Below are 72,089 nucleotides of genomic sequence, written 5' to 3'. Positions count from 1 at the left end.
TAGCAGGGTGGCAGGGGGGTTAGTCGGGGTCCACGAAACGATAGGATTTAATGTGCACCTTCTCCACGGAAGTACCATCTAAATTCGCGAGCTCATAAACGACCGGCGACAAAATTTTTGCGATTTGGAAGGGTTCCTGGAATCTGGGTGAAAGTTTTGCGGCGATATTATGAGCCGCGGACGATAAGGTATGTTGTTTCTTCAACACGAATTCCTCCTCCCCAAAGGATCTATTTCGCCGGCGCATATTATAATAAGTCGTTGGTTTTCGGTGAGCCTGCTCTAAGTTCTCAAACATCCACGCATGCAGCTCTTGTAAATCTTTCATTCTTTTCTCTCACTCTCCCGCCTCGCGTGGTTGTACCTCGGTAGTCTCCTCGCGTCGACGGCGTAACGAATGTGTCGGCTCTAACTCGCGGCCTAAATTCAAAAAAGCGGGCAAAATTCCTATGGACGAATGATGCGCGGTATTGTAGGCAAAACAGAAATCATGCAGATGTACGTCCCATTCACGGTGGTCGCGGTCTAGAAAAGCGATAATCGTAGTTTTTAATACGCGGTTTACCTTCTCCACGAGGTTAGCCTGCGGATGATACGGTGGAACCGTGATGTGCGTTATTCCATATTCTTGTGCGAACGTTTGCAATGTTTGATTAACAAACTCCGTACCATTATCCGTAATTAAAAATTTTGGCGTCCCCCATTGTGATAGAATTAGATCTTCTAAAGTTTCTCTAATTTTTTTCCCGTTTGCGGCTCTTAAAGCGCAGCACTTAACCCATTTTGTGAATAAGTCCTGAATGACCAGAATATACGCAAAGCCGGATTTACTTCTGGGCAGCGGGCCCATTATATTGGCGGCTACTACTGTTTGGGAGTTACCGAAATTGTGAACCTAACGTGTTCGTGGGCCCGACGTCTAATAGGTACGTCTCCCGAAAGGAGGGAGAACGTAAGAGCTCGCGCTACCGGCGAGAAAAGAGTTGTGGAAAGAGAGTCGTAGACAACGCACGAGAGTCTTGCTCTAATTTTAAGTGAAATTGTATTATCATGACGCGAGCGACAAGCTGTTAGAAAATGAGAGTGTTTGAATAAACTTATAAGACTTGTCATCATTGTGCATCATTTATTAAGACGGAGGAATTTGGAGCTCCCACGTCCGGATTCGTAATTTTAAAATAATTCGCCTTGTAAGAAGGCTCGACCCAATAGCGGCGCGTGGAACTTTCGACGGCACGGCGTGATCGCTGGGCGAGAGAGAGAGAGAGAAACGCCCGGACGAGAACATACATAATTAATGGTCCTTCGAGCCGGATTTGGACAACCAGGGTGACTTTAAGGATTTCCGTCGATTTTTGGAGGGCTGTAGCCATGCTGCGGCGTAATCATCATTAAGGCATTGGTCATGAGATATCGGTAGTAAGTCGATTAAGCAGGACACGACATAGTGACATGAAATCCCGGTAAGCGAGATACATTTACATTAAGAAGTTAGAATTTCATGCATTTGGTTATCGACTCAAAATTCATTTTGTGACAAAATTTCATGCATTTGGTTATCGACTCGAAATTCATTTTGTAGCAAAAATTCATGCATTTGGTGGTCGAGTCGAAATTCATACATTGGGCATCGAGTCGAAATTCATACATTGGGCATCGAGTCGAAATTCATACATTTAATTAGCTCGACATTCATGCATTTGGTAGCGACTCGAAATTCATACATTGGTTAGTTGACTCGAATTTTATACATTGGCGACAAGTCGAAATTCATAATTTGCGATAAGCCGAAGTTCATACATTTGGGGGACGAGTCGAATTCATAATTTGCGACGAGTCCATATTCATACATTTTGCAACGAGTCAAATTTCAGACATTTGTAAGAGAGTCGAAATTCATACATTTTGCGAACGACTTGACATTTCTACATTTGACGATAATTCGAACATCATACATTTCACGAACGATAATTATACACATTCCAATAACGACAAATAACGTAGCTCACGCAAAGACCTCGTGTATGAACGTTTGAAATAGGTGTAAACATGGCAGAGAATTTGTCATTGTTATCGAGACGGCGGGCGACCGTAAAAGGTCACGCGTATTTACAATTTCGCAGTTTCTATGCCTTTGGATCTTATCGATGTTATAGAGTGCCAAGCGAGGTTACAAAAACTGGCCGATTTGTGGAAGGAATTTGACGATGTTCAGGGCCGTGAGGATATCGGTCTGGCTGAGGATGATGAACCGAGCGAGGAACAGGCACGAGAAAGAGAGGCATTTGAGACAACATACTATCGTGCAGTGGCTGAATTGAAGAGGCGAATTGATCCAAGGCAGGAACGACACATTGATAACGGGATGCACGCGAGAGCGAATCAGGAAATCGTAAGCGAGACACGAGTTGGGAAAATGAAGCTGCCTACCCTGGAACTGCCGAAATTTGATGGAGCTCAGGCGCAGTGGCTATTATTTCGAGATACATTTCAAACGTTAATTGATAGTAATACATCATTAGAAAAAATACAAAAATTTCATTATCTAAAGTCATGTTTGCAAGGTAGCGCGGCTGAAGTCGTGCAATCATTAGATGTATCAACCGATAATTATTCAATCGCATGGGTTCTATTAAGAGAGCGATTTGAAAATAAGAAGTTGTTAATACATCAGCATATTCATACGCTGTTGGGCATGGGTTCCATCATTAAAGAATCGCCGGCACAATTGCGTAGATTAGTGGACGAAACAAAGAAGCATTTCCGAGTATTAAAATCGTTAGGCGAACCGGTCGATGACTGGAATAGCATCATCATTTATACAGTCATGTCGCACGTGGATGTTCAAACCAAACGAAAATGGGAATCAGAGACAGTCGAAAATGAAACACCCACGTTACAAGAACTTTTAGATTTTTTGTCATGACAATGTGTAATATTAGAAAATTTGCAAACAAATAAATGTTCAATTAATTCGACTGCGTCCTCCTCTGTGCATAGAGGAGAAAAAATGAGTGTTAACATAGTTCGGTTTGCTGACAAGAATTGCGTAATATGTCACGGCGATCATGCAATTTATCATTGTGTAAAATTTAAGGATGTGACTACGTCGGAAAAATTAGGTGAAGTACGGCGTCATCGGTTATGTTTCAATTGTTTGCGCAGAGATCACACGGCAGATAGATGCACGGCAAGCGGGTGCAAGCAATGCGGATTAAAGCATAGCACGTGGTTGCATAATGATAAACTCGGGATATCGGTGGACTCAAGGGCAAGGCCAAATAACGAAAACTCGATATCGGAAATCTCAAAAAAGACAAGGAGCGATTCAAGCGATCAGGCTAGTTGCTCGGTAGTGTCTACGGTAGTAACATGTCCAAATCAAGTGTTGCTTGCGACCGCTTCCGTCAGAATCAATGATCGATTCGGCAATGAGCACCTGTGCAGGGCTTTCTTAGATCCGGGAGCACAGGTAAACATAATTCGGAAGGATGTATGCAAGCGTCTTCAACTAAAGGAAAAAGTAGCTAACCTTTCGTTATCGGGGGTTGGATGTAGGTTGACTAGCGCCATGGGAACCGTCAGCGCAGTTATACATTCGGTTGTAAGTGAGTTTAGCGTCAGGTTGGAATTTCTAGTCATGGAGCGTATAACAGACCCAATGCCATTGCAAAGAATGGACAAGAATGCGCTGCACATCCCGAAGAACATCAAGTTATCGGATCCGGAGTTTGAAACCCCCGGAGGGTCGACATTCTGCTGGGAGGCGGAATAGTTTGCGATCTGCTCTGTGTGGGATAGATACGATTGGGCCGCAATTTGCCAACCCTGAAGAAGACGAAACTTGGTTGGATCGTGGCAGGAAACATGATGTCGGACGGACATAAGCATCAAACCCGCGCAACATTGTGCGCAATCGCTGGTGAACCAGATTTAAATCATTAATTGGAGCGTTTTTGGTTCATAGAGGAGAGCCCACTGCAGCGGGATGCCGGTAAGGAGACGATGTGCGAGGAAGAATTTAGGAACACACATAAGCGAACGCCGGACGGACGATTCGTGGTACGTCTGCCTTTTCGGGAGGATCCTAGTTGCTTGGGAGAATCACGAAGAGCGGCGCTGAAGCGTTTACAGTCAGTCTATCGAAGGCTGGATCGTGATGCAATCCTGAAGAGGCAATACATTGAAGTAATGGAGGATTATTTAAGGTCGGGACATATGATTCAAATTAACGAGAAGATATCGGCATCAGAGGAACCCGTGTATTACTTGCCTCACCATGCAGTCGTTAAGGAGGAAAGAGAGACGACAAAGCTCAGAGTAGTCTTTGATGCGTCGTGCAGATCATCATCTGGCAAGTCACTCAACGATGTAGTGAGAGTTGGACCAACTATTCAACCAGAATTATTTGAGGTGGTTCTACGTTTCCGACAGCATCGATACGTACTGACGGGGGACATCGAGCGAATGTATAGACAAATATACATTGACCCTCAGCAGCGAAATTTGCAACGTATTTTATGGAAAGCAGATTCGACATCACCGGAGGCATTCGTATTAAACACGGTAACATTTGGCGTTGCAACAGCTCCATTTCTGGCCGTAAGGTGTCTGCATCAATTAGCGTGCGAGTGTCAGTCGGAAAGTCCAAGGACAAGTGAAGTCATATTAAAAGATTTTTACATGGACGACCTAATTACCGGGACGGATGATGCAGAAGAACTGAAGAAAATCAAGAATGAGGTTAGTCGGATACTCGCTGCAGATGGATTTCCAATTTCCAATAAATGGAAATCAAATTTGCCTGAACTGGTCGAGGACCGTGGTGAGTCAGAATAAAACATGAGAAAACCATTGGGCGAACAGGTTAAGACTCTAGGATTGTTCTGGCGTGTTGAAGAGGACTCACTTACATACAGAGTCAAAGAACCTCCATCAGAAATTCGCATCACGAAGAAAACCATTCTCTCCATCATATCACAAATTTATGATCCGTTAGGTCTGATTAACCCGGTAATTGTTCAAGCAAAGATTCTGATGCAACAAATATAGCAATGCAAGATCGGTTGGGATGAGTCTCTGCCGGAGAACCTGCACACCACGTGGAAGAAATATTGTCAACAGCTACATAAACTGGAAGAAATTAGCATTCCGAGAGGAATCATTGCGACGGGTTCGACAAAAATTGAAATCCATGGATTTTGCGATGCCTCGGAAAAGGCATATGGAGCCTGTCTGTATTTAAGGTCAACTAATAGCGAAAATCAACGAACATGTCAGTTAATCTGTGCAAAGTCACGTGTAGCGCCAATTAAGAAAATCAGTTTGCCACGTTTAGAATTATGTGGAGCGTTGCTGTTGAGCAGATTGATGGAGAAGGTAGTCAATGCACTCACATGGCAAGTAGAAGAGAAACATTACTGGTGCGACTCGACAGTGACTTTAGCCTGGATCAAAGGAGAACCGTCTAGATGGAAAACCTTCGTGGCCCATAGGGTCACTGAAATACAGAAGACCTCTACCGAAATACAATGGCATCATATTAGATCTGAAGAGTATTCGGCTGATATGTTATCCAGGGGAGTCGAACTGGAGAAGTTAAAATTTGAAAGTCGGTGGTGGAAAGGCCCAGTGTGGCTAGAAAACGAAACCGTTTATTATCCGCTAGAGTCATCATGGTTATCGGAGATACCAGAAGGAAGAGTGATGTCTACGATGGTCAACGTGGAGCCCGGGTTGAGTGTTTGGACAAGGTATTCATCATTGAAGCAATTGAAGCATGTTATCACTTACTGCCTCAGATTCTCATACAATTGCCGGAAGGCCACAGACCGGTTGACGAGTTGGTTATCGGTCAAGGAATTAGAGGAAGCATTGAACATCATATTGAAGCAGCATCAGAACAGCATTTTGCAAGAAAAATAGTTGATCTGCAATCGAAGCGCCCAATCTCAAGAAAAAGTCGATTATTAGCGCTCAATCCGTTCATGGATGATACGGGATTATTGCGTGTAGGCAGACGCTTGAAAAACGCTCCAGTGTCATATTCTCGAAAATTTCCCGTGGTGTTGGCGACTCGGTATCAATTAACCGATTTGATCATAAGAGATAATCATTTGAGAAGTTTGCACGCGGGCCTCGAAGCCCTTTTAAGCATAATCAGAGAACAATATTGGATTATATCCGGTAGATCAGCTGTGCGGAGAGCCCTGCGCAGGTGCATTGTATGTTATAGATATAATTGTAAGACGCCGAAAGAAATAATGGGAAACTTACCAGTTCACAGAGTGAGCCCGGGTAGAGCATTCTTAAATGTAGGTGTAGATTTCGGTGGGCCATTTAACATTAAGGTATTGCGTAATAAATCAGCCAAGGCATATATTTGTTTGTTCGTGTGTTTTGCAACTCGCGCCATTTGGAATTGGTATTTAGTAATAAAATAGCACTGTACAAGGATATCGGACACATCACATTTTAGTGAGACATACAATTGTAACAGGGACAAGGTTGAAAACTGTATTTTCAAGGCGGGCGAAATGTTTGGGAGTTACCGAAATTGTGAGCCTAACGTGATCGTGGGCCCGACGTCTACTTGGTACGTCTCCCGAAAGGAAAGGGAACGTAAGAGCTCGCGCTACCGGCGAGAAAAGAGTCGTGGAAAGAGAGTCGTAGACAACGCACGAGAGTCCTGCTCTAATTTTAAGTGAAATTGTATTATTATGACGCGAGCAACAAGCTGTTAGAAAATGAGAGTGTTTGAATAAACTTATAAGACTTGTCATCATTGTGCATCATTCATTAAGACGGAGGAATTTGGAGCTCCCACGTCCGAATTCGTAATTTTAAAATAATTCGCCTTGTAAGAAGGCTCGACCCAATAGCGGCGCGTGGAACTTTCGACGGCACGGCGTGATCGCTGGGCGAGAGAGAGAGAAACGCCCGGACGATAACATACAACTACCATCCACGGCGTCTCCACCACGCGATGGCCCATTAGTCCCGCCGCACTCGCCTGCTCGACTTTGATATGTTGGCACGTCTCACATTTGCCCACGTATTTCGCGACGTCGCGAAAAAGATTTGGTCAGTAATAAGCAATCGTTATCCGGTTATAAGTTTTCTCCCTCCCGAGATGGCCGGCTTGAGGGTCATCATGCGATTCGCGTTGGGCCTCTTCTCTTAGATCCGATGGTAAGACTAGCTTCCACTGATTTAAGTCTTCTACGACCGCGGATGTAGTGGCGCGCGGGCGGCAGTAATACAGTTTCCCATCTACAACTTTCCAATCGGTAAACTTCTTCGGGTGTTCAGCTATCTCGCGGAAACGCTTAATATACCACGGGTCCCGAGTGTCCTCGGTCATTTCTATTTTGTCTGCGACGGCCACTAGAACCTTGGTGTCACTCTCAAACATACGCGACAGAGCATCCGGTACATGGTGAAGAGCGCCTTTCCGATGTACGATCTCGTAATCGTACTCGAGAAGTTTAAGCGCCCATTGAGCTAATCTACCTGTTCGATTCTTAAGATTGTGTAACCAACCCAAGCTACTATGGTCTGTCACGACGGTGAATTTAGATCCCTCTAAATACGGTCTAAATTTCTGTATCGCCCATACTACCGCTAGGCATTCTTTCTCCGTGACGGAATATTTCTTTTCGTGGTCAGATAGCGCACAACTCGCGAAAGCAATAATATTTTCGACACTGTCGATCTCTTGTATAAGTAAGGCCGACAGAACTGGCGTCTGTTTGCCAAATAAACGGAACGTTAAAGTCCGGGCACGACAAGGTCGGAGCCGCCGATAACCGTGCGCGGATCTGTTTGAACGCTTGCTGCTGTTCGTCCCCAATCCCAGCGTTTATCTTTCTTTAATAATCGCGTGAGTGGCTCGCTGACGGTCGCAAATTGCGGTATAAAACTACGATACTACTACGACATTCCGAGAAATCGTCGCAGTTGCTTAATGTTCCGCGGCGCCGGATATTCTAAGATCGGTTTAATTTTGTCGGGATCGACGGTTAGGCGTCCCGCTGTAAGATAAATCCCAGATATCAAAATTGTGAACGGCAAAATTCACACTTCTCGGGATTAATCGTAAGACCGGCATCCGTAATTTTATTCAAAACCCGCTCGAACCACTCTAAATGTTCGTCGAAGGTTGGCGTTATGATCACGATATCGTCTAGATACGCAAAAGCGTGAGGTTCCATCTCCGGCCCGATTAATTTATCCAACAGACGTTAAAAAGTCGCGGGAGCTCCGGTTAATCCGTACAGCATTCTTGTAAAATAGTACAGACTTTTTCCCGGAACGCTAAACGCAGTAATCTCTCGACTATCCTTCGCCAGGGATATTTGAAGATACGCCTGACTGATCAATCGTCGAGATATAATGCGCAGACCTCAATTTGTCTATGATGCCGTTCATATTCAGCAACGGATACGCGTCCTTCTTTGAAACGCCGTTAACCTTCCGCAAATCTAAACAAAACCGATATTTGCCACGGGAAGGTCCCGTTAACGTACAGTGCGATAGCGCACATCCTTATAGCACACATAAAATTTAAAGTAATTCCCGACAGCACATCCCTATAGCGCACATCCTGATAGCGCACAACACAGAAAGACGCGTTGTCCCGATAACGTATAACATAAAAAGCGCATTGTTCCGATAGCACACAATGCAAAAAGCGCATTATCCCGATAGCGCACACTCCGATAGCTTACATCCCGATAGCTTACATCCCGATAGCGCACATCCCGATAGCGCACATCCCAATAGCGCACATCCCGATAGCTCACATCCCGATTGCGCACATCCCGATTGCGCACATCTCGATAGCACGCGACTGTGTGCTCTATCGGAAAAAGACGCATTTGTTTCCCTTAGCACACATATAATACTATGTAACGTGTACCGTATACAATGTGATTCATTATAATGTATTAGTTTTTTTATTTACATATTCGTAATTAAACTCTGAGACGATTTCTTCTTTAGTAAAAATATTTATCCCAAACTTAGTTGTTAAGTTATAAAAAGAAATAGCGTATGACGAGTCGGATAATAGTGGTATACAGGGGAGGCGCAACTCACTGTTACATGCGGGTGTTTCCATGAGGCTTCTGATGCACTCAGATGACACAACAGAGATGCAAAAATTTTGCAACGCGGGCAATTCCGAGACGTGAAAAATCTGATGTAAATATGCCAGGTCGTTAACGGCGCGGGTTTCGCCTGATTCCGCGGGAGTCGCCTCAACCCGCTCTAGCGACTCGCGGACGCGTTTCCCGAACACGACGAGCACGTCTTTACCGTCACGCCCGATTTGCCGCATTAATAATAATACATACGACGATTTTCGCTGCATTTCCGGGCGATATGAACGATCTTCTCGCAATTCCAACACTTGGCGGTCGACATTTGCGCTGGATTAGCGGCTGCAGTAGCCGGCGGTGCCGCAGCGGTCACCAGAGCGCTTGCCGTACGGCCGGCGCGGCCGCTTTTACTCACGCATTTCTCGTTTTCGTCGGGCGAGTCGATTCCGAGGAGGCGATACTTGCCGCGGCGACGGCAGGCGTGCGGGGAGTTATTTTGGCGGACGGATGCTAATTCCGGAAATAGAGACTTTTCGGGGGCGGGAGAGGCACGATATTGCGACTCTGCCTCGTGGCTCATTTCTACGCGTGAAGCCAATAATTTCAACGTGGCAAAATTAAAGAATTCATCGCAACGAACGGCAACCTGCAATCGCGGCAGCATATTGCGGTGCGCGTAATTTAACTGCTCACTAAGCGTGGACTGAGACGTTCGAAAAAGGCTTGCATACAGGTGAGGTAGTCCGCGACTCATGCTCGCCCTGCGTACGACGTAAGATCTCGTTACGGAGCGCGAACTGGAAATCCGGATTGCCAAGCGCGCACGCCACGCGGCCACGAAACCCTCTCAATTTCGTCATTCCGACCGTAGATTCCTAAACCAATATAGCGCAGTTTCCGTTAAGAAAAAAGGCAGACATTTGAACAAGCCCTTGTCGTCGACCGGAAACAGGGCGCAACATTCTTCAATTCGGTCTAAAAAAGCTTCCGCGTCACTGCCACACGTAACCGAGAACGATGAATTTCCCTTTTATAACGCGTTATAAATATCTGTTATAGCGTCTTGTATTAAATTTTTAATTAGCTGCACAACGTTTTGTATTTAGGTTATTAATCACTCCGTATTATAAGCAGTTAAGTATTTTTATTGTTAACACATATTTGATTTTAATCCGCGATTCAAGATTGGCGCTCAATGCATACTTTAACATTGTCAACGTAGTTACTCGATCTCCCCAGCGGTCGCGCTGAGATCGTTTCTTTCGGTCGCCACGCGTGGCATCTAGGAACTCCGTTCTCTCTCTCTTTGGCTTCAACCAGCGAGCGGAACATACGCATTGTAAGAACTCAGAAATAAAGACTTGTTCAACCGTTAATATAGAGTCCACAATTAATTGAAGTGAAAATCGTCACACCACTCAGGCGTAATACACGATCAGCGGTGACTGGCGTACTATTTTGGTCCTTCGAGCCGGATTCAGGTCAGAAGCTCGAGAGGTTGAACAAAGAGCGAAACGTGGACAAGATTAACCAAGGTACCATATCGTAGTAATTCCGTCTGCGAAGCATTAAGCATCACATTTAAGCCGCCAGCAGACAAGAAATTCGAGTCTCAGCAAGGCGCAGCAACCCTCGCTCGTCTCAAAAGCAAGTCGCGCAATAGATAGAGAAGACGCGCAGTCAAGAATTTTGCCATTTTGTCCATCGCATCCTCGTTCGTGACGAAAAAGACGCGTTGTCAAAATCTCACCATCTTGCGTATCGCATTATTGCTCGTGACAAAGAGCGTAGTACGAGGTATGATCAAAAAGTAAGGTGACTTTTTGAATTTCGCACGCTCTGTACACTCTAATTTCAAATTTTTTTTTGTGTGTTGGTACACTCGGCACAATCGTATGTTCACAGTTTTGACTATATAGCATGTGTTGTTTTTATGTGAGAGGCATAAAGGTTAGACTCGTGTTTGCGTGCTCGGCGATTTTTTGCTGTTGAAAATAATGGAGCAGAGAGTTTGTATTAATTTTTGTGTAAAAAATGATATTAAGTGTTCGAAAACTTTTGAAATGTTGACAGTGGCGTACGGTGAGTCAACTTTGAGCAAAAAAATGTTTATAAGTGGTATAAGTTATTCCAAGAGGGCCGAGAAAATGTTAACGATGAACCTCGCTCTGGACGCCCCAGCACGTCAAAAACCGACGAAAATGTTTAGGAAGTGAAAGAAATTGTGTTGAAAAATCGTCGAATCACGATTAGAGAAATAGCTGATGATCTTAACATATCGTTTGGCTCATGCCAATCAATTTTAACGGATGTTTTGGGTATGACACGTGTGTCAGCGAAATTCGTTCCGAAACTGCTTAATTTTGATCAGAAGCAGCGTCGCATGAACATCGTCCAAGACATGTTTAACGACGTCAATGATGATCCTGATCTGCTCAAAAGGGTTATAACTGGTAACGAAACATGAGTATATGGTTATGAAGTCGAAACCAAAGCCCAATCATCCTAGTGGAAGAGCCCAGGAGAGCCAAGACCGAAAAAGGCACGCCAAGTTCGTTCGAATGTGAAGGTTTTGCTCACAGTTTTCTTTGATTACCATGGCGTTGTGCATCAAGAATTCCTACCACAAGGTCGTACGGTAAACAAGTATTATTACCTTGAGGTTATGCGGCGTTTGCGTGAATCAATAAGAAAAAAACGTCCGGAAGTGTGGAAAGAAAATTCATGGATTCTGCACCATGATAATGCACCTGCGCACACGTCGTTACTAGTGAGTACTTTTTTGACCAAAAACAATACTATCATCATGCCTCAGCCACCGTATTCACCAGACTTGGTCCCCTGCGATTTTTTCCTCTTCCCAAAATTGAAAAGGCCTATGAAAGGACGAAGATTTGTGACGATTGAGGAGATTAAGGCTGCATCGCTGGAGGAGCTCAAGGCAATACCCAAAAGTGCATTTCAGAAATGTTTTGACGACTGGAAAAAACGCTGGCACAAATGCATTGTATCAGAGGGGGATTATTTTGAAGGGGATAACATAATTTTGGATGAATAAATGAATATTTTTTTATAAAAATGAAAAGTCACCTTACTTTTTGATCACACCTCGTATATATATTCTGCCCACCAAAAAAGCGGTACACTAAAAATTTAGGAAAAATTTACCAAATTTTAAACACTTATAAAACAGGAAATATTTATGATACAGGGGTGTTTCAAAAAAGGAATTAAAGCTTGAAACTAGTACTTTGAGAAACTTTTATTGCCAATTAAGTGGCATGAATAATTTGCTAATAGCCGATGATAGAACGAAAACTTGCAAAATCGATAAATAAAACGTGCAGTTTCTAGAGTTGTGTAGAGTGAAGCAGTTGACGTAATTTAATGAGGTAAAAAACGCGTGAAAGTTCGAATTTTTTCCTTCAAATCGATAGGATAATTTTTCGTTAAGTTATGCTAATTTGAAGAAAAGTTGTTTTTTACAAGATAATAATGAATTATGAATTGCAATGTCGCCGTTATCAATGCAAATTACTACAATTCTGTCCAAGACATGTTATTGGTTTAAAAACATATCCGTGCGTGTGTGTGTATATGTGTGTGTGTAGGTGTGTGTATTTGCATACCACGAAGATAAGGACCCCGTGGTTCGTCAATTCTACAGTATTTAAAGACTCCAAATTCTTCTTGTGAAGTGTGTGTGTGTGTGTGTATTTGCATACCACAAAGGTAAGGACCCCGTGGTTCGTCAATTCTACAATATTTAAAGACTTCAAACCTTTCTTGTGGATTGTGTGTGTGTGTGTGTGTGTGTAGTGTATGCGTGCGTGTGTGTGTATGTGTATTTGCATTCCACAAGGATATGGACCGTGTGGTTTGTTAACTCCTTTGTCAGCGGTGTCCCGAATTCGTATTACACTGTGTTCAGATACTGTCTCAAGCGGTTGTTCAGGACACCTTTGACAGAGGGCCGAGGAAGAAAGCTCTCTGGTAAAAAAAATTCGTATACGATGCTATAAATGTAATTAATGTATATGCGGAAAGTCTAGCAGATTTTTGTTGTGCCCTAATCTTTAAAGGCAATCTTGATAAACTTGTGCTGTCTCGGGAAATTTTTTTTCTTGATTTTTTTCTTTCAAGACGGTTTGTGCAATTTTAATTTAAATTATAATTAATTTATTTGCATTTGAATTACTGATTAATTATGACGACGATAAATCCTGAAAAAGCTGCCCAAGTTGTTGCTTTAATTGAAGTGGGCAGAAGTCGAAGGTATGTTGCTGAAGCACTTGATTTGTCAGTGTCAACTGTGCAACGTGCTTACTCTAGGTCCAATTCTTTCTAGAGAAGGTCTGGTTCGGAACGACCTCGATGTACCACAAACAATGATGATCGATTCATTGTTTTAAATTCATTAAGAGATAGACATGGAACACCTGTTCAAATTTGAAATAATCTAAGGGATGTCTGCAACACGAATGTATGCGTTAACACTATTCGGAGAAGATTAACGGAACAAAATCTGTTTTTGCGTAAGCCAGCGACTGTACCTTTGCTTACACGTCGTTATCGTGTAGCTCGACTTAATTTTGTACATGAGTATAGAGCCTGGACTTATGCAGACTGGAGCAAAGTACTCTTTAGCGATGAAAATCGTTTTTGTCTTTATTCTCTATATGGACAAGAACGAATTTATCGTTGCAGTGGAGAACGTATTGCAGATTGCACTGTAAGTCAGAGGCGTAGTTACAATAAAGGCGGTGTAATGATTTGGGCAAGAATTTTAGCAAATGCTCATATAGATCTGAATTTCTTTGACAGGAACATGAACGCAGACGTATACGTGGAAGAAATACTCATTTCATACGTTGTTCCGTACGTACCCTTTATTGGAAATAATTTCTTGTTTATGCAAGACAATGCTCGACCACACATTGCGAGAAGAGTGCTTGATTTCTTGGATGAACTTGGCATAAATCGACTTGATTGGCCAGCAAATAGTCCAGATTTAAATCCCATAAAACACTTGTGGAACCACCTTGGTAGAAAATTACGAAATCACGTACCTGCTCCTTAAACACTGCGAGAATTTCAAATAGTTCCTGAAAACGAGTGGAATACGCAGGATGAAATTAAAGGACTAATAAGAAGTATGCTTCATCGTATGAATGAAGTAATACGCGCACGAGGAGGTTGAGACCGGACGAATGGATATTAATTTTTCAATGTTCATTTCTTAGGTTATTTCACCTATCTTTTGGATGTATCCTGCACAGATCTCACGGTCATCAGGTAATTTGACCTAGTAATTACCAAAGTACACTATCTAATTGTTCTTTCTTTCTGTTACAGCAATCCACGTACGCGATTGGTCAGGTTCGTCCTTCCTGTCCACGGTTGTTGCGTAATATCTCACGCCGTTGCGTAAAGCTCGTCGGTACACAGGTAAGTATCTCTTGCTTGTATTGTGCACTGAGTTTAATGTTTATGCACTTATTGTTGCAGGAGCGCACGTGAGAACGGCTGGCTGGTTAACGACGGATATGCAAGTGACATATGGCAAGTCCACATAAACTATATATATATATATATTTATTGTACACTTACAAAAATAAATTAAACTGTCTGTAAATTAATGTACCGAATGTGTACAACTATCCCGCGTTACAGCTTAATCACGTTCCATAGATTACGACGTAACAATTCGCGTTGCATATGGTGCAATCTTACATCATCACCTTTTGCATGCTCGGTCGCATGTCCTGTCTGTTCGGTGGTCTGAGATCGACTGACTCTGCACTCGCAATTATTCACGGTGTTTCTGTACGTAATTAACGAAACAATTCGCATCGCGCACGATGATGCAATCTTGCATCATTTTTCCAATGTCTGATGACATCTGTTCAGTGGGAAACACTTAAATTTTGCGCACTGGATTTTCAAAGATTTATTTTATTTATTATTGTACAAATCGCAAATGTTATAATTTGTATTAATTTATTCGTGTATTCACATCATACCGTGGCAACGTCCAAGGAAGATGTGCGTATCCACCGCAACGACGCCTAGAGGCAGCGGCCCTGAATCCGTAAGGACGTTGCCTAGGAGCCACTACCCTGGATCGTGGATTCGTCGAAGGGATGATGTTCTTCTGTTTATTGTCACTTGCGCATACGTTATAACAAGCGCATATTTTATCGTGGTTTATATTATAATAGTATTGTGTTATGAAGCCGTGAAGCGATGTGATCGCGTTTAATACTCTCAGAAGAAGGCTCAAAGAATTAATGGTCTTACTGAAATAAAGAATTCACACACGTTTTATGTCTGCTCTTGTTCGGTGGCCAAAAGCGTAGTGAGGCCGAGACGCGTATTCAGGACAAAAAAAAACACCAATAACAAATTGCACTTTTTTAATAAACAAGCGTGCGCATGGTAACGCGGAATTCCGATACATAAATCCGCTTAGTAACAGGAAATCTCGAAATACCAAATATCTCGGATTGCCCGAGAATTCTCTTTTATCTAAATTCACCCGGCATCACTCGTCCGTCGTCCGTTCTCCGCAACATACATATATGTATATGTGTGTGAATGTATATTTTCATTTACAATTATGACGTACGCATATATATATATATATATATATATATATATATATATATATATATATATATACTATATATATATATATAGTAACAAACCGTCTTTCCGCTCCTCCCTCGGACCGTCCACCGTTTTAGGCTATTCGGCCGGACAACCGCCGGACAGCGAAAACACGGCGCACAGCGTCAATAAGAATTCAAACATCGACGTAGTGCGCGTTTACGTATCCGCGCGTCGACAGATCTCCGCGCGCACGCGCTCGACCGGGGTGGCGACCGCTGGATCGATCTCGAGCGGCAGGGAGTCCTCCACCGACTCCGTACCGTTCCGTACCCCCGCACCGTCCCTGCCCTCGAGACTCGTATATAAGCGCCGCCGCTCCTAGAGTCGAGACTTCTTCTTCTCCGTCCGATCTCCCGTCCGAGAAGGAAGTCTATTCCGAGTGCTCAACGGAGTTAAGTGCCTTAGCTTCAGTCAAGCGATCTTGACATGAGCCATCCGCTTTCCTAGACCGCCGGTTCACGGGCTCAAGTCCATCTTGGGCTCCACCAGGAGATCCTGGTAGTCGGCACTTCCCGATCCGCCGTCCTGTCTCGGTATCGACTCACGACTTGGGGTGTGGAGTTCCGCGCCTCCACCAAGAGACCTTAGCGTGAGTCGATTACCACCACTGAACATCGCGGTACTAACCGCAGCGCGTCGCGATCGGGCCGAAGTGCAGCTGTACCGCGCGCGCGTCGTCTACACAGTGCCGTGGGCACAGCCTTCGGCAAGGCCATGGTACCAGCGCGTCAACAAGGATTCCGAATTCCGAGAATCTCGGCTCGGAATCCCGCGCACCTGTAAATAAACACCGTGTAAGATACCGCGTTTAAAATCCGACCGTTCCAAATCTTGCGTATACATACCGTCCGTCCGTCCGCGCGTTCTGATTTTTGTTTGTCCGTCCGCGCGTAAATTCTAAGCTTTGTTACGTCCGTCCGAGCGTCACCGCCATCCGTCCGTCCGCGCGCCGTGACCAGAACGCCACGCTTCTGCATTGTACCGACCGTACGCGAAATAAAGACTCGCTTATTTATCCAACAACACCAGTCTAGTTCTTTTGGCGACCTCAGTCCGCGTCCTCGTCCGCCGAACCCACGCCGCCCCGTGCGCGGAAAGAGACAGGTCGTTAAAATATATATATATATATATACAGGGTGAGTCATTTTAATCTATGGACCCGAATATCTTCCAAATAACGGTATCTACAAAAAAATGGTTTAGATAAAAGTTGACCAGGACAGAGGGGTCATTCAATTGTACCATTGGTTTTGACCTTGAGGTCAATTTTGAAGGTTATTTCAAGGTCACGATGGTTTTTTTAAATGGAACACCCTATTTTTGACTGCGGATTTCGAAAGAGCGGAAAATTTTACATCAAACATGTCTTATGAAAAAATTGTTTTTGCGACCTTGGAAAGGTCAAAAATGAAGGTGAAATGCCTGAAAAACGATCTGGTGTACTTTTTCTGAAATGACGTGGTTTTCTGGGTAACACAAATGTGCATAATGCTTAAACAAAGTCAATGAATTGTAAAAGTGTTAATCACTTTGACTAGCTTGACCTTGAGGTCAATTTTCAAGGTTGTTTGGGGCTCATAACGCATTTTTGATTAGTAAACCCTATTTTTGATCGCAGAACCTGTTTCTTGACAATGGGCTCTTAAATAATGGCACTTTTTACATGAGCATAGGGATTTTTTAGTTTTTCGACCTGACCTTTTGAAGGTCATATCAAGATCAAAAGCACTTTCATCTTACTTTTAGCGTTACCCGGAAACAACGACGTGGACGTAGTAAGTTCTGTTTCCTTTAGGGTGCTTTATTATCGTGAGTCCCCTTGTCTCTCACGTCGGGGTGCTTGATTATCGTGAGTCCCCTCGCCTCTCACTGACACTGTTATTTAAATGAATTACCCACGGAGTAATTGTTCAAAATTACCTCCGTTGGCTTCGAAGCATAACTGCAATCTGTTTTGAAAACTATCCACAGTTCTAAGCAGGGTAGCTCTAGGAATGGCTGCACAAGCTCTACGAATGCGGTCCATAAAATCATCTCTTGTGGTTGGTCGTTCAGCAAAAACAACATTTTTCAAGTATCCCCATAAAAAGAAATCATGCGACGTCAAATCTGGTGAGCAAGGAGGCCATTCAACTGAACCCCTTCGTCCAATCCATCTGTCATTGTAACTGGCATTTAAAAAGGCACGTACAATGAGTGCATAATGCGGTGCAGCACCATCTTGTTGAAGCCACATTCTTGCTCTTATTGCTAAGTCAACATCTTCTAATAAGCCTGGTAAGTGATCTCTTAGCAACGATAAGTAACTGTGTCTATCAACGTTCTCTTCAAAAAAATAAGGTCCAATCAAATAACCATTTACAATGCCGCACCACACCATAATACTCCACCGATTTTGATGATTTATTGGCCTATACCAGTGGGGATTAACATCTGACCAATAATGGCAGTTGTGTCTATTAAGTTGTCCGTCACTATAAAATTTAGCCTCATCTGAGAAAAGCACATAAAAAAATGTATCGCGCTCCAATAACTAAGGAGCGCGATACATCGTCTCAGGACCGTGCGTTACGCCGTACGGCGGCGCCGTTGCTAAGGCGCGAGCGGTGGGAGGGGAGCAATAGGCGTGCGTCGAAGAATCCGGCCGAAAGTTGCAAGTAGTAATGTTTAAGCATTATGCACATTTGTGTTACCCAGAAAACTAAGTCATTTCAGAAAAAGTACACCAGATCGTTTTTCAGGCATTTCACCTTCATTTTTGACCTTTCCAAGGTTGCAAAAACAATTTTTTCATAAGACAAGTTTGATGTAAAATTTTCCGCTCTTTCGAAATCCGCAGTCAAAAATAGGGTGTCCCATTTAAAAAAACCATCGTGACCTTGAAATAACCTTCAAAATTGACCTCAAGATCAAAACTAATGGTACAATTGAATGACCCCCTCTGTTCCGGTCAACTTTTATCTGAACCACTTTTTTGTAGATATCGTTATTTGGAAGATATTCGGGTCCATAGATTAAAATGACTCACCCTGTATATATATGTATATATATATATATACGAGGTGTGTTCAAAAAGTATCGCGAATTTTGTGTTTTTTCAAAAATTATTTATTTATTCATGAATATCTATTTTGTCCCCTTCAAAGTAATCCCCATGAGATATTATACACTTGTGCCAACGGTTTTTCCAATCTTCGAAGCACTTCAAAAAATCATTTTTTTTTATCTTGTTCAGCTCCTCCTTCGATGCCGTCTTTATCTCGTCAAGCGTAGCGTAACGTCGTCCTTTCATGGGCCTCTTCAGTTTAGGGAACAAGAAAAAGTCACAGGGGGCCAGATCTGGGGAATACGGTGGCTGCGGCATCATTAGTATGTTGTTTTTGGCCAAAAAGTCGCGCACAAGCAACGATGTGTGAGCAGGGGCGTTATCGTGGTGCAAAAGCCAATTTTTGTTCTTCCACAAATCCGGGCGTTTCTGGCGGATTGCTTCGCGCAAATTGCGCATAACTTGCAGGTAATATTCCTTATTGACCGTTCTACCCTGTGGCAAGAACTCATGATGCACCACGCCCCTGCAATCGAAGAAAACTGTCAGCAAAACTTTCACATTCGACCGAACTTGGCGCGCTTTTTTCGGTCTTGGTTCGTGCGGCAGCTTCCATTGAGATGATTGAGCTTTGGTTTCCACGTCATAACCATAAACCCACGATTCGTCACCAGTTATGACCCTCTGGAGCAAATTTGGGTCGTCGCGGACAGAGTCCAACATCTCATTAGCAATGTTCATGCGATGCTGTTTTTGGTCGCAATTGAGCAATTTTGGTACGAATTTCGCGGCGACCCGTCTCATGCCCAAATCATTGATAAAAATCGAATGGCACGAGCCAATCGATATGTTTAGGTCCTCAGCAACTTCTCTAACGGTGATTCGACGATTGGCCAATACCATTTTCTCCACTTCATTAATTTTTTCGTCTGTTGTTGAAGTGCTCGGGCGTCCGGCACGCTCTTCGTCGTTCACATCTTCTCGGCCTTTTGAGAACATTTTGTACCACCGATAAACGTTGCTTCGGTCCAAGGTAGCTTCTCCGTATGCCACAGTCAACATTCGAAATGCATCCGCGCACTTAATTTTGTTTTTCAAACAAAATTTGATGCAGGTTCTTTGATCCATTTTTTTGAATAGGTAAAAATCGAAGACGATCCAAAACACGTGCAAGCAAAGCAGCTGTCAACAATTAAGTGAACATTCAAAATGGCCGAGCTTGTCGGCATATGTGAGAGACATGAGTACCAACATAACGCCACAAAAAGATCGAAATTCGAATATACGTAACCCGCGAAAATTCAAAATTCGCGATACTTTTTGAACACACCTCGTATATATATATATATATATATATATATATATATATATATATATATATATATATATATATATATATATATTACTGTGTTCAAAAAGTAAGGTGAATTTTGTTATAAAATGAAAAATCTTTATTTATTCATCCAAATCAATTTCATCCCCTTCGAAGTATTCCCCCTCCGATACAATGCACTTATGCCAACGTATTTTCCATTCCTCGAAGCATGCCAAAAAGTCGTTTCCCGTTATAGCCTTCAAAGCGCGCAACGATTCACGTTGAATCTCTTCAATAGATTCAAAGCGGTGTCCCCGGAGCGGTCTTTTGAGTTTAGGAAATATCCAAAAGTCACACGGAGCTAAGTCAAGTGAATAAGGCGGTTGCGGAACGATATAAGTGGAATTTTTGGCGAAAAATTCACGAAGAATCAATGCCGTGTCAGATGGCGCATTATCGTGATGCAAAAACCAGGAGTTGTCTTTCCATAAATCCGGCCTCTTCTTGCGAATAGCTGCACGCAAACGACGCATAATACTCAAATAATATTCCTTGTTGACAGTTTGGCCCGGCGAAAGGAACTCATAATGCACAACACCACGATAGTCGAAGAAAACCGTCAACATAACCTTGATTTTTTAGCGACTTTGGCGCGATTTTTTTGGTCTTGCCTCGCCTTTAGCACGATATTCACTCGATTGGTCGGTTGTTTCCGGATCATAAGCATAGATCCAAGTCTCATCTCCCGTAATAATGCGTTCGTAGACGTCCTGATAGTCAGAAATCACAAACTTTAACGCGACGCTCTTTTTCGAGGAAATTGAGTGTTTTTGGCACCAAACGAGATTTGACTTTTCTAAGGCCCAAATAATCCTTCAAAATTGTTTGAATTGATCCAATTGAAATGCCAACCATATCGACAAGGTCTCTAATTGTCAATCGACGATTTTCGAGCACCAATTCCTTGATTTTCTTGGGAGGGTTCCGATAGCGCACATCCCGATAGCCCACCAACCAATCATCTTGACTTATCCAACCTAGAGAAAATCTCTAGGCATCTGCCATTGTGAGTGGTTTGTGTGCTATCGGGATGTGCGCTATTGGGACCCGCCGGATTTTCTTTACGCGTTGCTCATCAGTTGACGTTGATGGTCGACCGGAGCGTTCCAAGTCATCAACACGTTCTCTGCCTTCTTTGAAGTCTTTGTACCACTTATAAACATTTTTCTGCGACATAGTCGATTCACCGAAGGCCCTCTGCAACATTCTGCACGTTTCCGCAGCCGAAATTTCATTCCGCAAACAAAATTTAATGGCACTTCTTTGCTCAGCAAAATCAGACATTGTAAAAATCGCTAAAATCACTTTTAGTCGTTTAGAAAACACAAGCGTAACTATATGACTATTGATGACATTCACATGAAATTTGGCACAGATGTCACTAACAGTAGTACCAACATAAAAATAAAACAGTTTGCTCGAATCGATTAGCGCGTGAAGTTTAAATTAAAAATTCACTTTACTTTTTGAACACAGTAGTATATATGTATATGTATGTGTGTGAATGTGTCGTGCATGACATTTTATAATACGAGGTGTGTTCAAAAAGTATCGCGAATTTTGTGTTTTTTCAAAAATTATTTATTTATTCATGAATATCTATTTTGTCCCCTTCAAAGTAATCCCCATGAGATATTATACACTTGTGCCAACGGTTTTTCCAATCTTCGAAGCACTTCAAAAAATCATTTTTTTTATCTTGTTCAGCTCCTCCTTCGATGCCGTCTTTATCTCGTCAAGCGTAGCGTAACGTCGTCCTTTCATGGGCCTCTTCAGTTTAGGGAACAAGAAAAAGTCACAGGGGGCCAGATCTGGGGAATACGGTGGCTGCGGCATCATTAGTGTGTTGTTTTTGGCCAAAAAGTCGCGCACAAGCAACGATGTGTGAGCAGGGGAGTTATCGTGGTGCAAAAGCCAATTTTTGTTCTTCCACAAATCCGGGCGTTTCTGGCGTATTGCTTCGCGCAAATTGCGCATAACTTGCAGGTAATATTCCTTATTGACCGTTCTACCCTGTGGCAAGAACTCATGATGCACCACGCCCCTGCAATCGAAGAAAACTGTCAGCCAAACTTTCACATTCGACCGAACTTGGCGCGCTTTTTTCGGTCTTGGTTCGTGCGGCAGCTTCCATTGAGATGATTGAGCTTTGGTTTCCACGTCATAACCATAAACCCACGATTCGTCACCAGTTATGACCCTCTGGAGCAAATTTGGGTCGTCGCGGACAGAGTCCAACATCTCATTAGCAATGTTCATGCGATGCTGTTTTTGGTCGCAATTGAGCAATTTTGGTACGAATTTCGCGGCGACCCGTCTCATGCCCAAATCATTGATAAAAATCGAATGGCACGAGCCAATCGATATGTTTAGGTCCTCAGCAACTTCTCTAACGGTGATTCGACGATTGGCCAATACCATTTTCTCCACTTCATTAATTTTTTCGTCTGTTGTTGAAGTGCTCGGGCGTCCGGCACGCTCTTCGTCGTTCACATCTTCTCGGCCTTCTGAGAACATTTTGTACCACCGATAAACGTTGCTTCGGTCCAAGGTAGCTTCTCCGTATGCCACAGTCAACATTCGGAATGCATCCGCGCACTTAATTTCGTTTTTCACACAAATTTTGATACAGGTTCTTTGATCCATTTTTTTGAATAGGTAAAAATCGAAGAAGATCCAAAACACGTGCAAGCAAAGCAGCTGTCAACAATTAAGTGAACATTCAAAATGGCCGAGCTTGTCTGCATAAGTGAGAGACATGAGTACCAACATAACGCCACAAAAAGATCGAAATTCGAATATACGTAACCCGCGAAAATTCAAAATTCGCGATACTTTTTGAACACACCTCGTATGTCACGTACGTAACATACTCCCTCCCGTTGAGAGGAAATACCGATCAATAATATATACTCGCATGTACATATACGCTATACATGTATATATTATATGTACATGCGTATGTAATGTATCATGTGATATGAATGGATATATATTTAAATCTAATGATGTATATGAATATTTTAGTAATCAATATCTTATACTGTACACTTGCTTAATTGGTTTCCATAGGCAGCAGACATAATGATTTTACAGCTCTCTTTATTTCCCCTGAAGATGTTTTTATAGTTGCGACTCGTACAATTCCATCTTTTCCAGGGTGTACGTGTGTGATTCTGCCTAACGCCCATTGAGTGCATGGAATATTTCTGTCTTTGATAAGTATGACAGAACCGATGTTAAGCCTTGATTCGTCTTTTTTCCATTTATTTCGTGTTTGAAGTTCATTTAAGTATTTCAAACTCCATCTTGCCCAGAAATCTTGTCGGACTTTTGATATGTTTCCAGATGGATAAACGATTTTCTGGAACACTTAATAAATCGCTTTCCGGCAAAGAAGTAATAGGTTTGCCAATTAGGTAATGAGCGGGAGATAATACGAGTAAGTCGTTTGGATCTGTCGATATAGACGTGATAGGTCTAGAATTTAATATGCTCTCGACTTCGGTTGTAAACGTTTCTAATTCTTCATACGTAAAAAGAGAGTCACCTATCACGCGTTTCAAGTGGTGTTTAAATGACTTTACGGTTAATTCCCATATTCCACCAAAATGGGGAGCGAGTGGCGGTATAAAGTGCCACTTAATACGGTGTTGATTTGCAAATTGGTTTACTAACGCATATATTTCCTTTAATTTGTTATTTGCACCTACAAAGTTGGTACCGTTGTCTGAGTAAATATGTTCGGGAATACCGCGTCTGGCGTTAAATCGGCGTAAAACCGCAAGAAAACCGTCCGATGTTAAATCACTTACGATTTCGAGATGTACGGCCTTTATAGTCATACAAATAAATACGCATACGTATACTTTGATTTTATTACGATTGCGAAATTTTCGCTCCTTGATAAAAAATGGACCACACCGGTATGAGCAAAGGGTATTGTCGCACGCACCCGAGCAGCCGGGAGATTGCCTAATTTATATTTAATTGCATCGGCATTGAATCTGGAGCACCGTGTGCATGTGCGAACGATCCTTCTCACTTAATTCCGACCGTCAAATATCCAAAAACGTTGTCTCAATGTATACAAGGTTGTTTGAATATTTGTATGATGATGTTTCTTATGAAGTTCGCGAATGATGTTATCTGTTATACGATGGCGATTTGGGAGAAGAATCGGATGTTTCTGCGCAAATGAGAGATTGGATCGTTGGATTCGTCCACCGACACGAATAAGTCCGATTTCATCGAGGAACAGGCTAAATTTGCGAATCTACCTTTATATGCGATGTTCTTTTTTAATTCTCGAATTACGTCCGAGAATTGGCTGTCTTGGAGTAATTTTAACACTCGTGATTCTGCATTATTAATTTCATCGGCATTATAAATTACCCGTATTTTTGTTGTTTGAGCGAAATCTGAGACACCAAGCGATTATTCTGAGCAATTTAGAATATGATGAGTATTTATCAAAAATGCCGTAATCCTTATGTACGACTGTTAAACAGGTGTTTTCCTTTAATTCGGGTATTTCTGTTAAACGTTTAAACTCGTTAGGCCATTGCGACGCGTCTTTAATAAACCAAGTAGGTCCTGTGGACCATGCGTTGTTTTGCAAGAAATCGAAAAGCAACTGGCCTCTTGATAATGCGTCCGCGGGATTGTCTGCGGTTCTGACGTGCCGCCGTTCATGTGAACCGATGATTTCTTGAATGACTCTAACGCGATTTGCTATGTACGTTTTTAACAAGTGTGGCGATGTGTTTAACCAATGTAATACTGTAGTCGAGTCACTCCAAAAAACGACTTTGGTGACGTTAAAACCGAACACGTCCTTTATTTCTTGGTATAATTGTGCTAATATTAATGCACCGCATAATTCAAGTTGTGGGATGGTAGTTATCTTCAATGGCGCTACTCGCGATTTGGCACATAACAATCTAACGGTTACATCGCCGTATTCTCCCGTTGAGCGCACGTATATACGAGGTGTGATCAAAAAGTAAGGTGACTTTTTGAATTTCGCACGCTCTGTACACTCTAATTTCAAAATTTTTTTTTGTGTTGGTACACTCGTCACGATCATATGTTCACAGTTTTGACTATATAGCATGTGTTGTTTTTATGTGAGAGGCATAAAGGTTAGACTCGTGTTTGCGTGCTCGGCGATTTTTTGGTGTTGAAAATAATGGAGCAGAGATTTTGTATTAATTTTTGTGTAAAAAATGGTATTAAGTGTTCAAAAACTCTTAAAATGTTGACAGTGGCGTACGGTGAGTCAACTTTGAGCAAAAAAATGTTTATAAGTGGTATAAGTTATTCCAAGAGGGCCGAGAAAATGTTAACGATGAACCTCGCTCTGGACGCCCCAGCACGTCAAAAATCGACGAAAATGTTCAAGAAGTGAAAGAAATTGTGTTGAAAAATCGTCGAATCACGATTAGAGAAATAGCTGATGATCTTAACATATCGTTTGGCTCATGCCAATCAATTTTAACGGATGTTTTGGGTATGACACGTGTGTCAGCGAAATTCGTTCCGAAACTGCTTAATTTTGATCAGAAGCAGCGTCGCATGAACATCGCCCAAGACATGTTGAACGACGTCAATGATGATCCTGATCTGCTCAAAAGGGTTATAACTGGTGACGAAACATGAGTATATGGTTATGAAGTCGAAACCAAAGCCCAATCATCCTAGTGGAAGAGCCCAGGAGAGCCAAGACCGAAAAAGGCACGCCAAGTTCGTTCGAATGTGAAGGTTTTGCTCACAGTTTTCTTTGATTACCATGGCGTTGTGCATCAAGAATTCCTACCACAAGGTCGTACGGTAAACAAGGATTATTACCTTGAGGTTATGCGGCGTTTGCGTGAATCAATAAGAAAAAAACGTCCGGAAGTGTGGAAAGAAAATTCATGGATTTTGCACCATGATAATGCACCTGCGCACACGTCGTTACTAGTGAGTACTTTTTTGACCAAAAACAATACTATCATCATGCCTCAGCCACCGTATTCACCAGACTTGGCCCCCTGCGACTTTTTCCTCTTCCCAAAATTGAAAAGGCCTATGAAAGGACGAAGATTTGCGACGATTGAGGAGATTAAGGCTGCATCGCTGGAGGAGCTCAAGGCAATACCCAAAAGTGCATTTCAGAAATGTTTTGACGACTGGAAAAAGCGCTGGCACAAATGCATTGTATCAGAGGGGGATTATTTTGAAGGGGATAACATAATTTTGGATGAATAAATGAATATTTTTTTATAAAAATGAAAAGTCACCTTACTTTTTGATCACACCTCGTATAGCTATGGATATAATTATTGACATTCAAGGTTTTCGTGATGCTGAGGAGAAGTTTATTCCAAAAGAAATCGCAGTTGTTGCAATTAATGCTCCTAATCATTGGTCACTGGATTATAATACCATCTTATCCAATTTACCTCAGAGCTCGACAAAACAATTGGCTTTCACAAAATTATCACGGCATCAAGTAACTCGACGGGAAAGTTAATCTAGAGCACTTCAAACAGTATCTACAAAAAATTACACGCCAAGCACACCGTATCTATAGAAGAGGACACAAAAAAGTTCAATATCTAATTAATATACTTTCTAGAAACATATATAATCTGGAAGGTATTTCTCTATCATTCAAAAATTTACCTGATGTCAAGGAAAGCGGACACCGTTGCACACATGGATTTCAAGCGGAAGCAAAATTTCATTGCGCGATACGTAACACTTACAAATTGAAACGCTGGTTAAACGAGCAAAATAGTCGTAATTCGTGCCGTAAAAGTGTTATCGCTGACAATCACAACGGAAGTAACATCGAAGAACAATCAGATTGTAAAATTTTTCAACAATCGGAGCATCAATATAAACCAGAAGTGCAAGGCGTAAATGAAGAAGAATATCCTACTAAACGAAGAAGAGAAGGAGCGAGACGAGATTGAAGAAGTAAACTCAGAAATTACTCAAGTAATCTCACTCGACCGATCACACCCGTCATATGAATTCGTTAAAAATTTTACATGTTCTACGCCAACTCAAATGCAGAAGTCCTTCCAGCTGACAAGCTATCGTGGATGAGGTCAAGCGCTATCGTCGCCAACATAAACGATTACAATCGACCTGGTCAATACTGGGTCGCTTTTTACGTCGACCAACACGGAAATGGAACATATTTCGAGCTATGGATATTGCCCTTGGATTCAAGATTCCTCCAACGACTACGTCGAAACTCTGTCCAGTATCAATGGAACACCATTCGGCTACAAGAAATTCTTTATATCCGCAATAAACTTGCGGACAATACTACTGCGTTTTTTATTTTATGTATAACGGCTATAATCTTAATCAATTTCTCAAGTTATTTTCTAATAAACTCACAAACAACGACTGCATAATCATAAAATTATTTCATAAATTTTTTCTTTATAATAAAGGAAAATGTGTGAAAAAACCTATTATATGCCGTAGTATTCAATCTTGTACTTTTAAAAAGTAAAAATGTATAAAGATTTATTGTAACAATAAATATTTTTCTTTTATAACTTTTAAACCTAGTTTATTTTCTTTCATTCTCCCTATATTATAATGTTAACATTTTATTTCACGCTTTCAGTATTATCTGACTGAAGCAACGTCATAAATCAATCTCCTTTTGTAACTTTTAAAATTCAATATGAAAAAAATTTCAGAAAGTTTATTTTCTAATAAACTATAAATTAAAACTCATGCTCATTCTTGTTTTGATGATTCGATAAAAAGACAAAAACTTCGTATTGTTTCTTGATGTTATAAATCTGTCACCTTTTGTAGATTTCAAAATTTAATATAAGAAATTATTTGAAAAGATATATTATTCTCTTAGAAACTACAAACCATATAATTATTTTTGTCTGATTCTGTATTGTTCCTATGTAGCATTTCTTTGTTACCTTTCTTTTAAAAAAGTTTTTTCTTTTAGCCTTTGAAAGACACAAGAGTTTCCGACTTTTCTTTTGTAATCCCCACTAGTCCTTTCCTTCATTTTTTCCTTACTCCACCCTCACGGCCAACAAATTTTTCCCCCGAAACGTCATTTTCCATCTATTCATCTCGTGGGCAGCTATGGGAGCAGCCAATCAACTCTTGGGCAGCCATGGGAATTTTAAATCGGAACGCTCTACTTCTAGTCCGGGAGGTAATGACACAAATTTTCAACTAATATCGACAAAGCTGATTTTTATTTATACAGTTATTTTTGTGTTACAAATGAATAAAATGAACGTTAGCCCACGATTCCGCGGGACGGGGGGCTTCCACAGTGTCTCAACAATGTAAAAAAAGAGGTGTTAATATTAACGAAAAGTTAATATCGACAAAGCTGAAAATTTTTGTACTTATTATTGAAAACATGAAATGTCGAAAGGATACCATCAGCCGCGACAATTGAGAAACGTCGTGCGTCAGTCACTCATACTAATACGTGAAAAAAATACGGTAATTATGCAGTATAGGGGACTCAGTTCCAATCATGTTGACCTTGACACATGTTATAGAGGCAAGGATACTAAACAACTTTTCCTTATAAATTAATTGGCGCTCTCGTACAGTTTTCGAGATATACTTAGAGAAAAAAAAACAGTTTTTCTTAATTATTTTCAAAAATATTCATTTTACAAAAAAAAGGGTCAAACAAACAATGAAGCTCGTGATAAGCTCTACAATAAAGATTATAAACATATTTTACCTTACTTTAATACTTTAGTCGTTATAATAAAAAAACTATTTTAAGAGACACTGGAAGCTCCCCGTCCCGCGGGATTGTGAGCTGACGGTCATTTTATTCATTTGTAACACGAAAACAATTGTACAAATAAAAATCAGCTTTGTCGATATTGGTAAAAAATTTGTGTCATAATCTCCCGGACTATTCTACCTGGTGCCACCCACGTGAGTGCCTGTCATTCAAATTGCTCCTGACAGTATCGGATCCACCCCTCCTCGCCATTTTACCTAATTATCACCTAATTATTACCTACTTAATACCTTTTGTCAGAAACCCCTGCTGTGTGACCTCCTTTGCCCCTTCCCCCGTCTGGGACCCAAAACCCCTGCTGTGTGACCTAGTTTCCCCCCACCCGGTTGACGTCATTTGTTTTAACGCCCTATGACGCCCCACATACTACTTACGGGGGTCTCTTAAATTTTCCTGTTTAACAACATGTTTCAAGGAGATTCAAATCGACGCCGGACACCCGTGACAATTCCCTTGTTAGTTATAAAGTTAAAAAATACAAATTTAATTCTTAATTACAGGCCCAGTATAACTAAAGAATAAAACTTCAATTCATATTTGCAGAAAATGTAATTAAGAATTAAAAATTTATTTGTCAGTTTTTACACTTATAATTAACAATTAAAATTTATTTATCGATTAGTATAGTTATAATTAACGATAAAAAATTTAATTCTAAATTGTAGAAACCGTGTAATTAAGAATTAAAAATTTATTTGTCTATTGTTATATTTATAATTAACAATTAAAATTTTATTTATCGATTAGTTTAGTTATGATTAACGATTAAAAATTTAATTTTTAATTGTAGAAGCCGCGTAATTAAGAATTCAAAATTTAATTATCAATTGCAAGCTGTATAATTAATAACTAAAAATCCAATTGTTAATTTACTTTAATTGTAATTGAAAATTAAAAGTTTATTTATTAATTATTAACTATATAATTAATAATTAGAATTTTAACTATTAATTAGTTTAGTTGTTAATTGACAATTAAAATTTTAATTATTAATTAAAGAAAGCTTTAATTAAGAAGAATAATTTTAATTATTTAATTATTAATATCTAATTACAAATTTTGCAATCCTGAATGGTTTTTGGTGCTGAATAATAATTTTATAATTTTTAATTTTTACAGTTAAACTGCGCGCCGCATATTCGTTGGACGTGAAATACAGTCATGCAGCCGGAATAATAGTATTAATGCTACAAGAAGCATATTCCCTCCCCTCTCCCCGGGAAAACTGTAAATTATTTTATTGCAAAAAAATAACACCTCCTCAGCCAAGGTTCGAACCTGGATCTATTAAATTCCGTGCGAACGTCCTACCACTTTCAAGTACCGAATCAAATATTTCATGTTATTTTTTGTCATGGGCGCCCATATAACTTTTTTCAAAGGGGGGCAGAGTGTACATATACTTAGCTATAAATATATATGTGTGTGTGCGTGTGCGTGTGCGTGCGTGCGTGCGTGCGTGTGTGTGGTGTATACGCACGCACACACACACACACACACACACACACACACACACAATTTTTGTTCACGTGCGAAGGACTAAGGGTTAAAAAATAAAATACTTCATTTGATATAAATGAAACGATGAAAAATAATTATTTAGAAAAAGCAAATTTCAAATTTCTTGAATTTTTTGAAAATACGTCTAATACACTTGCTACAAAACTTTCCTTATTATTAAAAACAAATGCCCGATGGATGCTTAACATGCATAGACTATCCAAACGATCTTCACTCATCGTAGATCTGAGCCAAGTTTTTACCTGTCTCAAAGTGCTAAATGATCTTTCAATTGTGCAGGTAGTAGGTGAAAGGCAAATTAAAATTTTCATTGCTTGTGCTATTGCTTTAAAAAATTGGCAGTGTTGCAATAAGTCGAGTATTAATGTCTCATCTGTTATAACGATGTCATTATTATTCCAATAATTATACCATATTTCAGCTTCTGCATTAAAGTTTTCTATGTGATAGAAGTCATTAATTATTTTAATTGTGTCCATAAATTCTTTCTGATTCTTTTTTCTGAGATAATATGGATGCAAATTGTAAAGCGAAAACGCAGCATTATTTTGAGAAAAAAATCTGTTATTTAATGAACTTAAGAGAGAATCGAGATAAGGTATGAAAATAGACTTTTTGTAATAATCCATAACAGATTTGGCATCATAATTTGCACGATATGTTTGTTTACCAACTATCCTTGGAATCTTAAATTCTACTTCAAAATGTTGAGCAACTGCTGTTGCAGTTTTAAATATAATGTCGAAAGTGCTATCTAAATCAGACTCTCTATGTCTCCTGAATGTATCTAGTAAAATATTTACATGCTTTTGAACCGAAACCATATCCACAGAAATACCTTGAAGAGCATTAGTCACAGGTTCAAGCATTGCAGAGTATTTTGCAATAATTTGCATACATACTATAAAAGAAGTTTCTGATGTAGCACTTGACAGTTGCTGTGCTCGAGCTCTAGTAGCACGGTTGACTTCAGCGTTTGTGGGTAAAGAATCGAGAACCTTTTTAATTTCAATAAAATTTTCAGAAAACACTCTAATGCTCTTGTATTTTGCGGACCATCGTGTCTCACATAACATAGGAATGTTACAAATTAAATTCCTTCGAAGAGTACTTTCACGAAAAAATTTGATTACTTCTTTTATGGTGCCAACAGTATTTTGAACGTCACGCACAATATTCAGGTCATTCACAACGAGATTAAGTCTATGAGAAGCACAATGGAAAAATAATGCTTTATTGTGTTTATCTCGAATTAGTCTTTGAACGCCGCCTTCAGTACCAGCCATTGTTGAACATCCATTAAAGCCTAAACCTACTAATTTTGACATATTTATATCATTTCTCTTGCAAAATGAGAGAATTTCTAATGCAATATGCTCTGCATTAAGTTTCTCTAGAGGAACAAAACCGAGAAACTCTTCGCATATCCTGGTTGAAACGCTATCATTATTCTTTTCTACAAATCTGACCCCTATCGACAGCTGCTCGATTCCTGAAATATCTGCAGTTTCATCCGCGAGCAATGAAAATGCAATGGTGTTTTCGTTATTAATCTTTTCAATAATGTTTTTACGTATGACAAGTCCACAGATATTAAGCAATTCATTTTGTACTCGATGCGAAGTGTATTTTGTTCTTACTGTACAAGTTTTAAAATGTTCTTCCAAAACACTATCACCTGTCTCAATTCTGAATTTCAATAGATCCTGGAAATTTCCTGAGTCTGACTGTTTTCCGCGCAGTGCTAGATCGTGAGTACCACAAAAAACGATACTCGATATTATTGAACGCAGTTTGTCTCTATTTTTCACAATTAACTCGTTATTTGCGTCGTTGAGTTGTAAATCTATTGATTATTTCTTATTTGTAATAACATCGCTAAATAATTTTGATTTCATTATTGCTTCTTTATGCCATTCCGTTTGAGAATGTTTTTTAGCACTATCGTGAAAATCTTTATATTTAATGAAAACTGTAATGATAAATGCTCCCTGAATTCCTCGTTTTATACTAGGTCTAAATAGTATACAATGTACGCATAAAGCACCTTTTAGTTTTTTGGAGTATGCTAACCACGGATATTGGTATAACCATTCCAAACGAAAACATCTGTTTTGGTTTTCCCCTAGATCATCCTTGAAATTATACGTTTTATCAGGATTCCAAGGATTGGTCAACAAATCATATTTTTCTGCGTCGTTAAGTTTTAAAATATTACTGAGTTCAATGTAGTTACCAATATCATGCAATAATTTATCAGATTCAGACGATTCAGATGTAACATGCTCGGATTTAAGGCTTGTACAAGGCGCTACAAAAGTATCCCGGGTTTCTTTTTCTTTGACAATAATGTTTTAGTTCGGTGATTTGTGTCTATCACTTCTGTTGTCATCATTTTTCATGTCACAGCCATGAGATTTTTTGGGTGATGGTAATTCATTTTTATTTGCTGCTGGCCTTTTTGTTTGAAAAAACTTTCTTATATCCATAATAATTTCTGATCTGCAAATAGGAATTACTCTACAGTATATAAGTTTTTCTCTCAAAAACTAAGAATATATGTATATGTTACAGTAAAAGCGTAAAATTCAGCAAGTGTATACACTTACTAGTCGATATATGCATTTATGTAAGATTTTAGCAAAAGTATCAACTAATGTAAGTATAAAAATATCTACTATTCTCAGTAAATGTATTCATTTACTAGACAATGTATACATCTGCTATAACACAATATAGTAGATATATAATGTATGCTTTTACTGGTAATGTGGGCAGCGGCCACGTATTCCTTTTTGGAATGTACATTACCAATGATTAGATACCATTTTCCTTTTTCGATTAGATAGATACTAAGAGCATTCTTCGTTATATGACTAATGATCGGATTTTCCATTACTAAGGAAACTTCCATTTAGATAATCGAACCTTTCAGTTTCAAAGTTTTGTTTTTGATAAAAGGTGATATCATTCGAAAGAATGCAACGAAAGAGGGAAATGCGTATTAGCATCACCATATAAATATAGGCATCAGGAACCGCAGCGGCAGTTCCTCGTTATTCGTCAAAGTGAAAACTCTGTATCTTTAATTGTAAACTACAATTAAGACATTATTGTAAAAGAAAAAAGAAATAAATTCTTTTTTTGAAATAATAAACTTGGCGAATCTTACAGTAAAAGTTTAAATTTCGTTGCTTGTAAATACATTTACTTATCAAATTAATAGGTATATACATTGACTAGTAAGTGCATACATCCACCAAATTAGCACATTTACTGTAACATATATAAATTCTAAGTAAATGTCTACAGGTAATAATATAAACTTATGTATACTTACATATAAATACACTTTTGTGTTTCATTCAGAGTGCCACTATTTTTATTGCATGAAAAACGTAGTATGAAAGTCTAATGTAAAATAGCACAAGGCCGAATTTATATATACGGAGGCACTGGGATAATATCAAATTTGAATTCCTAAAAGTATCAAGGTGAACACTGTCACTGTGTAGGAACGACTAAAATGTTTCATCGAAATGCTGGAAGCAACGATGAAACAAGTGATGATCGCTCTTGACACTCTGCACTGTTTCGAGCTCGAGGTTTCCGTAAAGAGAAACGCTATCGACTTCCAGAAGAAAAAATATCAATGAGTTCGCTCGTTCTTAAAACGGAAGCAGTTCCCGTGGATATAAAATGTTTCAATGCCAGAATAATATATAAAATATCTTGTTAACTAATGATTTTTCGATAATTCTACCTTAATACTTTTGTATGCAGAATAATCAGAAGAATCATACTTCATACTATGTAAAAAAATTATATAATTCCATTTAAAAAATGGCGATGACCTCCATGTGATCTTAAAAAGTAGAATTTAAAAAAAAATTAATTTTACCATTATTTGTCCCCCTCCAAACCTTATAACTTTTGTACATGAAACATTTTTCTAAAATGTATTGTTTGCGCGATATTCCACCTGTTACGTTTGAAATTTTTAATACCCTGTATACCAGGCATGGCCCACAAACTATAGCTCGAGCTTCTCCGCTTCCCCTTCCACACGCGCGAGTCACGTGCACATACTGTAGCATAGTAGGAACCGAGAGCGGTCGTATGGAGGGGATAGGTGGATCGCGGAGTCAGAAGGAAAGACGGGAAGAAGCAACCGTGCGAAGAGGGAGCATGTTCTCCTCCTCGCATGCTTCGTGGGCGCCCACGGGGCCATGCTTGCTGTATACCATACTTTTCAAAAAAAGGTAAAAAAAAGGCGGTATTTATGTGTGTGCGCGCACCTTATCTTTAATTTTACCTAAAAACACAAGTGATACTATTTCTGTATTTTAACAAAGAAATTTTTCTATGCTAACCCATGTGGTACTCTCTTTAATTTCTATACGAAACCTAAGTGATTGTATTTCTGCATTTTCATTGAAAAATCTTCCTATTTCTAACCCAAGTAGTATTTACTTAAAAATAAATATTTTTTATTTATTTAATCCAACCTAAATGTATTCTTCCCAAAAAATGTATGAAATCTTTAAATTGCGCCATTTATAAAGAGAATATGTTGCTCTTTGAAATAATTGCTGTACTACTTTTAACAAATAAAATGCAAGTGATAGTATCTTTATTTTTTAAATAAAATCCAAGTGGTATCTTTAATTCCTTTCTAAATAAAATTCGAGTGATACTATCTGTGTATTTCTATTGAAAAATTTTTCTGTTTTAACCTAAGTAGATGTACTTAATTTTAAAAAGTTTCAAAGGAATATATAACATTTAATCTTAAAGAATTAAGGAAAAAACAGAAATGAGAAAGTTTTATTAAAATATAAAATTTTTTAACTACAAAAAATTGCCGCTGCTAGATAAAAAAAGCAATGAAAAGAAGTGACATAAGAAAGAATGCGATAAATGTAACACTTGTAAGATACGCGTTATAAAATAAAGTAATTACGCGAAGTAAGTTAATGAGTAAATTTCTTCAACACTTGTTTCTTTTACAAGTAACATTGTAAATTATTATCTTTTACAAGTAACATTGTAAATCATTATAATTTTTACAAGTAACATTGTAAATTATTATAATTATCTAAGTTACCATAACTATTATAATAAATATTTTACAACATTTTATTTAGATATTTAAACATCTAGCAGCGGCAATTTTTTGTAGTTAAAAAATTTTATATTTTAATAAAACTTTCTCATTTCTGTTTTTTCCTTAATTCTTTAAGATTAAATGTTATATATTCCTTTGAAACTTTTTAAAATTAAGTACATCTACTTAGGTTAAAACAGAAAAATTTTTCAATAGAAATACACAGATAGTATCACTCGAATTTTATTTTGAAAGGAATTAAAGATACCACTTGGATTTTATTTAAAAAATAAAGATACTATCACTTGCATTTTATTTGTTAAAAGTAGTACAGCAATTATTTCAAAGAGCAACATATTCTCTTTATAAATAGCGCAATTTAAAGATTTCATACATTTTTTGGGAAGAATACATTTAGGTTGGATTAAATAAATAAAAAATATTTATTTTTAAGTAAATACTACTTGGGTTAGAAATAGGAAGATTTTTCAATGAAAATGCAGAAATACAATCACTTAGGTTTCGTATAGAAATTAAAGAGAGTACCACATGGGTTAGCATAGAAAAATTTCTTTGTTAAAATACAGAAATAGTATCACTTGTGTTTTTAGGTAAAATTAAAGATAAGGTGCGCGCACACACATAAATACCGCCTTTTTTTTACCTTTTTTTGAAAAGGTAATTTTGTACTGATATCACGCGTTTTGTAGTGTTAAGCAATAATATACTTTTATAGACTTAAAGTTAAACGTAATTACCACATAGGTTAGCATAGAAAAATTTTTCTGTTAAAATACACAAATAGTACCACTTGGGTAAATACTACTTGGGTTAGGAATAGGAAGATTTTTCAATGAAAATGCAGAAATAGAATCACTTAGGTTTTGTATAGAATTAAAGAGAGTACCACATGGGTTAGCATAGAAAAATTTCTCTGTTAAAATACAGAAATAGTACCATACGATATACATGCATCACATCACATGAGATGCGCATGACGTGCATAATGCATTATATATCCTCGTTTAACATTAGTTAGTTGAAAAACAACAAGGATAAATGATGCATCGCATGTTATGTTATGCGTGAATCGCATGTTATGTTATGCATGAAAAGGAACGCACCCATAATCACATAAAACGGCTATAATGAGCACCACTCCGTGTCGAAAACGTATACAAGTTTCTCTTAGCGACGATCGGCAAAAAGAATGTCGTCTGTCCCGCAAACCGAGATATATTGCCGATTCAGTTCAGGTTACGGGTTAGGAAAGCCATGATATCACGACAATCATTGTCGCGACACTCGCGGCCATCGTGATGCATCATATGGTTGCATGCGGGCTGATATAGTGTAGAGTCCCTAGAAGTAGAGAGTCTGGACATCTGCCCCTAAAATGTCGGTGATGAATATGTCAGTGTATGTACATATATGTATACATATGTATACCTTATGTGTGTGTATGTTTATCATTGTGTGCACATAAACGTGTTGTATGCTGTTATCGCATTGGCTAAAGAGGATTAAATAAGGATCCGTATTGGTGCTGCCATTTTAGGTGCAGTCCAATCACGTGGAACCCCGAAATGTCCAGACTCTCCACTTCTAGGGACTCTAATATAGTGTAGTAACGAGCGCCACTCGTTACTCGTGTCGAAAAAATGTACTGGACAAGATTCGCTTGGCGACGATAATAATAATGACGTATCTTAAATGTAAATCGTCGAGATTTGGACTTTGCGTCGCGATATCTCCGCTCGTAGGGCACGGAGAGAAAAAATAAAAACACTTTTATTATGCAATTTTCCCCAAGCTATCGATTGAGACTACTCGGAACTTGATCGGTTCAGCCGTTACTGAGATCTGATAATCTCATTATGCTTGAACTCGCTGACTCGCGTAAAAGAGGCACTGGTCTTTCTCGCTGACGCTGATGATGACGCTAACGCTGATGATGAAAAAAAAAAAAAAAATACCGCGAGACGCGACCGCGCCTCCTGATATTATTTTTAAACAAATATTTACGTATATTTTTATTTTTAATTAATTTATAAATTACAAACAAAAATTATTTGGTTGGCAATTATAAAATCATTCTAAATTCAAAAATTAAAATATGAAAATCCAGGGGGGGGGGCATATGCCACCCCTTGCCCCTCCTCATGGGCGCCCATGTTTTTTGTTAAATGTTTTTGAGTGGTATAAATATAATTTTTGAAATATTTTTTATAGATTCTTAAAACTTCTTTTAACCAGTGTTTTATAGATTCTTAAAACTTCTTTTAACAAGTGTTACCATTTTTAAGTTTCAAAACAATTTTAAAATTATAAGAAAATTCTCTCTTTTTCAAAATATTTTATGCAATTTTTTAAGAAATATTTTTTGGAAACATTTCTCAATATTATGTATTAAAGATCAAAAATTTGTAGTCTATTAGTCGACTTTTCGTCGACTATAGTCTTTCATAAAAGATTTTTATAAAATTTTTGTTTTTATGTAGTCATATTTTGTACAATGTGCAGTTTTTAATTTTTTATGATAAAGTAATATGGTATAATCTAGCATTTTGCTTGACAACTGTTTACAAATTATTGGACTAACAAACACTTATTAATTGTATATACTGACATTATTCAAATTTTTATGTAGTGTGTGTAATGAAAAGATATAGATAATACAGATAAATAATTTTTTATTATTTTTCAGTTTTTAATTCTTTAATTGAGAAAGATTTATATGTGTGCTCTGAGAAAGTGTAACCGTGCATTTATGAACGTATCTATGCTAATTTCATGAATACGTAAAGGATCCCATCCTTATATTTGCACAAGGGCCCCGAAAATCCTTTGTATAGCCCTGGTGCACAGAGACTGCGCTATACCGTGGGATGTTAAATGATCAATAGTTGTCACGCTGGACCAAAGAACGGAATCAAGAAACTACGTGTCATCTAATAACATCATGAAAACAAAAACACATACGTGCGTACCAGGTACTGGCGGTGAGTTTAGAATATCTTTTAATTTTTATGTCAATTATATAATTGTTTAAACATTCAGATAAGGGGATGTGAGCCAAACCAGATATTAATAATATCAATTCAATTAAGTCCATATTAAGAATATTATAGACATTTCAACCACACATTAGGTCATCATCCGTGTATAAAGTACAATCTGAACGTTGAATTCTTAATCCTAAAAGTCTATGATATCCTTTTTAATTATTTCAACGCTTAGAGAGGGAAAGTTAGTAAAAAGAGGATGACAGTTTCTAATTGTTAACTATTTGAGAGATTAAACATCTTCGATGTATTCTTCATGTATCTTTCGACTACATAAGGTATAGTAAATAAGATGTATTCTGATAATAATTTTTTTCAGTGTTTCTGTGTAAAAGTTATATTATAGATAAATGATATTTCTTGTAGAAGTTATATGTTGCAAAACATGTTAACATAACGGCACCTCAAATATTATTAGATACATTGAAACATATTATATTGCCGTAATATTGCATTGAAATAGGTATTTCTAAAGGCAGACATTTTACGATTGTTGTGATGTTGCATCAACATTTTGTAATGTTTTTGCAAGGTTGCAAACTTGTGATTAATTCTTGCAACGTTGCAACTTCCTGTAGTGTATTGAAAGGATATTTATGATTAGTATAAAAGCTGTATATAAAAATTGCGACTTTAATATCATGAAATTGATAAAACCTATCAACACCGCTTTATAAAATTTAAAATTTGCAGCAAAATTCTTGTAGCAAAATAATATTAAATTATCGCTGAATTAATGTTAAAAATGTATATTTTTTAAAACATAGTTGCAAAAATAAATAATTAATGTAAACTAAACATTAAAAAAAGAACATTTAAAAAAGATAGTGTACTAATTGAGAGTGTGTACTAATCGCGGTTTTATTAATTAAACTAATTAAATAAAATTAATTAAGTCTAAATCAATGTTAAATAAAAATTATATGAATACTGAATAAATATTAAATATAGTAAGATTCGAAAAAAAACGTTTTTTTGTTTCAACTTTTTGGGAAATTTTTTCGGTTTTTTTTTAGAGTAGAAAAATTTATTACAAAAAAGTGTTATATGTACTATGGTAGTACCTTACCAGTATCAAAGTTACCTGTTTTACGATATGATTGCTTAACTCTAGCTACGCTTGTCGAGTCCGTAACTCCGATTCGTGAGATAGCTCGATTTTTTGTCTTGTCACTTTTATTCTAATTAATATTTTTAACCTTCAGCTGACATACTATATTGGATTCGATGTTTTACCACACATGGGGGTACGTCACTTGATCATATTTAACTGCGTATATCTCAATACGTAATGCATAGAATTGAACAATTTTTTTTTAATCGATACACCTGAAAGTTAAGAAAACTAAATAGGTGCAAAAATCGAAAAGCTGAACATATTCGAAATATTCAGAAGAAAAGGAGTGAACAATTTATAAATGTCAAGCATTTTTGTAAGCGGCCCGGGTGTACTACACTCAGTACTAACTGAAGGTTAAGTTTGTATTATAAAAATTAAAAATTATTAATTGGCACCAAGAACCGTTGTGACAAACATGGGCCTTCAATTCTCGCATTTCAATTTCGTTAGTTCGATATATTATATTATTGTTTAAGTTTCTATCCTTAAATTTTTTTTTTGAGATAATCTTAAGTACGAGGGAAATAAAAAGCAAATCACACAAATGTAAATAAAAACAAAGTTAATGTATTTTTTAAATAAACTAAAACGTATACTTCTTGATAATTGCTAATATTTTGCACAAAATAATTAACATAAATATTAATTGATATTAGTCTTTAGACTCGTTGTTAAAATTATATATATTCTTAAAACAGTTTGTTTAATAATTAATAATTATTAAACTTCAAATGATGTAATAGTCTAAAGGTAAACATAAAAAATAGCTCAACATCAATTTCAGCGCTTATACAAAATCTTATTTTAATAATACTGTAAAATTAGTATGTCGTTTATATAAAAAGCAATTTTTCAAAAAAAAATTAGAATTTCTCTGGTTTGTTCCAACAATTAGAAAAAAAGCGGTTTTTTGAAACTATAAATATTTTCAAAATTGTTTTTCTTAACAAATAATTAATATAAGATAAATATAAATATTAAATTAGTAATACAAGAAACGGGTTTAAGAGCCATGTTGGATACTATACGCAAAAGTCAATAAACGAAAACATAAGTAATTAAATATAATTAACAAATATTTCGACCTTTGATTACTGGTCTTCTTTAATAATTATATAGAACAACATATATATAAGGAAATTTTAACAATGGACGGAATTTTATCGAGACCCTACGGCTTACCAAAAAATACACAAACCAAATAATTCTCAGAATAATAATTTCTTTGATCAATAGCCCGTTATATTCCTTAGTTTCCTATTTACATCACATCATTTACAATAGCATACAAGAAGTTCCAAGTTTTATAAAAAATAGCTACCATTTTGTTAATAAACTAATGGTTATCCTGGAATCGAATCAAGTCTTAGCGTCATTGAACATGGTGCCTCTTTTCACAATGTTTCAAAAGACTTAGCGGTGAGAAGCGTCATAGTAAGATGGCATTCAATTTAAAAAAATACCTCCATTCTTTTTAACAAATTTCTTAAATCAGTTAATTTAATAATAGGCCCCACTTCTTTAAAATTTAACAATAATGGCTATAAACAAATTTTTAAATTGCCATTGGAATCTTCGTAATCTCCTATTCTAGCAGATTTGATAATGCAAGATTTGGAAAGTGATGCGATCAATAAACTACCTTTTCATCTTCCATTGTATAATAGATATTATAGATATGTAGACGATATCTTATTGGTGACTCCCTTAAATTCATTATCTTACATCCTCGACACGTTTAATTCCGTATAAGCGCTTATAATTTACAATGGAGACGAAGAAGGAAGAAAAACTGAATTTTTTTAACGTTTCGTTAATCAAGTACAACAGAATTATTTTCAATCAATATCAGAAACCCACTTTCTCAGGAAGATACCTCAACTCCTTTTCTTATCATCCGTTAAGCCATAAAAAAAAGTATTATTTTTGGTATGATAGACAAAATAATTTTATTATCACATCCGCAATTTTATTTTATATTTTTAGTCAATATTTTACTAAAATAATAATCCGTTGAACTTCATATATTTTCTATAATTCAATTTAGATTAAAATACCTTTTTTAAAAAAATGACACTAACAAAAAGACCAATAATAACGATATGAAAAATGATATCAAAAAGGAAAAGAAGAAATATTTTATTGTCTCTTTCATCAATTCAATATCAAAGAACATTTTTGTCTTTTTCCAATAAACACAACTGTTGTGTAGCTTTCACAATTTCTTACAAACTTAATTTTATAACTACAAGGAAAGATTGTGTATTGATCGTTTATTTTATAACGATGTAGTGTACGAAATCAATTGCAAAGATTGTAAATCTACTTATATGAGACAGACAAAAAGGCAAACTAGAGTCACAGAACGGATATCAAAAAATCTAATTCTCCTTCGGATATTTCTAAACAATGCACTAAGAAAAATCATGATTTTGATTGGGAGAATGTGGAAATCCAAATAAAAAAAACCATCCTTTGTTAAAAGATTCAAAATATTACATATAAAGAAACAGCAAAAAGCACTCAATAAACAGAGTGATACTGAACTCCTCTTTAATGCATATCTTCCTATTCTCGAACAAATTGCTTCTCCCTAATTTTTACTCCTTCTTTACTCATCTTAATCCGTTGGTTCCACTGCTATTTTCTTGTTTTTCCCTTATTATTCGTCTTTGAATTTTTAAAGCTGTTACATTCTAATGTAAATCCTGAAGATATGGTTTTGGAACTCATAGGTATGAAAATCATTTTTCTTGTTATTTTAATTTTAAATTGTGTCTAATTTGCATTTTATAATTTTTGACTTGTACAGTATTCGTTTATTTAGTTTTTATATATTTATTTATTTAAGTTTTTATTTACTATTAAATAAACTTTTCAATTTCATATTTTCACAAACACAACTTATATTTACATTAACTTATTATTGTTTAATGTCTTATTTATTCATTATTTAATTTTTAATTATGTTGAATTTGTAACTATGTAATTTGAGCCTTTCAATTAAAATTGATTTTCCAAAACCTTCATCTTCGTAGAACGTTCCATGAGACCATCACATAGAAAACGCGATCCGACACAATTTGTAATGATCTAATAATTTTTGGATAATTATCGAGACGAATATTGCAGTAAACAACTATTTCTGCACCACTGGTAATTAGTTATCTTATTTTTATAATCTTATCTTAATTTTATAAGGTTTGTCTTGTCGTATTTATGGTTTATCGAAATACATAGTATGTATTTCGATAAACCATAAATGCGACAAGATAAACCCTATAAAATTATGTTACAAATATTAAGATTTATTGTACACTGAAAAAAACCGATAATTAATGGTCGAAACATTTGTTTATTACATTTAATTATAGCTATGTTTTTGTTTATTGACTCTTTCATATAATACTTAGCACGACTTTTAAGCCCGTTTCTTGTTTGTAATTTTGAATTGTATTCACATGAGCCTGGATCATCATTTATTATGTATTTATTTCGATTTTTGTTAAATTAGTATTGAATACATAATACAAAAATATTTCTTTAAGTAATCTCAAATGAGTAATTAATGTAAAATAATTAATATAAAGTTAATATTAAATAAACGTTAAATATATATTTTCTTTAAATCAGTATCTAAAATGAATAATCAATGCGAAATAAGTAAAGGAGAAGAGGGAAATATGGCACCCATTTTCATTTTATTGAATAACTTTGTTTATAATTAATATTTTTTATTGAAACTTGAACGATTATATTCGTCGAAGTGTTGTTTGACAGATTCTAGACTCAAAGTAATGAAATATTTATTATTTAGGACGTCATTTATAAAAATCTAAGGCACTGCATAATCGGTAGAAGAAAAAAAATGGTTGTAATATGGCTATATATAAAAATAACTTTTAAAAATTAGTTTAATTTAAAAAAACACAGTACTCAGTTACAAAATTATATATTTTTAATTTTCCACTGTTTAAAATTTTCCCAATTTAGAATTTTTCTGCGTTTTAAACTTTAGAAATACTATTAAAAATATCATTAGAAATATTATTTTATCTCTGTTTAACATTAAACAACAAGCATAAAATGATTTCTCTAATGTTTCTAAAATAATGTTTCTAATGCCAATTGTGACGTGGCCGGTTGCTGTCGAGTAGTCGACACAACGTCAGTCCAGTGAGGTGAGGTTACTATTATTGAGATCGAAGAGGACAACAATGTTTAACCACTGACTTTAAATTGAGCAAAATGTATTTAGACAAATATTGAGAGCGAGTACAAAATGAAAGACGGAATGTTCTGCGTGGTTCACACGCCGCCCTCTAGAATGATAATCGATTTATCGAAGAAATATTTCGATATAAAAATTTTGCTTAAAGAACCATATATTAACAAAATTCCATGTTATTGTTTTAACTTTGTATAACTCGAAATATGTTCAGCCGAATAAAAAGTTAAATAACAAAAAAAACATTTAAGTGTATATTCGTGTGACAATCAAGTTTAAGAATAATGAGGAAGTATGTGTAATTAAAGGTTAAAAGTGTTAAAAGTTTAGAAGTGCTCAAAAGTAAAAATGTCTTATAACAATTCAGTTAATATGTTGTGGCTTATTAACATCACAAAAAAACGGCAAGCTACAAAATAAATAACTCCATAAGCAATTGTTAGAATACGTCACCTAATATCGGAGATAATAAAAGTAGCCATATTGTCGACAGTAGCCATAATACCCTCTTCTCCTTTATTTAATAAAATAAATATTATTTTTACAATAAAACTGTACAATGTATAACCAATAAAAATTAAACATAACAAGTCATTTAAAAAAGATTGTCTACTCATTGAGAAATAGTTCTGAAAACATACGTCAAAAATGGATTTGAGATAATTCAAAAACTAGCAAATTTAAGTTTATTACTTATATAAGTTTATTACGTATATATGTTATACTAGAATGTATTATATAACTTTTAAACGATTCAACTGCAAACAACCAAAAAACCACAAATAATTTTAAAGAAATATATAGTAAGCGGATATGAGATATCTAAAAAATTGGCAAAATTATGTTTTTTATTTATCGTAACTATATTGTAACTTTTAAAGGATTCAAATAACTAGAAAGTCATTATAAACAACCATAAATTATATCTACATGTATTCTGAATCTATTTTCATTCTGAAACATATCATATTTTTCTTCTTTAAAGTTCCAGTTTAAAATCAGATGACGATTATTTTATTCAAAATTTTATATTTTGAAATACAAATAAAATTATTAATATTTCACACAGTTATAAATAAAATACTAACATTTTTGTATTAATATTTGTAAACTTTATTTATGAAAGTCGGTTGCCAAATTCATAAAGGTATAGAGATCTATTAAGGGCTTACATACACTTAAAGATTCCAAAAATAACCATATATTCATGAATTTTTTTCTTCGAACGTATTATAGATATCAAATCGGAGTTTATACTAATATTTTATATACATATAGTTTCGTTAATAAAACATAAATTTTTTATTAAACAATTAAAAAATTAAAAAGATATCGCCGTTGGCATCAGCTATATTAGCTATTGCTAGTTGTCTGCAGTACCTATTTTTAGAATCTATACAGTTCATCCAAAACACAAAAATGCAAGATATTCATAAAATATATAGATAAATATAGTTTGTGTCTCAGCCGATTTTTAAAATTTTCGTTTATTACAAAATGGCGCTTATCTAAATTTAAGAGTCCGATTGTCTAAAATTAAATTAGTTTTCGGCTGTTAAAAAAACTAAGATCTAAAAAAATCTCTTATAACAAAGAGTATTTTCATGTTGAATAAATAGAAAAAAAATCCAAATTTAATCTACCCATTCGTCTCCAAAATATTTTGGGTACCGATTTGAAAAACACAATTTTGAAAAAAACGTGTTTAAAGTTTTCCGTTTACGTTCAACTCTGCATATGCTTGTCTTTTTAAAAAACTATAACTTTTTTGTTTTTGCACATTTTGAGTTGAAACTTTAAGAAAATATTCTTAATACATATATCATACTATAAGAAAAATTGAAAAATCAATTTTCTTTTAACCACCTAGGTGTATGTAATCACTTAATATACAGTTTTTATTACTTATTTAAAATAATGTTTTAAAGAAATATTTATTTTTAACATTAATTAAGTATTAATTTATTTTACATTAATCATTTTTTGAGATAATTTGTAAAAACGTTTATTTAACATTTATTTAACATTAATATTTTTTTCAATTAATTACTTATTTATAATGATAATTTAAAGAAACATTTATCTAATATTTATTTAACATTTATTATTTAAAATAATAATTTAATGTAAAACAATAAAAATGTTTTTATATTTTTATTATTGTATTATATTGACTTTTTTTCTATTTGTGTTCTTCTTATCTCTCTTTAAACAAACAACACAAAAGTTATTCCAGGTTTGTTATTCCGCATTTGCAAAAATTAGTGAAAAAGCTATAATTTTATAATGTTTATATAAAAAAATATATTTTAATCATTCATGTTTTATCTTTGACAAAATACTACTGTGTCCAAAAAGTAAGGTGACATTGCATTTTAAATCTCCCGCGCGCACGGATTTGGAGGAATAAAATTTTTTTTAGGTTGGTAGGACTGTCTTTGACATCCAAGAGAAGTAACACGTCAAAATATCCATTAGTGTTTGAGATACGCATTGTTTTGTGAGTTGCTAAAAGTGAATTTCTCGTTTTTTGCCATGTCTACATTTGTTGAGCAAAGAATTTGCATTAAATTTTGTTTGCGGAATCAAATTTCTGCTGCAGAATCGTTGCGGATGCTGCAGAATGCCTTTGGCGATAAGGTTATGTCGAAAAAAAATGTATACAAGTGGTACAAAGACTTCCATGAAGGTCGAGAACGTGTTGAAGACGAGGAGCGTTCTGGGCGACCATCAACCGCAACCGACGAAGCTCACGTCCAAAAAATTAAAGATTTGGTGTTGGAAAACCGTCGTTTAACCATTAGAGACATTTCTGATGAGATTGGCATATCAAAAGGCTCGGTCAATTCCATTTTGAAGGATGTGTTGGCTCTCAAACGCGTCAAATCTCGACGAAACAACACTTGGTTTTTGCACCACGATAATGCACCGTCACACACTGCGCTGATTATTCGTGATTTTTTAACCAAAAACTCGACTAATATCGTTCCACAACCACCGTATTCACTTGATTTGGCTCCATGCGACTTCTGGCTATTCAGCAAACTCAAGCGGCCGCTCCGGGGACACCGTTTCGAGTCGATAGAAGAGATTCAAGCCGCTGCGAAGAAGGAGCTAAAGGCCATTCCTGAAATCGATTATTACAACTGTTTCGAAGATTGGAAAATCCATTGGAATAAGTGTATTATATCAGGGGGGGGATTACTTTGAAGGGGACGAAATTGATTTGCAAGAATAAATAAAGAATTTTCGAAATAAATGCAATGTCACCTTACTTTTTGGACACAGTAGTATGTTAAACTGATCTATCAGTAGTATATATGCAAATGTATTCATAGATCATCATTCAAGTATTAGTTCCTGTGCAGAAATCAAGCACCATTAGTAGCGGTTCTGGCTTGGATAAGTAACCGCTTGGAACTTTTTGAAAAAATATGATATAATAATTCTAGCATAGTGCTTAGATTTACAGAGGTAAGAAAAAAATCCCCAATTATTTTACTTTAAAAAACAATTTTTTTGCTACATTTAATGTTAAGAAAACATTTTTTACAATATCAACATAAATATTTATTCATTTTTATTTTATTTAATGTTAAAAAACCATTGTTAATAATAATAAAATAAATATATTTTTAATGTAAAAAAGGGGATCCATCCCATTAACTTTAATGTTATTAAAAATATTTTTTTTCATTGCAAAAAATGTTTCTTGAAATATTAAAGAAATATTGCTTTGTATTGGGTTGTAGTTGTTTGTAGTAATTTTCCGAATGTTTATAGTTAAACCATTTAAATATTACCACATATTTACGATAATCAATAAATCTCTTTACTAATTTTTAAGATAGAAGATGGTATTATAATATGCCTATAGGCAACCATAATTAGAAACTTTAAATTTAAGAATTGGGTCAAAGAGACGAGTTAAATAATTCTGGATGTCAATTAAAACTTTTATTACGATAGTACGTATAAACGCAATTAATCCGGAACGTTTTGGCTATACTTAGCCTTCATCAGCCAAAATAAATAATTTAAACAACCATGTTACAAATTTTCCTAATAAAAAATAAATGAAAAAACAAGGAAATACAAAAAATACAGACGCTCATTACGTAGGTCTAAGCTCGTTACGTCGCTTCTCACATAGTGTTGTTATAGCTGGAGGATCGGTGACAACTCCGGTTACCGGTTGGTATAAAACAATTAAGATCGACAAATTAAGATAAACAATTAAGATTGACAAAACAATTAAGATCGCGGTAAGTCTTTTCAAATTCATCGACTCAGAAATTAACTCGTTGACCTCAACCAATAAAAAATGGTTTGTCAATCTATCAAAGACGGAAATTTCCTCCCACTGTCTCTAATCTGTTACAGTTGGATGGCAATTTTTGTCTTCCTCCAAGAAAGAAACCAGGTATAATCGAGTTTATCAAAGATATAAAGAACAACCGAAACATTGACAAAGAAAGAGGGAAGATTCGCAATACGATAATTCCGCATTTACACAAATTTCTACACTCGTCTAATCTACACACCATTGAGAGGGAATTATTACGGATGAAGAGAGCCATCTCAAATTTCTATATAACAAATCCTAACGTTATTTTCACTCGCGTGGACAAAGGGAACATCACTGTAGCAATGGAAAAAACAGATTATATTAACAATATGGAAAAACTTCTTCAAGATAAAGAAGCTTACATCATGATCAAGAAAAATCCAATAAAAAACGTTGAAAAAGAATTAAATAACCTAATAAAAAAATGGCACAATAAGGATTATATATCAAGACAAAAGTACTTTTCTCTTCATTCGAGTGATTCCACTCCCTAAAACCCTATGGTCTCCCGAAAATACATAAAGAGAATTTTCCCCTCCAAATTATTGTTTCCTCTGTGAACACCGCACTTTATCCATTAGCTAAATTTTGACACAACATTATTAGCGGAAGTTTAAATTAGGATCCTAGGCAAGTCAATAACAGTTTTGAGCTCGTTAGATCTCTCTCAGGGGTAATGGTCAGTGAGAATGATATTTTAATTTCATTGGAGGCGACATCGTTGTTTATCAACATTCCTTTGAATCTTGCAATTGACAGCATTTGTGCGAGATGGACACTCATAGAAAACAATATTGTCATTTCATTGGAGGAATTTTTACTAGCGTTGAAATTTATACTTTCCTCTACATATTTTACATTTAATACCATTATTTATAAACAAATATTCGGAACACCAATGGGCTCACCCTTATCACCTATAATAGCACACGTTATGTTGCAAAATTTAGAAGAAAAAGCGCTCAATTCCATTAATTTGGCATTATTGTTTTACTATCAATATGTTGACGACATTGTTTTGGCAGCTCCTGTAAATTTAATTGACTTTATTCTCAGGATCTTTAACAATTTTCATGAAAGAATTTTACAATTCACCGTAAAATTAGAACATGACCGCAGTTTAAGTTTTTTAGACATCTTATTAAAAATTGTTGACAACACAATCATCACTGATTGGTTCCATAAAAAAATCTTCTCGGGGCGGTACTTATCATTTTTTTTCCCAACATCTGCTACGACAAAAAATTGGTATAATTTTCAATATAGTAGACAGAGCGATCTTGTTGTCACATCCTACTTTCCATCAAAAAAACTTAGAACTAATTGTAAATTTGTTGTTGGAAAATGGATATCCGTTAAACTTTATATTCAGACACATTGTGACTAGGATCAATAAATTAATTCCTAAACTTTCCTAATTTTGCTGAGAATACTTCTGTTCAGAATCAGGACAACAAAAAAGATCCTAAAAAATTTTTTGTCATTTCCTACATTTGAAACGTCTCTGAGATAACTGCGTCTTTAATAAACAAAAATGCACTCATAGTAAGTTTTAAGTGCATAGAAGAAATGAATAACGTTATCAAAGTACACAAAGACAAAACAAATTATATCTGTAATAACAATGTCATCTATAAAATCAATTGTTATAATTGCGATGCTACATATGTGGATCAAATTATGAGACAATTGAGGACCAGAAGTGAGGGAACATAGAAACAACATAAAGCTCGATCCATCGAGACATTCTGTAATTACCGAACATCGAATTAACTTTGATCACAACTTTTACTGGAAAAAAAAAAAAAAAATTTTCAATTCAGAACCAAATTTTAGAAAAAAATTAGTTTCAGAAATGATACATATTAAACAGCAAAATAATGAAATTAACTCTCAGAAGGATACAGAACTTTTACATGATACATATTTTCATTTGCTTGACTCGGTCAAAAACAAATAGAGATACAGAATATCAGTTTCGTTTACCGCTCTGCGTCACTTGTGTTTGTGGTCTGTCACGGCAGTAAGATCGTCAGCCGTTTATATTCGCTCATGTATTTTCGTTTTCAAAATGTACAACACAGTGAGTTTCGATTTAGCTATGTGCGTTAGTGAATCGTATTATTTCATTTATAATTTTATGATTCTTCTATCATGCAGATAACTTTCGTTAATTACTGTCATCGGGTATTGCATATGAATTCATGTCTGTTGCGGCTGTTCATCATATAATCATTTGACGAATTCCGATCTCGACGTCCTTACATCGTCAGTAATTAAAGTGACAAAATTGTAAATTTGTACACAATGGAAAGCATCGTCCGAAGTTGTCACCGATCCTCCACCTATAACAGCACTATGTGAGCAGCGACGTAACGAGCTTAGACTCGCGTAATGAGTATCCGTATTTTTCGTATTTCCTTGTTTTTTTTTATTTATCTTTTATTAGGAAAATTTGTAACATAATTGTTTAAATTATTTATTTTGGCTGATAAAGGCTAAGTATAGCCGAAACCTTCCGGATTAATTGCGTTTATGCGTACTGTCGTAATAAAAGTTTTAATTGACATCCAGAATTATTTAGCTCGTCTCTTTGACCCAATTCTTAAATTTATGTTTTTAACATTAATACGAGCGTGTCTATTATTTATCATTGTTTAAAAACTTTGTTATTAATGAATATTTTATATCGAAACTTAACGATATTTATCAAAATGCTATTAACCCTGTTGATCTGTTCGCGTTACCATGACCCCACTTATTATTTTATATATTTTCAAAATATATAAAAACAAAACAGACTATTAAAACTTTTATTACTAAAAATTCAAAGATAAATAATAAACAAATAAATAATATGTCCATCAAAAAATGAAGAAAAACATTTTTTATTAGCTGATACAATTTGGACAAAAATAACTTGTGTGTGACATAAAAATGTGTTTTTGGCAATTACTACATACAATATTTGTTTTATTGTCATTGCTTGATAGACAAAATTTGCATTTGTGTTGTAAAACACAATTATTGGCCTGCGCTTTGTTTTTCTCTTACTAAAAAATTTTGTATAAATTTTGTAAAGACTAGACAAAACAGGCGCATGCTATAAAGCTTTAAATATTACATAATTTTTTATACAAATTACAAATTTAATGTTACACTAATAACTTCTCAATACACATAGTCAAAATCTTAGAACATATACTACTGAAAGGAGCATTGGCTTAAAAAGTTGACGCAGAGAAGATTGACAAGGATAGATATATAATACACCTAGTTGAAAATGCGCATGCTTAAGACAAATCAAACCGATGTTTTTCATCACCCCGCAGTCCTCACGCGTATCTAGGCTTTCATTTGTTGGAGTATGGGCATTACCGACTAGACGCATTTTATATCTATCCTTATCAAACTTCTACGCATTGTATCTCCATCCTTGTCAAATTTTTCTGCGTCAACTCAAATGTACAGGAATTATAGACCTATACTCTTTCCAGTAGTATATGTTCTAAGTCAAAATATGCGATCTCTACGATAACAGCCGCTTATAAAGTAAACGCTGAATGAAAACCAATCAGCATATTAAAAGAATGATAACAATAAACTTCGAGAAATCGAGTATCAATGCAATGTACTTTTTCAGATAAAAAAATCTTCATCACAACAGTTAATAAACATTTTAAAAATATAAATGCAATTTACAATTTAATGAGACTTTCCAGATTTAAACGAAAAGTATTGCAAAAGCTTATGAGAGTCAGCGCTGTTATCAGTGCGCACAAGAAAAAGTTTATTCTATATTGTCAATTTACAAACATATAAACGTTTCGACTCTCTTTGGAGTCATTCTCAACATAGTACAAATTTTGACTAGCATAATATAATTCTAACAAATAATTAAATCTCGTCAAAAAGGCTAATGAGAGTCAGCGCGGGTATAAGTGCGCAAATGTTTATTTCTTGTCAACAAACAATTTCAACGTGTTACTTTTATATCGAATTACAATAACTACGGACGTTTCGACTCATTTTGAATCATCTTCAGCGCAATATATACAGAATCTCATCCTTAGCAGTCAGCAAAAAACGGGAGGACGTCGCGTCAAACCGGCGGTTTGCTAAATCCGCAATGGCATCTTCCCCGTGACTGTGTCAAAGGAAATGACACTTCTCTATATCAAACGTTTTTTTACAAAGATAATATTTAAATTGGCTATATTTGCTTGACTCACCCATTCTTTACTGGGATAAGATTTAGTCTTGTAAGAATAATTATGATTCTCTTGTCACAGTATACACTCAACGACGGAACATGCTCACTATCACAAGTCAAAATGTATACAGACTGTGTGTTTGGTTTCAAAAGTCTTGTTTCAACTTCGCACGCAAAGACAAGCAGTCGGAGATATACAGATCAAAATAAATATAATACATAAATACGGTCTATAAGATAATATAAGAAAATAAAAGAGTCGTTCACAACTTGTCATAATGTATAAAAATAAATAAATAACAAGAGTGTAATATTATAAATTATTAATTCCGTTACAATTTGTTAAGTAATGAGAGATATGCATGATGTAAACAATCAGTATCTGTTTGCAAATTAAGGCTGTTATTCTGTGACTGTATGTGTAACATTTCTGATGTTAGTCGCGTGCCCAAAAACGCTCATTGTTTAGGATTTTTATGTTCTCCCAATCAAAGGTTTGGTTGGGACAACATAAAAATGGTTAAAATTCAGTCTATGTTCGATGAATACGGAGTGACTGTTTGTATTTCACTTAATATGGTTACGATGTTTAGTAATTCTTGTTTTCAATTTTCGCCCCGTTTGTCCTACGTATGACGCATCGCAATTCTTACACATAATCTTATAAACTACATTTTTCTTATAGTTGTTTGGGAGAACATCTTTCTGCACTTTAATAAATACATCACAGTCTACTTATAAAAGGGTGTTTTGCAGGCATGGCAATCTCCCGAGGGCGTATGGACTCTCGAAGGTTCACAAACCTGGTGTGCCACTTAGAATAATAATCTCATCTATCGACAGTCCTCTTTATGGTTTAGGCACGTTGTTACACGAAATTATCTCGAAAAACATTCCAGATGCCGCAAGTAAGATAAACAATAGCTTTGAATTAGTCCGCAACTTGAAGGATAAACGTTTAGAGCCAGGTCACGAATTAATTTTATTAGATGTCGTTTCGTTATTTACAATTATTCCTATAGATTTAGCGTTAGAAAGCATTTTGAACAAGTGGGAATTTTTTAGGGACACTTGCAGCATCTCAAAACAGGAATTTTTAACGGCGATACAACTTGTCCTTGACTCGACTTATTTTAGTTTCGGAAATAATTTCTACAAGCAAAAATTTGGGACCCCCATGGAATCTCCATTGTCACCTGTGATTGCGGATCTCGTTATGCAGAATCTGGAATCTTAGGCCCTAGAAAAAATTGGAGTGCATCCACCCTTTTATTTTAAATATGTTGATAACGTGGTGATGGTAGTACCGGGGAATCTTATTGACCTTACTTTGAACACGTTTAATTCGTTTCACCCCAGAATACAGTTTACACTGGAAATACGAGGGGACAGGATAGATTTTTTGGACATCACCGTTATTAATAATAAGGCTTCTTTAATTTTTGATTGGTACCATAAACCTACGTTGTCAGGAAGATACTTAAATTTTTTATCGGGTCACCCCTTGTCTCAAAAAAGAGGGACAATTATGGGAATGGTTGACAGAGCGTTTTTACTATCTGACCCTACATTCCACAGTAAGAATATTAAGTTTATTGTAAACACACTCTTAACCAATGATTATCCTGCTAAATTTATTTTCAAGACAATAAACAGCCGTCTTAAATCTCTTATCAATAAAAAGATAATTAATCAGATAGACGAGAACACAGATATTGACACAACAAACAATAGAGTGCCGTGGTTTTTGCTGTCATACATTCCTTCAATTTCCGAGAAATTCAAAACTATCACTAAGAAATTTAAAATTATCTTTTTTCTGTCTTAATAAATTGAGCAAATTTATTAAAGTGCAGAAAGATGTTCTCCCGAACAACCATAAGAAAAATGTAGTTTATAAGATTATGTGTAAGAATTGCGATGCGTCATACGTAGGACAAACGGGGCAAAAATTGAAAACAAGAATTACTAAACATCGTAACCATATTAAGTGAAATACAAACAGTCACTCCGTAATCACCGAACACAGACTGAATTTTAACCATTTTTATGTTCTCCCAACCAAACCTTTGATTGGGAGATCATAAAAATCCTAGACAATGAGCGTTTTTGGGCACGCGACTAACATCAGAAATGTTACACATACAATCACAGAATAACAGCCTTAATTTGCAAACAGATACTGATTGTTTACATCATGCATATCTCTCATTACTTAACAAATTGTAAGAATTAATAATTTATAATATTAGACTCTTGTTATTTATTTATTTTTATACATTATGACAAGCTGTGAACGACTCTTTTATTTCCTTATATTATCTTATAGACCGTATTTATGTATTTATTTTGATCTGTATATCTCCGACTGCTTGTCTTTGCGTGCGAAGTTGAAACAAGACTTTTGAAACCAAACACACAGTCTGTATACATTTTGACTTGTGATAGTGAGCATGTTCCGTCGTTGAGTGTATACTGTGACAAGAGAATCATAATTATTCTTACAAGACTAAATTTTATCCCAGTAAAGAATGGGTGAGTCAAGTAAATATAGCCAATTTAAATATTATCTTTGTAAAAAAACGTTCGACATAGAGAAGTGTCATTTCCTTTGACACAGTCACGGGGAAGATGCTATTGCGGATTTAGCAAACCGCCGGTGACGCGACGTCCTTCCGTTTTTTGCTGACTGATGAGAATGAGATTCTGTATATATTGCGCTGAAGATGATTCAAAATGAGTCGAAACGTCCGTAGTTATGGTAATTCGATATAAAAGTAACACGTTGAAATTGTTTGTTGACAAGAAATAAACATTTGCGCACTTATATCCGCGCTGACTCTCATTGGCCTTTTTGACGAGATTTAATTCTTTGAAATTTCAAGAGTCCTTTATTAATTCCAATAATCGTAACAATTAATTGTCCGGCCATTGTCGATCCGATATTCAGCTGAGTCACTCACAATTTGCACAAGCCGAAGTGTAGCTTTTCTACTGTGTGTGATAGAGGAGATGGCAAGCTCTCTCTATAATTATATGCAAAATTCTCCATAGTATTTTAACGATTAACAAAATTATTTAACGCAGTGACTTACCACCGGATCAGGACAAAGATCACCAAAGCCATGGATAAAAAATTGTGGCACTTATAATCATTGTAAGAATAATTTTCAACGATTGCTGTAAATTTGATGTTACTGACAGCGCTGCTTAGTGACTGAGCGTTAACCGTAGATATTCGAACCATTGAAAGTCAAATAGAGAATATATATTGTCAATATTCAAGAGGGAACAAAAATATAATTGTAAATACACTAAGCAACAAAATTATTGCAACACTCATTCATACCAAAATTTTGCACAACTTCAAATAACCATAACTTCGTTAAAAATTATACTTAAAAGTCTTTTTTTTTTATTTCAAAACTTAAAATCTCTATTTTAAGGTGCATTTGTCAATTTTGAATTTCTGTTTTTCTCTTTGTTTCTTTAAAGTAAGAACGTATTTTGTTTCCAAATATTTGCATAGTTTGACGCACTCCACGGGATAGGATGAATTTTTTTTGTAATTGTCACAATAACCATCATAAAATTTGGAGTTTTCCCTGCAAATTGAAAAAAAAATCAGGTCTGTATGATTTTTTTCAAGGAGTTAGGATGTATCAAAGTTATGTATGCATTTTTGTTAGTTACTGCCAGCATTATCCAGATTTTGATTTGTCTCATTGATGATGAAGCGATCTTTTCTAGCTGACGTTATTCGTCTTCGACCTTGTCCTCTTCTTCGACAAAATCCGCCTGTTTCTTGATAACAAACCCAAACTCGAGAGATAGAGGATCGATGAACCTATTCTCCTTGCAACATAACTTTGATTTAATCTTTCCAAAAGAGCAATGATTTGCCCACATTGAATTTTGTTTAAACTAGGCATTGTTACGACTTTATCGTTTGCTTCTTGAGTGATACAGTAAAGAATAAGTTTACGCTTATATAGAGTTTTGGTGTTTACAGTTTTTATGGGAATGAATGTAAATCGCTACATTTCACAGCGTTTCTCCGCATCATGCAAACACTGTAAATATCAAAATTCTATATAAGCGTAAACTTATTCTTTACTGTATTACTCAAGAAGCAAACGATAAAGTGGTAACAATGCCTAGTTTGAACAAAATTCAATGTGGGTAAATTATTGCTCTTTTGGAAGGATTGAATATACGCATTCTTTTTGCCTTCTCCAGTAAATTGTAAATTACGTTCGTGATAAACTTCTACCTATAAAGTAATTGCTAGAACTCTATCCCTAATTAACTGGAGTTGACTATAATTAATTGCATTAATATTTACTAAGTTATTGTCAAAAACCAAAATGATCTACAACCTTCTTCTTTTCTCTAAAGAAATGTACATTGACATGCATTTATATGTTCAATTGATTAATAATTGCTGAAAATATTGTAATGTTTTAAAAAACATTTTTATATTTACTTTTATAGTTTATAAAAAAATTTTATTTTATAGTTTATAAAAAATTTTTAATTGTGTACTATTAAAAAATAACTTCATTTTAATCATATATTACAATTAAAGGTAAATTTATGAGCCACAAAATTTTTTTTAAAGAAAAAAATGACTCACTTTCTTTCAATCCTGTACTACGGATAAAAATGGATCTCAGATTTTTAAGTCATTTTTGAGATTAAGCTAACACGTCAACATGGGCGCAAAATGAAATACACAAAAGATTTAGTGCAAATTTGTTGTTTTAATCGCGATTTTATTGCTCCAGCCATTTAGCAGAAAATCATGTTTCTGTTAATTTTTAAGAAAGTTAGAATGCCCATTAAAAGAAAATATTAAAAAGTAAAATGTTTACGCTATAATTTAGTGTTAACTATGTGCTTTCAAAATATACATCACAAACTTTTTGTGTTCATTCTCTTTGATCAAAAAATCACCCCCGATGTAAACACGTACAAGAATAAAGTGCTAATTAAAGTATGGATAACGAAATGGTTCTAGGCTTAAAATTCACTTCTATTTATGTGTTTTCAAAATATGCATAGGGAGATTTTTGTGCTTATCCAAAGCAAGATAATACAAGAATAAAGATGAGTAGCTGCTCACTTTGATAGCGATTTTTCAAAGGAGATGATCACTTCATTGCTCAACTAAAATAAAATGGCACGAAAATAAAACTTTTCAGGAGAGTTTTGCAGACCCTATAATGTGTTTAAGGGTTAAAATTGTGGAATCTAATTCAACCTAAATGACATGTATTTTTTAAAAAAATGTATGAAATCTTTAAATTGCATTAATTATAAAAAAAATAGTAGCAATGTGTGACATAAAGAGTTGTGAGTTTGCTCTCCATGTGAAAGATCTAGGTTTAAATCCATCTAGAATAACTCTAAATCGGTTTGTAATCAATTTAGAAGCGATCGCTACCTCTCGAAAAGCAAAGACAAACTACCGAGAATGATTCTGCCCTCTAGAAAAAAAAAGTCTCTTCTAATAGGTCATTCAAAACTGGCGTTAAAACTATATTTTTTAACAATAAATGCTTGACAATAAATGCTAAGAATAATTTGGGTCATTTAAAAAGTATCCGCGGTTTTTTGTTCAATTTTTGAATAACATTTTTCTTTTATTGAAAATCAATTTTAATCAAGTACATATTGGTTGTTATTATCTATAACTTTTTGCCATTTTTCAGGTAATTTCATAATTCCATCTGTGTAGAACTTCTGTGGTTTATCAGCAAAAAACTTTTTCAAGTGATTTTCGGCAGCTCGGCCAATGTTTTTCCATCAAGAGAGTTCTGCAAAGATTGAAACAAATGGTAGTCAGACGGTGCAAGGTCCGGGCTATACGGTGGATGCATTAAAATTTCCCAACCAAGCTTCCTCAATTTTTTCTGTTAATCAATTTTGGTCATTTTTTCTTAATCGCTTCCTGCAATCTATCCAGTTGTGAACAGTAGAGCTCTGAATTAATTGTTAGGCCATGTGGTAACACCTCATGACGGACGACTCCCTTCCAATTCCACCATACACACAACATCACTTTATTTGTCTTCAAATTAGGATTTGAAATCGTTTGTGGTGGTTTGCCGCGCTTACCCCATCACCTTTTACGAACAATATTTATGTATTTTACCCATTTTTCATTGCCCGTAATGATTTGCTTCAGAAATGGGTCGATTTCGTTGCATTTTAGTAGTGTTTTACTGATGGAATTCGGTCAATTAAATTTTTTTGCGTTATTTCAGCCAAACATCGAGTTTCTTTACGTAGTCAGCCTTTTTCAAATGATTCCAAACTGTCACATGGTTGATTCTTAGTGCATTGGCTATGTCCTGATAACTTATATGCCGGTCATGCTCGACCAGTTGCAAAATTTCATTGACTTTTTTAGTGACTGGCCGACCAGAACGAGGTCGATCTTTGACATCAAAATTTCCAGAACGAAATCGAACAAACTACTCTTGCGTCCTGCGTTCACTTACAGCATCAGCGCCGTAAACTTCACAAATTTTTCTACATGTTTGTGCTGCGTTTTTACCTTCTTTGTAATAAAAAAGCATCACATAATGTATTTCTTCAAAAATTTCACTCATTTTCAAACCAATATAACTTTTGACACAATTGATGAATTACTTTGTTGACAAAAAAATATAACCTAAAATGTCATCTTTCAGATGCGCGTTTGTTTGATACAATCGGATCAGTGTTGCCCGATATATGACCATCAACACCATCTAGTGACAAAAAACCGCGGATACTTTTTAAATAACCCAATATCTTCTTTAACAGAAATAATAGTATGCAAACGCCACAAATAAATCATTTTTATCCTTAACAAATATTCGGCTGTTCAGCACATGACTTTGCCGAATTTTCGGTATTTGGTTAAGTGCCGAATATACTATTTGTTGCATCTCTACTTTCTAACAATCTAGTACACACATAACAATCTAATGCACAAAATTAGCCAACAATTAATTTATGTGAAAATTATAATCATAGTGGCTTTTTTTCTCCACTGGCATCTTCCCCTCAGTTATAGATTTATTTCAGTATTTTAGATGCTACGTTGATCTGAAAAAAATCTAAAAAATATTCAAAATAATTTGAAAAAAATTTGAAGACCTTTTTGAATATTTGAGTTTGTACAAAATATCTGAAAAATTTTTTAAAAAGTTATGAAATTTATACAAATTTTGAAAAATTATATAAAAAATTTTGAGAGAAATTTTCATCAGAACAGCTTTCAATTTATTTATTTTATATATTTGTTTAATTAAAAATGGTTTGTATTGCAGATCTACCTGGAGAATCAATCGAAGAGATTGCTGAATCTGTAGATGAGTTGCGGGAGAAGCTTGCTAATATGAAAAAGCTCATGAAAGAGCGAAGAGGTACGACACTGGGAGAGATCAGTGCCCGGAAAAGAAAAGAATCCTCCAACATAATAGACGATAATCTTTTATCCTGGATTTTTGGATTGGCTCTCGCAGGGATTCTGATTGTTAGCGGCTACGCTTTCTACAACCTTTATCATGCAGTGCTGAAGAAATTCCCATCCCATCATACGGAATTATAAAGAGAATGCGTGAGAGCGAGAAGGTGTGATGATAAAAATTTTCGTAAATTTTCTATGGCATTAGAAAATCAGCCTTAACATCTTAACAAACGAAATCACAATACCGCCAGATGTTCTTTTTTCTATAAACTGTTTGACTAATTTATTTTCGATTTTTCTTTTAAAAATACGATAATATAATATCAAAGTAATTAATGATTAAAAATAAAAAATTTCTGGCACGTATTAGATTTGAAAGAGAAAATAAAAATGATAAAAATTCTGTAACTTACCTTATATGACTATCTTATTTAATTAATAAAATTGTAATCTAAAATTTCGATTGCCAAGATATTGTTCAAATTGTTAAGGATTGAAAATCTACGTAAAATTTCTTTAATGATTTTTAAAAGTTCGAGTTGAGTTAATTAAAAAAATGATTAAAAGTTTCGTACAAAAATCAAACAAGTACATTTCTTTTAATCTAAATTATCAAATCATTCTGTGTCAATAGCGTCACATCGTGAATAATTTTCTTTTTGCAAGAATCAAACAGAAAATTGCAAGTATAAATATAAAATAGGTTTTAAATATACAAAAATTAGCTAATTAGCATATGGTAAATATGAAAATTTTTTGCAAGACCCAAACAAATACTCAAAAATTTTTTTTTTATTTTTTTTATAAATTCTTCAAAATAATTAATCTTAAAATCTAAATCTTTGTTTATATACTTACACGAAAAAAATTTACTTGTTTTAAGTAAATACATTTTTTAAAATTATAATTAAAACAGTTAAAAAATTATTACTGTCAACAATAAACAGTTTTTGTTCCAATAAAATATTATCTTGAAAGCAAATAGTTTATCAATGAAGAAAATGTTTTGTTGAAATAAAAACATATTTAAATAACAAACAGAATAATAATAATACATAATAATTTGTCAGTAAAAATTATTTTATTAAAACTAATTATTTTAATTACTTGTATCTCATAGTTTATAATAAATGAGCATTATTGTTTAATTTGTAACATGAATATCATAAAATTCTATATAATTTTAAATAATTTATTGATTATTTGTATCAATTAATGCATAGCCCACATAAACAGTAATAAGCTATTATTTTTGAAAATACACATTATAGCAAAAATTGTTCCAGACATTGTATAGTCTAAAGAAAGACAAATAATAGTAAAATCAATTTTCAAAAAAATTAATTTTTTAATTTATAAAAATATATAAACGGCTCACATGAATCAATTAAAATCATTACAAATATTAAATAACTTTTACTGAACCGCCGCTGTTATTAATGAATACGTTACAAAGAAATTCATTATTACAATTAATTCACTCACTCATACGTTTCGTTCCTCTTGTTGGTTCTTTTTCAGTGAACTGCAGCAATTATAGATTACAACCACAAGAGTAAATGAAAGTTATTCCTCTCGCATCATGTAAACTCCAGAAAATTGAATAAATGGAATTGCTTATCGGCAATAATAGTCTAAGAATAGAGCATCAAATTATTAAAGCCAAATGAAAAATTGAAACATAACAAAACTTACAAAAAAACAGAAAAAAGCGTGACCAAATAATGAAACAACTAATCTTAAAACATTGTTTCAATCAAATTCATGATTGAATTTGAAGCGATGCTCAATAATCGTAAACGAGGCATAAATAATACTAAATGTTTCATATCGAAAATCATAAAAAAATAGAAATCGAGATTGAATCCTCAAAACAATACAAAGTTGTTCGACCCTATCTATACCAAACTAATAGATAGCACATAGACAATGAGTTCTTTATTAGTTATGAGACTGTGTGGAAAGAAGGAATAACTTAACTCGATGGATTATTTCTTTTCAGATTATTGTCGTTATGTCCTTGTGCTTACATCGCCATAATTACCCCCAAAAAAATGAAAGAGATCTGAAGAGACCTACTCAGATCCAATCAAACATGAGTAAGTCTGATGCGATCAAAGTGGACAGGGTCAGATATGACGAGAATAATCTATATCCATTCAAATGCATTCAGACATGAATAGATCTGGACATATAGTGCGGAATTGTTCAGATAGATTCTAATAGGAATTATTCCATTTTTCCTAAAAAAAAACACTAGTCTATTGAAGTCTAGGAAATAATTGAATAATTCTGATCAAAATCCATTCCGAAGAATTTCATAATATATGTCTTGATCCGATCCTAGCGGATATAGTCACCCTTACAAAAAATACAATATAATTAAAGGATTTTTCGGAATCTATAAACATTATTATATGATAAATGATGGTAATTAAGTAAAACTTTTAATTTTTTCAAACAAAATTTTAAATCAAATCGTAATAATACCTTGTCTTTCAATCCTTAAAAATATTTTTATAGCTTATATAAGTAGTTTATTTTTATATGTATAGTTATGTTTTTACTAATCATATGTTAATTAAAAAATTAGTAAAGTATTTAATTAAAAAAGTATTTCAAAATTTTTTATTACATTTTTACACAAATAAAGTAGAGGAGAAGAGGGTATTATGGTTATTGTTGGCAATATGGCTACCCCTATTATTTCCATTATTAGGTGACGTATTCTAACAATTGCTTATGGAGTTATTCATTTAGTAACCCGTCATTTTTTAGTGATGCTAATATGTCAACACATAATGACTGACAATTGTTATAAAGCATTTTTTACTTTTGAACACTTCTAAACTTTTTCAAGATATATTTTTGACCTTTACCCCTATAACCATTTCTGCAACTGCAAAGGTTGGTAACAGATTTTGGTCCGCATATGGTCCGCATATATTGATATTTCCGGTACTGTTAACAGATTTGTACCCAATATACTACAACCTTGTTGGCAAAGTATATGACAAATTGGCGTTGAAAAGCAAGCAAATCTGTTGAAAGTTTTGATGACAAATTTATAACAAATATTAAACAAGTTTGCTATTGCAAAAATGTTAGCAATTTTTACGCGAGAATGCAATATTATTCCTTTGTCAAAATACACGACAGATTGGAAGTTGATAGCAGACAGATCTGTTATACGTATGATTGAAAAATTGATGGCAGATAGTAAGCAAGCTTGCTATTACAAAAATGTCAGCATTTATCACACAAGAATGCAACATTAGTTGAGTTCCGTAAAGCGCATAATGCGCATGACAATTCTTGTTGATTATCAAAAGTTAAACAAGGATAAAATGTTACATTACGCACATCATGCTCTCTTTACAAAATTCGGCCATTATCTTTTTGTCAAAACAATTATGCAACTAATTTGTTTATAATAATTATAAAAACTATAACAATTAAGAAAGCGTCATATATGTTTCTTTCGTAATATTTCTCGCTGAATCGATTGGTGCAATCAGTTTTCCTCTACAGTCATTTTTAACAATTTGTTTATAACAATTAATTGCAAAATTGACTTTTGCCACATGCTCTTTATGTCAATAATGTTTTATTATGCTTCGATACTACTTTTAATTGTTATTTTTTGACTTAATTTTTCTGGCCAGGAAAAGATTTTAATTATTTATATAGTTTATATTAAAAATATCTAAGGCTAAATAATCATAGGGTTAGTGAGTGTTCGCGCGATACTCAACACATAAGTTTCTTCCTGTGCAAATCAGTTTTACTTCAAATATAACTTTTTATTAACGATATCACAAGTGTACGATTAGCTCAGTGTTAGCGTCTTAGGTTGTTATTCCAAAATCTTAGGTTCGAATCCCGCCGGCGCCGACATGCGTTTTCAAAAATTTATAAAATAATACGTAATTGTAATAAGTGAATTAAAATGTTATATGTGAAACAGTAAATACAGATTAAGTTATAAGAATAATAAAATCTGTTGAAAAAAGTTTTTTTTTGTTGGTGTCGGAAACATCAGATTTGATCTGTATTTGGTGTCATTCTGTCAGCATGTTTGAAAACAGATTTGGTTTGTATTTGGCATTATTTTGTCAACGCATTTGATAATAGATTTGTGTTTGTTGGCCATTTTGTCATCATATTATTATTATCAAATTTGTTCTGGTATTGGATTCAATTTGACTTCAGATATGTCCGTCAGATTTGGTTTATATTGGGCATCCTAATGCAGACACAGTAGGATACGGTTTTGGTACGAAATTCCGCTGGAATTTGGTGCCAATTTGATATCCTTTTGCGTACAAAACGTTTTCTGGGTAATTATAATACATATACTTTCTCATTATTCTTAAACTTGAATGTATTATCACACGAAAGTACATACACTCAAATGTTTTTTTTGTTATTTAACTTTTTATTCGGCCGTATACATTTCGAGTTATACAAAGTTAATTCCAATAACATGGAATTTTGTTAATATGGTTTTTTAAGCGAAATTTTTATATCAAAATATTTCTTCAATAAATCGATTGTTATTCTAAAAAACGGTGTTTAGAAACATTAGAGACATCACATCAAACTTGTTGTTTAATGTTAAACAGGGATAAAATGATATTTATAATGAAATTTTTAATGTTATTTCTAAAGCTTCTGAACGCAGAAAAATTCTAAATCAAGAAAATTCTAATTAATGAAAAATTAAAAATATATAATTTTGTAACAAAGTACTGTGTTTCTTTTAAACTAAACTAATTTTTTTTTAATTATTTTTATAAATAGCCATATTACAGTCACTTTTTTTCTTCTACCGATTATGCAGTACATTAGATTTTTATAAATCACGTTCTAAATAATAAATATTTCATTACTTTGAGTCTAGAATCTATTAAACAACGTTCTGACGAATGTAATTGTTCAAGTTTCAATAAAAAATATTAATTATAAACAAAGTTATTCAATAAAATGAAAATTTGTGCCACATTACTCTCTTCTCCTCCACATAATATTATATGTATAGGTGAGATGGTACGTGGGAATGCGGTAGATAATCAAATCAAAATGAGAGACGTATCACTTTGCTTGAGATTCTACTTTATTAGTACTGCGATGTTACAATGTTCTCAAGCCGGTGTCCGTACAACGTCTGATTTTGGCGGCTGTCGTCTTCTTTTCCGTACGATATATTTCTGAGTGCGATCTACCTAATGGATCATCAACTATATACAAATATGTATCGGGTAGCCCGATTGACCTGTTAAACTTAATTCTACGACGCTTACAATTCGGTTAACTTGATCGTTGTTCGTCCTCGGACATATACAATTTAAATTACAAAATTATTTGGACGGCCTAACTGTTTCAATATAAATTTCGGCTTCATGTTACTTATATGTTTACAATACGTGTCATAAATGCTATTTACAATAAAAAAATTTACGAGAATATATAAAAACAAACTACAATTTGTCAGTATTTCTCCATGCTCGCATATTACATGCTTGCCAAACACCACGATACGGTCGCTGAATATTTTGATAATTGTCCTCATCAGCAACAACATAGCGATCATGTCGCAAACATTTTACAATTTTATAGAGACCTTTGAATTGCGGTATTAATTTTTTCGAGGCTCCTGCGGTATTATCGAAATTTCGGATCATTACCAAATCTCCCTCATCGTAGCAATACGGTTTTTTCCACTTCCGATTTACAATAGATTCGTTCCGTTTTTGCGATAGTTCAGTATTTTTTACACTGTTAGATCTAATTTTATTTATGTTTCTACTATCCTCACGTTGATTATTTTGCAAATAGGTTGCTATTTCATCTCGCACTTTACCACGCTGGCTGACACCAAATAAAGCTTCGTTAGGGGTAGTACTAATGGTCTTATTTAACGTATTATTTAATGAATATTCTACATCTTTCAATACTTCCCATTTTCATTATCTACTACCCTTGGCTAGCATAAGAGTAAGTACTCTGTTAATACGTTCGACTTGACCATTTGCCTGCGGTGAGCCTATCGCTATCAAAATGTGTTTAACATCATTTTCGCTAACAAAATCACGAAATTCTTGCAAAGTGACAAAGAACGACGATCCAATATCACCACTTCAGATGACTATAATTGGCAAAGTAATCATCTAAACATCGTATTGCTTCCGAAGTCGAGGTATGTTTTGTCGGGTTAAATTTGACATATTTAGTGAAAGCATTCACTATCAGAAATATATGCTGCTTAATTAAACGCGCTTTATCCACCAAGCCATAATAATCAATATACAAAGTATTAAATGGCACATTCCCCTTTGGAATACTATGCAGATATCTCTCCCTACGTCCCGACACCGGAGAAAAGGCACATTTTAAGCAATTTCTGATATGAGATTCGACTTTCTCTTTTAATTTAGGAAATCAATAATTCTGTTTGATAACATGAACGGACTTTTCCACGCCGAAATGCCCCATTTCATCGTGATATTTGTACAATACATTACGCTCCATAGCCGCGGGTACATAAAATAATATCTGATCGGGTTTTTTAGAATATATTATACCGTTTCGCATTTCAAATTTAGAACTTTAGGATTTTGCTAATTGATCTCGCAATTCTTTAATTACCGGATCTTGACTTTGAGCAATCGCCAAATTATACTCCAGCGGATTATCTTTGATAATCAGAATATTCGTCGCACAACTAAGCGCATCTATATGACGCATACGCGAACCAAGTCTATGTTCCACGGCATAATCATAATCCTGCAATTTTAAAGCCCAGCGAGCTATTCTTGGGTTTATCTCTTTCTTACTAAACGTAAGTTTTAGCGACTCATCGGTGACAATTTTAAAATGTATTCCGTACAAATAAATTCTAAATCGACGCAAGGCATATATAGCGAATGTCTCCAGCTCAAAACTGTGATAGCAACTTTCAGTTTCCATGGTCCGCTTGGAAAAATAAAAAATAGGATGGAACTTAAAATCTGCTTTACGCTGCATCAAAATTGTACCGAATCCCAACGTACTAGCATCGCAATGCAACTCGGTATCATCCTTGTGACTATAAATTGACAATATCGGACTAGAGGTTAGTCTGCTTTTAATTTCTTCGAACGCTTTTCATTCCTTCTGACCAAATACAAAAGGTACGTTTTCTTTTGTTAAATCGTACAAAGGTTTCGCCAAAATTGCAAAATCCTTGATAAATTTTCTAAAATAGGAACTTAATTCAACAAAACTATGCACTTCTCGCGTATTTTTTGGAACTGGAAAAAGCTTTACCGCAGCCAATTCATCCTCCAATGGTCTTATTCCTTTCAAAGTAACACTATAACCTAAGTATTCAATTTTCGTGCTCAAAAATTGGCATTTATCTAGCCATCAATTCCATCCAATTTTTCACTAGCAGACAAAATACTTGTTTTAATACGTCAAAATGATGTTCCAAAGTTTCAGATACTATGAGAATATCATCCAAATATACCGCAATATCGCCTTTTTCTATTAATTCTTTAAATACCTCGTAACTAAAGCGCTGAAATCTTGCTGGATCGACTTTTAGGCCAAAAAGCATTCTAAGAAATTCATATTGCCCTAAAGGCATAATAAAGGCAATATATTTTATAGACTCATCCGACATCCAAATATGGAAGAATCCATTTCTCAAATCCAAACGATTAAAATATCTTTTATAATAAAATAACATTAATTGATCTTCTATCAGGGGTATGGGATAATTATCTCGTACTAACACTTTATTGAGAGTACGAAAGTCGACGCACATGCGCCATTCGTCATTTTTTTTCTTTACCAAAACTATCAAAGACGCATATTCCGAACGACTGGGTCTTATAATTTCCTCCGCCTCTAACCCGTTTAAAATTACCCGCAATTTTTCTTTTTCCGCAAACGATAATTGCCTAGGTTGGAAATAAAAAGGCTGTGCATCTTTAAGGCTCCTGAGTACTCGCCGCGGCCATATTGAAGTCGTGACGTCAGAAGCGAGAAATTGCGTGAAATGACACGTAATTTTGTCCGACATGCCATTTGTAAATAAAGCCAATTTGGATAAAACAAACTAAGCAGATGACTTTAAAACACTTCTAAATATCGGTCACGACTATCCTTTTTCCGCCTAACAATCAGTAAATAGTTGTAAAAAGCATGTAAAGTGAAGCAATTGAAACAGGAAAACACATGGGCACATAATTTTGTCCGACGTGCCATTTCTAAATAATGCCAATTTGGATAAAACAGACTAATCAGATGGCTTTAAAACACTTCTAAATATCGGTCACGACTATCCTTTTTTCGCCTAGCAGTCAGTAAATAGTCGTAAAAAGCACGTAAAATGACGTCTATTCAGACAGGAAAACACACGGATAGCCATTAAAAGGAGTGAAAAATGTACTTTTATGTATAAAATTCAAAGAAACTTTACTCGCGGTCCATTTTTACGAATTTGGTAAATACGAGACAAGTCATGTTTTTACAATGAAACACATAATAACAAAATGACATGCACGATAACATTTCATCGTCAATCTGTCACGTTTCACGTGTATTAGTTCTAATTTTGTCCGCGACGAAATGTCGCTACCGTCAACGCGGAGTTCTCGACTGAGGAGTCAGGAGCCTTAACAATTAATTTTAACCCTTAAACACGTAGTGGGTCTGAGAGACCCCATATGAAGTTTTGAACGCTTGCTATATGAAGACGGAATGAGATAGGAGATTTGGACCAAGACGTAAAAAAAGTTTGAAATCTCTTCTTTCAATTGATATGGTTGATCAACTTTTTTGGTCAACTAGAATTCGAACGGCACGGCAGCAAAGTTTTGTTAGGGTCAATGCGACCCACATAGTGTGTAAGTGAAATTTTTTTGAAAGCATTTTACATTAAAAAACTGGACAAAATACGTTCGATTTGCAGATGTTACTTGCATATACTCTGTCTAAAGTTGGAATACTATAAAATGTTGTAGAAAAAAAAGTTTTCCCGAAATAAGTATATCATGAAACACATCAATTTTCAATTTTAGACACGATTTAATCAAAAATTCCTCATATTCGCCTTGTTACATAAGTACATTTTTTAATAGAAATGACAATAATATAATTTTTTTTTGAAAGTATGAATCTTTAGCTTTAAAACGCCGTATTGTAAAGTTCTTTAAAGTTTTTTGTTGCAAAAATATGATTTTTTTTTTAAGTGGATTTTTAGATGCCCAAAAATACCTCATATTTTCCATGTTACATTATTATACTTTTTAGAAGAAATGACTTTGCCAAATTTTATTTTGAAAGTGTGACTCTTTAGCTTTAAAACGCCGTATTTGAAAGTCCTTAAACGTTTGTTGTTGCAAAGATATGATTTTTTGAAGGAAAAGTGGATTTTTGACCAATTTCTCATTTTTGCTTTTATAACTTTACAATAAATTATTTGTCGGCAATGCCGATTATGCAATCACACTCCTGAGATTTGGAACTTTTGTATAAAAAAAAAATCGTAGAAAAATATTTATTGTAATCGAAGTTATAGCTTCTCAAAATTGAAAAAGTCTGCCAGACCCAAAAATGTGTTTCCGTATTTTACAGGATCGGTGTGTTTAAGGGTTAACTCAGTCATAACCTCTGGTCGCATCAAGTCGTACCGGATTTACATAATAATTAGTAAATAATTCGTTTAATACTAAATTATTTTCCACCGACACCGTTTCGTCAACATTTATAGATTTAGTAATGTTATGTTCCTGCGAGCTAATATCAATGTTCATAATTGCGTTAATAGCCTCGTTTTCTTCTCTCACCCTTTTATCCGCGAGGGCCAAGTTAAATATTCTTAACGCATTACGTCCTAACACCGTATCGGATGCCATGGTATTGTCGGGCACAACGATCAAAACGATATCATTTTTTGTTACATCATCTAGGGTGATACTTGTTTCTACTGTACCCAACACAATTAATTTAGAATTATTTATGCAACTAAATTTATTAACGTAATATTGCATATTTTTCTTCGAGGGGTTTGTTATGCTATTTTTAACTAAACTTATTGGACTACCGGTATCTAGCAAAGTATTTAAAGATACTACGATAAGCAGAATTATCGTTCAAATAACGCACTGTAATGTTCTTATGAAATTCGTTTTCATCGGCTAGCCTGTCGATGTTGTGTACTTCTCTCTCCTTCCTATTTTCTTTCTTTGGGCAGTCCTTTACTTTGTGTCTCATCTTGCCACACTCAAAACTGGATCCCCATTCTCGCTTGCGCTGTTTGCATTCCTTCGAAGTATGGGCCACCTTGCCACAATTATAACAACGAATGTCACCAACGGCAATATTTTGGTTGTCTTCCCGCGCTTTTCTCCTATCGGATCCAAATTTTTCGCAACAATTATTCTAATCTCTCCAATCCAAACGGAAAGAAATTTGTTTAAATGCCTGCAACAACGTAGACATTGATGAAAAATGTTGCATTCTAGCACGATTTTACAACTGCTGATTCGGAATGCCGTCAATTGTGTAGTTTATAAGTTCGTTATCCAACACTGAAATTTGCTTCAATTATCTTGTTGTAATAATCACAAAAGGTCTCGTTTATACGCCACGTTCTCACTTCAAATTGCTTACGAAGTTCAAGCTGATTAGGCCGGAAATCGAACATGTTTTTTAGTTGTTTTTAAAATCTCATTACAATCGCATTCCAAAATTTTCGGTTTGAAGTAAAACCAAGTCTGCGCTTTTTCTTTAAGATGAGAGGCCACGAGAATCTTAGCTGTTTTGTCATCTAGGTCATAAGAGTCGTGCAACAAACGTACTTAGCGCCCATTTCCAAAAAGGTTGATCAACACCATTAAACTCGTTCAGTAAAGCACTGATAGCTTTAATATTAACGTTTGTTCTCGCGCTTCGGCCGCTTACCGCAGAGGGGAAATTTTCGATAATTTGTCTCTCACATCTCAACAATGCACGTTCTTTTTCCACGAGGCGACGCTCTCTTTAAACTAACTCCAACTCTCAAGAATGATTGAAGTAGTTTACCTCGCGTTGCCGCCTATTAATATTACCCGTTTGCTCCAATACACCGGCGTCATCCAGCGAATTATCCATATGCGACATTGCTCCTGCAGCTTCTTTTGCTTGTACGTTCCCCAACGCATCTCGCCATCTTTCTTCCTCTGGATCTGCTTGCAGCACTCTAGGGACGAGCTCGGCTTTATTTCCAGAAGTAGATTATCCAAATTTTCTCAAAATTTCTTTTAGTTGGACAGTTGTGCAATCTTTTACGGAATTCATAATGCTTTAATGTTGCGATACTCTAGTTTCCAGGCTAGTACGAAATTTCCGTCCGCAAGATTTTTCTTTGAAATGTTCTCAAAAATTCGCAAATACACCACACAAATAGCCTGTTTCCAACTTTTGCAGCTAAAGGACCCCGCACTAATTATATAGGAAATTGAATTTCGGTGAAATCGCGTAATTTTTCAATATGTTGTGGCTTATAACCTGCTGAACAAAAAATGTAATGGCACAAAGCTAAATAATGGACAGTTTTTGAGTTACAGCCAGTCAAACATGAAAAATTATGGTCTGCGCGAGTACTATATCCCTACTCTTGGCATAATCCAGGACCAACGACATGGACGTGGTAGGGGGCTGGTCCCATGTGTGTGTGTGTGTGTGTGTGTGTGTGTGTGTGTGTGTGTGTGTGTGTGTGTGGCTCAATAAAAATAAAAATAATGATTTTAATTGATACACATTTAAAATAACTTATTTCATTGTACTCCACATCACTCATTTTCCTCAACATTCATATCCTGTTGTGGTGGTCTCTCAGCAGCATCTAATATTTTATTTAATAATGATGAAGAAGGGTAACGAACGTTGGGTTGGTGTCGCGCGTATCCTAAATACCATAACACGCTGGCTACGGCTGGCACACATGTACCCACAGTTCTTGCACCTGATCTACAATAAATTAGATGCT

General features: G+C 35.2%; 4 protein-coding genes across 7 annotated transcripts; all 4 read left to right on the top strand.

Annotated features, from left to right (window-relative positions):
* Positions 1–2,128: 2,128 nt before the first annotated feature.
* On the top strand, positions 2,129–2,926 carry LOC105204158. The gene has a single exon (XM_011173219.1). It carries the CDS (start codon positions 2,129–2,131, stop codon positions 2,924–2,926), a length of 798 nt encoding a protein of 265 aa, XP_011171521.1.
* Positions 2,927–4,005: 1,079 nt separating this feature from the next.
* Positions 4,006–4,839, top strand: LOC105204159. The gene has a single exon (XM_011173220.2). It carries the CDS (start codon positions 4,006–4,008, stop codon positions 4,837–4,839), a length of 834 nt encoding a protein of 277 aa, XP_011171522.2.
* Positions 4,840–4,842: 3 nt separating this feature from the next.
* LOC105204160 lies at positions 4,843–5,925 on the top strand. Its single transcript, XM_011173221.1, has 2 exons — positions 4,843–5,013; positions 5,062–5,925. The coding sequence occupies exons 1-2, from the start codon at positions 4,843–4,845 to the stop codon at positions 5,923–5,925; spliced, it is 1,035 nt and encodes a 344-aa protein (XP_011171523.1).
* A 32,565-nt stretch (positions 5,926–38,490) lies between these two features.
* Positions 38,491–61,772, top strand: LOC120356742. Of its 4 annotated transcripts, XM_039450183.1 has the most exons (4): positions 38,509–38,636; positions 58,323–58,466; positions 59,931–60,234; positions 61,592–61,772. In XM_039450183.1, the coding sequence occupies exons 2-3, from the start codon at positions 58,406–58,408 to the stop codon at positions 60,209–60,211; spliced, it is 342 nt and encodes a 113-aa protein (XP_039306117.1). In that variant the 5' UTR covers positions 38,509–38,636; positions 58,323–58,405; the 3' UTR covers positions 60,212–60,234; positions 61,592–61,772. The 4 variants fall into 4 exon arrangements, with proteins under 4 accessions (XP_039306118.1, XP_039306117.1, XP_039306116.1 ...); XM_039450182.1 differs by lacking the exon at positions 61,592–61,772 and having other exon boundaries at positions 38,510–38,636; positions 59,931–60,759; XM_039450184.1 differs by lacking the exons at positions 58,323–58,466; positions 61,592–61,772 and having other exon boundaries at positions 38,491–38,636; positions 59,931–60,759.
* The last annotated feature ends 10,317 nt before the right edge of the window (positions 61,773–72,089 follow it).

Source organism: Solenopsis invicta, chromosome 6 (assembly GCF_016802725.1).
Source record: "Solenopsis invicta isolate M01_SB chromosome 6, UNIL_Sinv_3.0, whole genome shotgun sequence".
NCBI lineage: Eukaryota > Metazoa > Arthropoda > Insecta > Hymenoptera > Formicidae > Solenopsis > Solenopsis invicta.
The sequence above is the reverse complement of the archived record's forward strand: the minus strand, read 5'-3'. Positions and strand labels throughout refer to the sequence as shown.

Excerpts from the sequence above, each read along its gene's own strand:
- LOC120356742 (XM_039450183.1), top strand. The coding sequence starts at position 58,406 with ATGTTTTTCCATCAAGAGAGTTCTGCAAAGATTGAAACAAATGGTAGT. Across the intron at positions 58,467-59,930 it reads TGGTAGTCAGACGGTGCAAG|ATCTACCTGGAGAATCAATC; the intron begins GTCCGGGCTATA and ends TTTGTATTGCAG.
- LOC105204159 (XM_011173220.2), top strand. The coding sequence starts at position 4,006 with ATGTGCGAGGAAGAATTTAGGAACACACATAAGCGAACGCCGGACGGA.
- LOC105204158 (XM_011173219.1), top strand. The coding sequence starts at position 2,129 with ATGCCTTTGGATCTTATCGATGTTATAGAGTGCCAAGCGAGGTTACAA.
- LOC105204160 (XM_011173221.1), top strand. The coding sequence starts at position 4,843 with ATGAGAAAACCATTGGGCGAACAGGTTAAGACTCTAGGATTGTTCTGG. Across the intron at positions 5,014-5,061 it reads CGTTAGGTCTGATTAACCCG|ATCGGTTGGGATGAGTCTCT; the intron begins GTAATTGTTCAA and ends TAGCAATGCAAG.